Consider the following 72089-nt stretch of genomic DNA (forward strand, 5'->3'; position numbering starts at 1 on the left):
TCTCTATAACTACAATCTAGATTTTGTTCCAGTCTATATGTCCATTATTTAGTATATTTACATGCTTGCATATGATTGAGGCCATTATTTGTACTTTTGCTTGCTTATCCCAAATAAACCTACCTTTTATGCCATCCTTGTTAGCCCCCTTGAGCCTTTTAACCCCCTTCTATTTCATAACCACATTACTAGCCTTAAGTAGAAAAATAAAATAAAAATCCCAAGTTGAATCCTTGGTTAGTTTTAGATAGATATTGTATATAATTTAAGTGTGGAAAATTTTATGGGAACATGTGATGATAGAAAAAAAATAGGGAATTAAATTGAATAAGTTATTTAAAAATTTGGGAAGCATGCTCATGTGAAATCAAAATAATTAAATTATCATGTGCATTGATAATAAAAAAAATTATTAAGTAATTAAATAAGGGGATACAAAAAAAAATATTATCCCAAATGCAAAATAAAAAGAATCAATGCACATGGAAAAAAATTCAAAAATAAGTTTGATACATGAGCATGTAATACAAAAGTGGAAAAAATTTGGGTAGCTAGGTAAAGCATTTTAAATTATATAAAGTATGTATATTTTAGGGGAGATCTTAGACTAATCAAGGATTCACTTTGTTAGCTCACTTAGCCTTATATATATATATATATATATATATATATATATATATATATATATATATATATATATATATATATATATATATATCCTTACCTTTACCTCAGCCCCATTACAACCTTGAAAAGACCTCATGATATTTGCATTGGTACATTAAATATTTGTTGATTGGTTAGATGAAGAACATAGTTTAGAAAGCATGACTAGAGAAGAGTAGAGTGAATTACCCTATACACTTGAGAGATTATAGTGCATATACACTACCAGTAAGGGTTCAATGCTTGATTCTATGTTCCCTGCTTTCATGAGCTATCTTCTTACAGGTTTACTTGTCTTTTATTGTGTAATTTAAATTAGTGAAATTTGATTCATATTTGTCTTGGAGAACTTATTTACTTTTAACCAAATAGGTAGAAATATTTTGCATGTAGTTGCATTCACATAGATAGGTTTCATTGCATACTCTCTATCATTCCTCTTCACTCTTATAGTTTCTCTTGAGTTTAGCATGAGGACATGCTAATGTTTAAGTGTGGAGAGGTTGATAAACCACTATTTTATGATTTATCTTATGCTTAATTGAGTAGTTTTTATCAAGCCTTTGCACACTTATTTATACTATTTGCATGGTTTTACAATTCCTTCCCAGAATTTGTTCTATGATTGAAAACTTGCTTCCTAGAGTCTTTAATTTGTGTATTTTAATCATCTCTTATTACCATTCGATGCCTTGATATGTGTGTTAAGTGTTTTAAGAGATTACAGGGCAGGAATGGCTCAAAGGATGGAAAGGAAGCATGCAAAAGTGGAAGGAATACAAGAAACTAAAGAAACTGCTAAAGCTGTCTGCCAGACCTTTCCGCATTCAAATGATCATAACGTGAGCTATAGAGGTCCAAATGACACGGTTCAAGTTGCGTTGGAAAGCTAACATCTGGGGTTTCAATTTGATATATAATTTGCTATAGTGGCCGTACAGCTAGGGTACACGAACGCATGCTCCACGCGGACGCGTCGCAATGACAAAAATCAACGTGGCAGATTTCATAACCAGTGAATTCTGGGCTGTTTTTGACCCAGTTCTTGGCCCAAAAAATACATATTAGAGGCTATAAAGTGGGAAAATCCATCCATTCATGGAACAATTCATACACAACATTCATAATTCACTTTTCATAATTTAGAGGTAGTTTTTAGAGAGAGAGGTTCTCTCCTCTCTCAAAGGTTTTAGAAATTAGAATTTCTCTTAGTTTTAGGATTAGGATTTCTACTTCTTCATCACAGGTTCACTGTTCCTTTAATTTATATTTCTCTTCCATTTTCAAATACTCTAATGCTTTTATTTGATTTATGTTGCCAAATTGGCTTATGAACTTTCCTTGTTAGGATTTTCTTAACTAATGCAGTTTGAGATATTTTCAGATATATGATTTTAATTTAGCTTTCTACATTCTTAGCTTTGGTTGATTAACTGGCAACTCTTGAGTTGTCAAACTCATCGTGATTGATAATTGATATCTTTGCTGATTGATTTAGATTCCTATAACTCTAGTCTTTCCTCAGGAGTTGACTAGGACTTTAGGTGTTAAATTGATTTATCTACTTGAGTTACCTTCATAGTTAGAGGTTGACTTAGTGGGAGCAAAAATATAATTCTCATCACCATTGATAAGGATAACTAGGATAGGATTTCCAGTTCTCATACCTTTCCAAGAGCTTTTCTAGTTATTAGTTTATTCCTTTTGCCATTTACTATTCTTGCTTTTTATCTTATAAATTAAAAAACCCCAAAAACATACCTTTTTCCATAACCAATAATAAACCATACCTCCCTGCAATTCCTTGAGAAGGCGACCCGAAGTTTTAATACTTCGATTTATAAATTTTATTGGGTTTTGTTACTTGTGACAACCAAACGTTTGTACGAAAGAATTTTCTGTTGGTTTAGAAGCTATACTTACAACGCGGTTATATTTGTGAATTTCTTTATCGATAGGAAACCCGATCATCAAGTGAAAAAGATGGAGAGTAATGAACCACCACATCCTTATCATGAGGAACCACCCTCTTATCATGAACCCTTCCTCCCAAGTAATGAACCCTCATATCCACCCCAATCTCCAATGGATGACATCGTTCGTGGTCTTCATCAAGGGCAAGCGAAGATGAAAAAGGATGTACTAGAATTCGTGACTGCCTTAACCGAGGTAGTAAATCAATTAGCTTCCCAACATCTGAGCACTCAAAATACTCCCATGGCTACATGTGGAGAATCAATAGAAGAACGTAGCATGAAGGAGACACTAGAAACTCTGGTGGACAATGAGAAATATGGCTTTGTATTAGAACAAGTAGAGGAAGCCATAATAGTTGAAGAGGAAGAAGTGGTTGAAGATTTAGGAGATGCTGAACCTCTATGGAAATCTAGAATTATAGAGTACTCCTCCAATAAGATTGAAATTGATGTCAAGAAGGCCAGTGCACAACCTCCATGGCATATTCCTTATGAAGACTTGGATGGGATAGATCAAGAAGTAAGTTCCCTTGGTGATAAAGATCATGCATCAAGTCCTCCTAGTGATAAATCTACATCCGCAAATGAACTCCTTGAAAATGAAGACTCTTCTCTGATTGAGTCTGAGAATAATGTGGAAGCGGAAATCCTTAGAAAAGGGTGGACGGGAGTTGAGTACGCTTTGTCAAGAACGTTGGAGACTTCTCCACCTAGGTTGTCGTCTACTCCTTCACTTGAGTGGGTAAAACTTATCTCCGTTCGTCTTCCTATTCCACTTGAGTACGGTATTCTTGAAACGGACGGCCAACTCAGGAAGCTTTGTGGCATAAAGCGTAAGAGGAGACTGTTTAGTGGTTGGAGTTGCAAATCAAGGCTCATTAAAGTTGATATTTCAAGGGCTAGATGTAAGGGCTCAACTGGTGATAATTTGGTTAGATCTAAAAGAAGAGTTTGGTACTCTGTAGAGAATTTAGATTGCTTACCACCCGGATAGAATCATCGTGTTTCACTTGAAGACGGGTGCAAAAATAGGATTTGGGATCCAGGCATACATGAGGATCCACTTTGGGAGCTCAAGACTTGTGAAGAACTCCCTCAAGGCTTGGCAAATTCACTTGAGAATAATGAAGATTATTGGAAGTCCAAGCATTGGTGATAGTTTCAGGATGAGTTCAAGCAAAAGCCTCCATGACAAGGAGCTCAACAAATGTCCAACTTAAGGACTTTAACTAAAAGTGCTAGGTGGGAGACAACCCACCATGGTATATTCTTTCCTTTTTGTTCTTAGTTTTATTTTATTTTATTTCTATTCGTGTTCATTCATAATTTCTGCATAGTCATCTGCATTCTGCATTTTTGCATTCTACATAAAAAATAGTGAAGCACGCGACCGCGTCCGCGTCAAAGGAGAATTAGCGAAAAAGGGAGATTTGAACAAAAAGTCACGCGGGAGCGTGGCTGGAAGCGCGCCTTTGGCACCAACACATGCACGCGAACGCGTCCCTGACTTTTAATTTGCAAGCACTTTAACTTCTCATCATTCTTCATTTTCATTCTATTTTCCTTAATTTGCATACTTTCATTCATTGCATTTTAATTTCGTGCATATTTTTATTTTCTTTTCTAAATTTATTATTTTTCAATTGGTGTTAAATTTTCTTTTTCAACTGTTATATCTTTTCTGGTATTCTTTTGGTGCTTCATGACTTGTTTTATTCTGATTGGGTATTATTATTCATAATTCAAAGCTAATCTTTTATGATACTTGCATTCCATTTGCATTACTATGCATTTACACTGTCTTTTATTGCCCACACTCTTCCCCCATTGTTGCAAATTTTTGCACTCTTGATTTGCCATGTGCTTCTACTATTTTCTCACTTGCATGTTGTAGCTACCATGTAATTGAGACCCTTATTATTTGGCATTAACACCTATATTTTATTTATTTTTTATCTTTGTTTCTGGGTTACTTTTCTTCTTTTTCTCTTCTTTCAGGATGGCTACTAAGGAAGGGAAATGAGAAGCTTCTATATGGGGTAACAAACAAGTCCATCTGCACAATCTTTGGAGAAAAGCATCAGTTGTAGCAGCCCGTCCACTTGCACATCTCAGCATGCACCGAGGACGGTGCAATCTTTAAGTGTGGGGAGGTCGATACCAACTTCCATGGGTTAGTTACTTCATATTTTAACACCAATTTTAATTTTCTTTGTAGTTATTGCATTTGCATCTTTGATTCCATGTTTGTTACATTGTGTGCATATTTTACCACTACTTGGTTGAAGTAATATTTTCTTTTTCAAGAAACCTTTTATAGCATTTCACTAATTTGAATTAAAATTTTTGAGAAACTTGTTTGAAGAAATATTATTTTGGAACATGGTTTTAGAGCTCGAGCACACAAAACCAGTGAGATTTTGAGCCTATTTGATTGGTTGCATTTTATCAACCAATATTTTATTTTTAGTGTGTGTTTTTCTCTCTAAAATTGTGATCTTTGTCTTGCTTAATTCTATATGTCCATTATTTGATGTATGCATGCACTTATATGATTGAGGCCTTGTTTCATTGAGCTTACATACCCATATGGCCTTACCTTTTATTATCCTTTGCAAACCAATTTGAGCCTATTTTACCCCATTTGTTCTTTATTTTAGCACATCATTAACTCTAAGTGAAAAATAATAATGTCCTTAATTTGAATCTTTGGTTAGCTTAGACTAGTGAAAGTGTTCATGATTTAAGTGTGGGAAAATTGGGATTGAAAACATTTGGTTTGAGAATTGGGTGTTGTGTATTCTTGTGAAAATGTGCAAAACAATAATTGAGCATATATTCTTGCATTCAATATCTTAATCATATGCATTGAGAAAAATAAAAGAAAAGAAAAATAAAAAGAAAAATAAAAAAAAGGGAGAGAAAAAGAAAAGAAAAAGAGCAAATAATAAAAGGGGACAAAATGCCCCAAGTTAAGTAAGAATATCAATGCATATGAGTTGTACTTAAATTTGGGATGCATGAATGTGTGGTAAACATCGTTAAAAGGTAGTTAAAATTTTCATTGTAATTACATGGATTGTCTTAAGTTAGGTGAGAAGTTTAGGTTAATTAAGGATTCAGATTTTAGTCTACTTGGCCAAATACAATCCTACCTTGACCCCCTAACCCCATTACAACCCTTAAAAGACCTCTTGATATGTGTACCTGTGCATTAATTCTTTGTTGATTGTTAGATAAAGAGCAAGTCTTAGAAAGCAAGATTAGTAGAGAATTGAGAGATCGAACCTTAAACACTTGAGTGATTAGAGTGTATACACTTCCGGTGAGGGTTCGATGCCCGATTCTTTGTTTCCGGCTTTCATGAGCTATTTTCTTCTGCAAGTTTACTTGTACTTTATTTTGTGATTTGAATTAATGAAATCTAGTTCATATCTGTTCTTGAAATATTTATTTACTTTTCACCAAGTACGTAGAATCATTTTTTGCATGTAGTTGCATTCATATAGATAGGTTGCATTTCATACATTCTACCATTTCCCTTAACTCTTTTAGTTCTCTTGAGCTTAGCATGAGGACATGCTAATGTTAAGTGTGGGAAGATTGATAAACCACTATTTTATGGTTTATCTTGTGCTAATTTGAGTGGTTTTTATCAAGCCTTTGCACACTTATTCATACTATTTGCATGGTTTTACATTTTCCCTTCCTAACTTTGTGATATGATTGAGAACATGCTTCTTTAGCCTTATATTTGCTAATATTAATCCCCTCTTATTACCATTCAATGCCGTGGTATGTGTGTTAAGTGATTTCAGAGATTACAAGGCAGGAATGGCTCAGAGGATGGAAAGGAAGCATGCAAAAGTGGAAGGAATACAAGAAACTGAAGGAATTGCCAAAGCTGTCAGCCTGACCTCTTCACACTCAAACAGTCATAACTTGAGCTACAGAGGTCCAAATTAGGCAGTTTTAGTTGCATTAGAAAGTTAACGTCCGGGGCTTCGCAACGATATATAATTTGTCATAGCTACCTCGAATCCAAGTGATGCGAATGCGTGGATCACGCGGACGCGTGACCTGGCAAAAACCCAATCCACGCTAACGCGTGGACGACGCTTCCGCGTGACTTTGCAGCGACCTGTACGAATAAAAAATCGCTGGGAATGATTTTTGAGCTGTTTTTGACCCAGTTTTTGGCCCAGAAAACACAGATTATAGGCTATAAAGTGGGGGAATGCATCCATTCATAAATAAGCTGATAATTCACAATTTTAGGTTTTAGATGTAGCTTTTAGAGAGAGAGGTTCTCTCCTCTCTCTTAGGATTTAGGATTAGGATTTCTCTTAGGATTTGATCTTCTTCATTCCAGGTTCAATGTTCTTTTAATTTATTTTCTACTTTTATTTATTCTATTACTTTAATTGTTATTTATCTTTTCAATTTGGCTTACGAACTTTTCCATGTTAGATTTGATTTTTTTTTATTAATGCAATTTGAGGTATTTCAGATATATGATTTTTATTTAGCTTTCTATATTCTTGGCTTTGGTTGAGTAATTAGAGACTCTTGAGTTATCAAACTCTTTTGTTGATTGATAATTGGAAGTAGCTAATTGGCTTGAATTCCACTAACTCTAGTCTTTCTTTGGGAATTGACTAGGACTTGAGGATTCATATTGATTTATCCACTTGACTTACCTTCATAGTTAGAGGTTGACTAAGTGGGAGCAATGAGCAATTCTCATCACAATTGATAAGGATAACTAGGATAGGACTTCTAATTTTTATACATTGCCAAGAGTTTTCTTAGCTATTGATTTATTAATTACTGTAATTTATTTCTCTTGCTCAAACCTTTCAAAAATCCAAAAATACTGTTTTCCATAACCAATAATAAAACACACCTCCCTGCAATTCCTTGAGAAGACAACTCGAGATTTAAATACTCTGGTTATAAATTTTATTGGGTTTTGTTACTTGTGACAACCAAAACTTTTGCACAAAAGGATTCTCCGTTGGTTTAAAAACTATACTTACAACGCAATTATATTTTTAAATTTCTTTACCAATAGAAATCCGTTCGTCAATGATGTTCAAATCAACCACAAAAAAATTCACATCTCTTTCAAAGATACTCACTGATACAATCTCTCTGCTAAAGACATCGCAAGAAACTTCATGGGAGAAGATCAAAACTGTCATCCATGACATGCGAAAGCAGTTTTACCCTTCGAGTTTGGAGTGAGATAGAAACTAAACTTGGCATCCCCTTTCTGTTCGCAACAGCCCCCTCCCAGAGTTGTTCCCTCGTTTCTCAATTCCGTAACCTTCTGTTCAAAAAATGCTTCCAATTCATCATTTAATTCCGCCGTGGATAATGTTGATGGTGATAGATAATGGTGATGGTGATGTGATTCAATCTTTTTTTCTGTAATAATGGTGATGGTGATTGTGATAATGGTGATGGTGATGGTGATAAGAAGAAGATGAGTGGGATTAGTGGTGAGAAACAGGAAGAGTTTAAGAGAAAGAGAAAGAGAAAGAGAAAGAGAAAGAGGTTCGGTAATGATGATGAAGATGGTTAGGGGTTAGTCATGAGAGAGAAAAGGGGATTGAAAGAAAGAGAGAGAGAAAGAAGCTCGGTTATGATGATGAAGTCTGAAGGGGGGTTGGGGATTAGTGGGGAAGGGAAGGGTTTTTTTTTTTAGAGGGTAAAATTGTTTTAAAAATGTTGTTTATGGACAAAAGGATGATTTTATAACATTTTTTAACGTTGAGAAAAATTTTAATAACAAAAACAGGTCGGAGACGATTTTGATTTTCATGCTAGACCTTAGGGGCGAAAAAAGTACTTAACCCTTTTATATACTAAGTTTTAAAAGAAGATTATAAATATTATTTTAAATACTTCTTTAAAATTACTCATTTATGTTAAAATAAATTACTATTATAATTAGTATTTATCAAATATATTATCTTGTAAGAATATCATAATGTGCATTATTGATGATAAAGTAAGCAAGCAGAGTAATCTTAAAAACTTTAGAAAACGCATACTTAATTAAAGAACTTTATAATTCTTTTTTATAAGACACTTAAGGAAATATGAGGGAATAATGTAAAAATAATTTATATTATAGAATAATAGGAAAGAAAAGGAAAGAAAAATATTAAAGAAACTTCTGCCACAGGAGAGCAGAGAGCAAAGATTAAAAGAATCTAAGAAATCCATGCCACAGGAAGGCAGAGCACAAAAAAGAAAAGAAAAAAAGAAAGAAAGAAAGAAAAGAAAAGGAGATAAGCAAAGATATTGTTTGGCATTGAGAACGAGCTGAGATGATTGTGTAGCTACAGAAAATGAGCAGAGATATGGTGGTGAGTTGGTGCACGGAATCGTGAGTTCATACTTTTCTCACAACTCCGGTGCCACTAACCAGCAAGTGCACTGGGTCGTCCAAGTAATACCTTACGTGAGTAAGGGTCGATCCCACGGAGATTGTCGGCTTGAAGCAAGCTATGGTCATCTTGTAAATCTCAGTCATGCGGATTCAAATGGTTATGAGATTTTGATAATTAAAAAAAAAATAAAACATAAAATAGGATAGAGATACTTATGCAATTGATTGGTGGGAATTTTAGATAAGCGTACGGAGATGCTTTGTTCCCTCTAAGCCTCTGCTTTCCTATTGTCCTCATCCAATCTTGCGTACTCCCTTCCATGGCAAGCTGTATGTTGGTAGATCACCGTCGTCAATGGCTACCATCTGTCCTCTCAGTGAAAACATATCCGCTACGATTTCCCGCATGGCTAATCAGCTGTCGGTTCTCGATCGTGTCGGAATAAGATCCATTGATCCTTTTGCACACTGTCACTGCACCCAACAGTCACAAGTTTGAAGCTCGTCACAGTCATCCCATCCTAGATCCTACTCGGAATACCACAGACAAGGTTTAGACTTTTCAGATCTCAAGAATGCTGCCAATTGATTCTAGCTTATACCACGAAGACTCTTATCTCACGAAATGGAAGGCTCTGTTGTCAGGAGAGGCAACCATGCGTCGTGAACCAGGAGGCCAAGAGATACACGCTCAAGCTCTTGCAGATAGAACGGAGGTGGTTGTCAGGCACGCGTTCATAAGGGAGGATGATGATGAGTATCACGGATCATCACATCCATCAGGTTGAAGTACGAGTGAATATCTTAGAACAAGAATAAGCGTGAATTGAATAGAAAAATAATAGTACTTTGCATTAATTTATGAGGAACAGCAGAGCTCCACACCTTAATCTATGAGGTGTAGAAACTCTACCGTTGAAAATATATAAGTGATGAAGGTCCAGGCATGGCCGAATGGCCAGCCCCCAAAACGTGATCAAAAGATCAAAAGTGATCCAAAGATAGTCTCAAAAATGATCTAAAGATCTGAATACAATAGTAAAAAGTGCTATTTATACTAAACTAGTAAACTAGGTTTACAGAAAATGAGTAACTAAGTGTAGATAGTGCAGAAATTCACTTCTAGGGCCCACTTGGTGCGTGTTTGGGCTAAGCATTAAAGCTTTCACATGCATAGGCTCTTCCTGGAGTTTAAACGCCAGTTTTGGTGCCAGTTTGGGCGTTTAACTCCAGCTTTGGTGCTAGTTCTGACGTTTTATGCCAGAAAAGGGTCTTTGGTGGGCGTTTGGACGCCGGTTTGGGCCATCAAATCTCGGGCAAAGTATGGACTATTATACATTGATGGAAATCCCAAGATGTCTACTTTCCAACGCAATTGAGATCACGCCAACTGGGCTTCTGTAGCTCCAAAAAATCCACTTCGAGTGCAAAGAGGTCAGAATCTAACAGCATCTTCAGTCCTTTCTCAGCCTCTGAATCAGATTTTTGCTCAGGTCCCTCAATTTCAGCCAGAAAATATCTGAAATCACAAAAAAACAGACAAACTCATAGTAAAGTCCAGAAATGTGATTTTTGCATAAAAACTAATAAAAATATACTAAAAAGTAACTAAAACATATTAAAAACTATGTAAAAACAATGCCAAAAAGCGTATAAATTATCCGCTCATCATGAGTCCACGGAGATTCACTTCCAAAGATACATCGGCCAAATATTATTATAATTAATATTTATCAAAGATATTATTTTGTAAGAATATCATAGTGTGTATTATTAATGATAAAATAAACAAGCAGAATAATCTTAAAAGCTTTATAAAATGTATACTTAATTAAAGAACTTTATAATTCTTTTCCATAAGATACTTTAAAAAAGGCGAGGGAATAATGTAAAAATAATTTATATTATGGAATAATAGGAAAGGAAAGAAGAAGAAAGAAAAGAAAAATATTAAAGAAACCTCTATTACAGGAGAAAAGAGAGCAAATATTAAAATAATCTAAAGGAATCCTTTCTTCAGGAGGGCAGAGCACAAAAAGAAAAAAAAAAGAAAGAAAGAACGAAAAGAAAAGGAGATAAGCAAAGATATTGTTTGGCATTGAGAACGAGTTGAGATGATTGTGTACCTGCTGAAAATGAGCAGAGATATGGTGGTGAGTTTATTGAGATTTGCTTTCAGAGATACATCGGCCAATCTAGGGGATGGTCACACCTATACGACAGAGGCTACTTATAGAGGTTATTGATACATACATTAGCTAGAGATAGCCTCACGTGTAAGACCGAGGTTGCTTACAGAGGTTATATTTGCATAGAACGACTCAAGAGAGCCACACCTGTAAGAAAGATGTAGCTTACAGAGGTTATGACACTGAAAATCAAACTCAGACAAAGGTTGTTGAGTTATATATGTCTGGAGCGGGCCGAAACCGACAGATAAGATCATCACCTGCCCTAGGGATAGACATGCATCATGATTGTTTGAGCATATCTTCTATGAATTCTGTTTTCTTTGATTGTGTATGTGTTGTGTTTGTTTCTCTTTATTTTCTTTTGTTATTGTGTTTGATACGTGATTCGGTTATTGCTACTGACTAGGTATAGTATTAAACCAGACTTAACGAACCACCCCGACCCTACTAAGAACTCCCCGGTTCTTATCTATACTTTTTTCCTTCAGATGAAAACAGAAACTTTAGTTAAGATCACCCCTATATATACAAGGACCCAAAGAAGGATATGAAGGTGATAGTGATATCGTCTTTTGGCTGCAATGATCGATCAGAGATAGTAAGAGTTGATAGTATGTTTTGGGTGGCGCCTTTAGTTTAGTGTAGGAATTTTGGTTTAGTCTCTCACTTTTAGATAGATCCACCAAGAGATTAGGAGCTGTAAATACTGGCTAGACTAGTTTCGAGCGCCAACTTAAGGGCTTCCTATATGGACAAAGGCCCAGAGTATTGATTATGTATAGAGTAGCAAGATATGAAGGGTTATATGCTAACTTATGGTATATATACAGGGACGGTTCCAAGTGCAGAATTATGGGGGTAAGTGCCCCCACTACAATTTGAAATTTTTTTGAGTAGTATATGATAATAATATTTATCCCTATTAGATTATTAAATTTGACCTCACAATAATTTTTTACTTAATTTTTTGTATTTAATCGTTAATTTAAAAATTTCATATTAAATATTCGTTAGAATGATCAATTCTTGGATTTAGACGAACTTAATGTTCTTTCTTAAAAATAAACTCAAAAGAATATTATTTTTCTTCTTTTGAAATTAGCTTTAATTTTTGTATAGCAACTGTATTAATTGAAAGAACTTTTCTAACTATAAATATCAATAAGAGTCAGCTTCTAATTGTGTTGGAAAGTGAATTTCTAAATAATTGTTTAGTAATATATATAGAAAGAGAAAATTTTTTATAATAGTGTTAAGAAAAAAATTACTTAATTTTGTAAAAATATAAAATTCAAAATAATAGAATTTTAAATTATATATTATTATTTAAATTACTATTTTAGTGTTTTAATTTGTATATTAGATATTTTGAAGGCTCGTATTTTACAATAACAAAATATAATCATAACAATAATCCTGTTATATGTACATAAAAAATAACTATCTGTATAAAATATATATTAAAATATAAAATATACATTAAAAATAAATTAAACAATATATGTATTTATACACAAATATATAGTGGTTAATAAATAATTTAATATTTAATTTTTTATATACATATACTATTTTTATTATAAAAATTATTATCATGTTATATAAAATTTGCCCCCATTATCAAAATTTTCTGAATCCGTCACTGTATATATATGGCAATATCTTTATATGTACGTATGATCTATGATACATGTTATGTATATATATAATGTTGGCCTTGTGTATGTTTTACTTAATTCCTTTATGTGACTTGTGTATGTTTAATTAGTAGCCATCGCAAATTTTTTTATAAAAAAAAATTTTCAAAAATTTAATAGTGTGCTAATACAGTTACAGACTTAATAATAAATAGTGAAAGTTTTATTTTAAGCAAATTGGTGACACTTGGTTTTCAGTATGATCATGACATACTGAGAATTGGATTGTTACATACTTCACCTCTTTTCATAATCAATTAATCAAAGAATTGGTGTTTATTAAGTTAAGAGAAATTAGATTACCAAGGAATTGCAGTTTGATTACTAATGATTTGCCATGGGTACATCTTGCATAATTAAAGTAGAGAGTAAAAAGCATCCTTTCTGAAGTTCAACATCTCTAAAACCTTAACTCTTTTTATAGTATTACTTTGTCAAACACTTATTGCTTGCTTTCACTTAATTTATTATTTTATGTTAAAGACTTCTAAAATTCTAAATTTTGATTATCTGACTAGATTAATCACTTTATCACGGTTGCTTAGTCTATTAATCATTGTGGAAGCATAACCCACTCTGGTGGTAGTACTTGATACGATTCGGTATACTTGTCGATAGTAGTTTGCAAAAATACGCATCAAATCTCGAAGTCGACTACCCCGTGATGTGTCATGTCGCGTTCAAGCAGTTGATGTCCAGATCATGTACATCTGCATGTGTCATACTTGCCGAGTAAATCAATAATATAATTAGAAGAGGGTAGAAGTTGGAGAAAATATGAACAAATGAGTGAAAAATATATCTAAATGGCACTGTAAACAAAGTGTATGGCCTGTGCCACATTTAGTCTTATCTTATTTACACTATAAACAAAATAAGAGATACAATGTATTTTAATAACATAACTATAAAATATATATTTTAGTAACTTAAACATTTATTTTATTTATTTAAAAAAAATCCGTGGATTTCTTTTAGAGGAAATATAAGGAGCTAATGAAATATATGTACAATGTGTACAATAGGGGTATAGGGATGTTCGATTTATTATCTTGGTATCCGAATAGTTATTCTAAATAGTATGAGTGTATTGTGTTTGAGAAATTAGTAGTATTTGAATTTGAATCCTCTAAATTTTAGATTTTCACTTTAGACGATAAAATAAGATATCTCACTATTCAATACTTTTTCTCTCATGTTTTCTCTTGGTCTCACCTATAAAATAAATAATGATAGATTATGTTCATACCCTGGCCCAACGATAAAGGCCCAGGTCCAAATAAAAGGCCTAATCTGAAGGATTAAGCCTAGCTAAGTACCGACATTCACATAAGAAGTCGGTATTAACCACGACTTGGTCTGAAGAAGTCGGATGTGAGATTAGCTGGCAGATAAACACTCATTCGAATGAGTAACCGCCCCTGAAATCTCTCTAACCACTTCATAAAGCCATATCTTAACCTCCCCAAGATAATGGGGGCGGTTAACACCCTAAAGATACGGCACTACTCCAACGGTGGTTATTGGCTCACCACTATAAATACACTGACACCTCTCAGGTATATCTAAGCCCAATACTCTCTAGACCTGCTTACACTCTTGCTAACTTTGGCATCGGAGTGTCTTTGCAGGTACCACCCCCCATTCACTCACGTGTGTAAGTCGGAAGGAGGCTCCAGCGTACAAACCAACTCGGAGCTCACCATCTTTCGGACATTGGGCCAATCCACGTCATCTATTCTATTAATCTCCGGTTACCCACCGTAACATTGGCGCCATTGCCGGGGACCCGAGAGATCATCCATCGATGGCGGACAGATCCCACGAAGAAGGCCATGTCGAAACAGATTCCGAACAAGAGAATCTGGACATGAGTAATAACGATGCGGATCTAGCCCTACACCAGGAAGTTAATAATCAACATAGAGAAGGCACCTCCGGAGTGAAGAACCCGAAGGTAAATTCCTCAGATGGGCGCGAATCAGAAAAAGGCGGACCATCCCACGTAGCTGAACTAATGGGATTAGTCCACAGCCGCCTGGAATAATTGGAGCAAGAGCGGGAGAAGCAAAAGGAAACTGAAAAGTACCTCAAAGAGGAGATGGAGCGGCGAAAAGAGTTAGAAAGAAAACTCTTACAGCTAGAATCCTCCCTCAAGAGTCACAACTCCCGCGACGAACAGGAAGAACAACTCTCGGGCGGAGAAGATCCTTTCAGCGAGGACATCATGAGGGCAAAAGTTCCAAGAAACTTCAAAAGCCCTGATATGGACCTCTATGATGGAACCACGGATCCAAAGCATCATCTGAGCAACTTCAAAAGTCGGATGTATCTAGCCGATGCCTCCGACGCTACTCGATGCAAAGCCTTCCCGACCACTTTATCAAAAGCGGCGATGAAGTGGTTCGATAGCCTTCCCCCGAGATCAATCACTAGCTTTGAAGACCTCTCAAGGAAGTTCTTGATGAGGTTCTCAATTCAGAAAGACAAGGTAAAACATGCACCGAGCCTCCTGGGAATAAAACAGGAGGTCAGAGAGTCTTTACGAGCCTATATGGAAAGGTTCAACAAAGCATGTTTAGAGATCCAGGACCTGCCCACAGAGGCAGTCATAATGGGGCTAGTCAATGGGCTCAGAGAAGGTCCCTTCTCACAGTCCATATCTAAAAGGCACCCCGTTTCTCTAAGTGATGTACAAGAAAGGGCTGAAAAGTACATCAATATGGAAGAAAATGCCAAATTAAGGGACCTGAGTTGGCGACCTGGACCCACTCCCTCAACTAAGGAGAGGGAAAGGGAAGCCAAGCAAAGGAAAGAACTCGGTCTCGAGAGGCCCAGAAAATATCACTCCTACACTCCTCTAAAAACTTCTATAGTGGATGTATACAGAGAGATTTGCCACACGGAAAGGCTGCCACCCCCTAGACCTATTAAAAATAAAAAAGGGGGGAGTCGCAGCGATTATTGTGAGTACCACAAAATATATGGTCACTCCACTAACGACTGTTACGACCTTAAGAATGTGATAGAAAAGCTGGCTAGAGAAGGTCGGCTTGATAGATATCTCATGGAAAGGTCGGACAGTCACGGAAAGAGAAAGCGAGAGGATATGGATAGAAGAGATCCACCACCACAGACCCCAGAGAGGCATATCCTTATGATCTCAGGAGGATTTGCGGGAGGAGGACTCACCAAATCTTCTCGCAAAAGACATCTCAAAAGAGTCTATCAAGTCGGGGAAGAGTCACCCGATCTCCCCACTATTTCGTTCACAAAAGAAGATGAGAAAGGGATAATCCCCGGGCACGACGATCCCGTGGTGATAACTATGATCCTAGCCAATGCCCATCTCCACCGAACTCTGGTGGACCAAGGAAGCTCGGCGGACATTCTCTTCAAAACCTGCTTTCGACAAGCTTGGGTTAGATGAGAAAGAATTGAGAGCCTACCCCGACACCCTATATGGATTAGGGAACACGCCAATAAAACCACTAGGATTTTTACCCCTTCACACCACTTTCGGAAAAGGGGAAAAATCAAAGGCTCTGAGTATAGACTTCATAGTCATTGATGAAGGGTCAGCCTATAATGCCTTAATTGGCAGGACTACCCTTAATCGGCTCGGAGCAGTGGTATCCACTCCCCACCTCTGCATGAAATTTCCGACCTCAACGGGAATAGCAACGGTGAGAGGAGACCAAAAATTGGCAAGGAAATGCTACAATGAAAGCCTAAATCTGAGAGGAAAGGGCAAAGAAGTCCACACTATAGAGCTCGGTGGCGCAAGGGCCAGAGAAGAGCTGCGACCTCAACCGGGAGGAAAAACCGAGGAGATACAAGTCGGTGGAGAGGAAGGAAAAAACGCTTACATAGGAGCCAACCTAGGGGAAACCCTAAAACAAGGGTTAGCTGAACTCCTAAGAGCTAACTCCGACCTCTTCGCATGGAAGGCTTTCGACATGCCCAGGATTGATCCCGAGCTCATGTCCCATAGGCTCTCGGTTTACCCAGGGTCCCGACCTGTACAACAAAGAAGACGCAAGCTCGGCACGGAACGAGCCCTAATAGTAGAAGAGCAAGTACAGGCGCTCTTGGAAGCCGGCTTTATTAGAGAGGTCAAGTACCCAACGTGGCTAGCCAATGTAGTGCTAGTCATAAAACAGAATGGTAAATGGAGAATGTGCGTCGACTATACCGACTTGAATAAGGCATGTCCTAAGGACCCTTATCCCTTACCAAGTATTGATACCCTGGTGGACTCCAGCTCGGGGTATCAATACTTATCATTCATGGATGCCTACTCGGGGTATAACCAAATCCCGATGTACGAACCCGACCAGGAGAAAACATCATTCATCACACCCAGAGCCAATTATTGCTACGTGGTCATGCCGTTCGGATTAAAGAATGCAGGAGCCACATATCAAAGGTTGATGAATAAAGTGTTTTCTCCCCACTTGGGGAGCCTAATGGAAGTATACGTCGACGACATGCTAGTAAAAACCAAGCAAGAAGTCGACCTCTTATCCGACCTCTCACAAGTCTTCGACACTATGAGGTTGCATGGGATGAGACTAAATCCCGCAAAATGCGCCTTCGCGGTAGAAGCAGGAAAATTTCTAGGATTTATGCTAACACAAAGAGGGATTGAGGCCAATCCCGATAAATGTAGAGCCATCCTAGAAATGAAAAGTCCGACTTGTTTGAGAGAGGTCCAGCAGCTCAATGGCCGACTTGCAGCCCTCTCCAGATTTTTGGCAGGATCGGCACTAAAATCCCTTCCACTATTTTCCTTATTAAGAAAGGGATGCCCATTCGAATGGACTCCAGAATGCGAGGAGGCGTTCCAAGAGTTCAAAAGGTTTTTAAGCCAACCTCCCATACTAACCCGACCAGTACCAGGACAAGACCTCGTTCTGTACTTATCCGTTGCAAACAAGGCTGTCTCGTCGGCCTTGATAAAGGAAGACGAGGTCGGACAACACCCCGTCTACTTCATCAGTAAGGTCCTACAAGGCCCTGAACTAAGGTATCACAAACTAGAAAAGTTTGCCTACTCCTTAGTGATAGCCTCACGGAGGCTACGACCTTACTTTCAAGCGCACGCAATCAGAGTCCGTACGAACCAACCCATGAAGCAAATCCTCCAAAAGACGGATGTTGCAGGGAGAATGGTTCAATGGGCAATAGAGCTTTCCGAGTTCGATCTGAGATACGAAACTCGGAAAGCAATTAAAGCTCAATGCCTCGCCGACTTTGTGGCAGAATATGCAGGGGATCAAGAGGAAAAACCGACTACATGGGAACTTTATGTAGACGGATCCTCCAACAAAACAGGAAGCGGTGCAGGCATAATACTAGTTGATGAAAGAGGAACCCAGATAGAGGTTTCCTTGAAATTTCAATTTCCGGCTTCAAATAATCAGGCAGAATATGAAGCCTTGATAGCCGGACTAAAATTGGCAGAAGAAGTCGGTGCTACAAAAGTGATGATATATAGCGACTGACAAGTGGTGACCTCCCAAATAAGCGGAGAATATCAGGCAAAGGACCCTAATATGAAGAGGTACTTGGAAAAAACCTTGGAGCACCTTGGGCGCTTTGCAGAAACCGAGGTCAAACACATAACTCGGGATCTAAACAGCAGAGCGGATGCCCTATCCAAGTTAGCAAGTACCAAGCCAGGAGGAAACAACAGAAGCCTGATTCAAGAAACCCTCCAAGAGCCCTTGATAGCAAAAACAGAAAATAAACAAGAAGTACTTGAGGTAGTCGGTTTAAACCTCGGATGGATGAATCCCTTAGTCGAATACCTGAAATTCGACATCCTCCCTAAGGAGGAGAAAGAAGCTAAAAAGATCCGAAGGGAAGCACAACATTACACTATGGTGAGAAATGTCCTCTACAGAAGAGGGATATCAACACCATTGTTAAAGTGTGTACCGACCTCAAGAACCGCCGAGGTGTTGGAGGAAGTGCATAGTGGGATCTGCGGAAACCATCTCGGAGCAAGGTCGCTCGCCAGGAAGGTAATCCGAGCAGGATTCTATTGGCCGACCTTGCAGAGAGATGCCACAGAATTTGTGAAAAAATGCCAACCATGTCAGATGCATGCAAATTTCCACGTAGCTCCCCCAGAAGAGCTCATCAGTATCACTTCTCCATGGCCTTCTGCAAAATGGGGAATGGACTTGTTAGGTCCTTTTCCCCAAACACCAGGACAAGTCAAATACTTGATCGTGGGAATAGATTACTTCACAAAGTGGATAGAAGCAGAGCCATTAGCCACCATCACCGCTCAAAGAAGTCGCAGGTTCCTTTACATAAATATCATTACAAGGTATGGGATTCCTTATTCCATTACTACGGATAACGGAACCCAATTCACCGACGCCACTTTCCGAAGCTTAGTAGCCAGTATGAAAATAAAACATCAGTTCACCTCGGTGGAACACCCACAAGCCAATGGGCAAGCCGAGGCAGCCAACAAAGTCATACTGGCAGGATTAAAAAAGAGACTACAGGAAGCAAAGGGAGCTTGGGCTGAAGAGCTCCCTCAAGTGCTATGGGCTTATAGGACGACCCCCCAATCCGCCACAGGAGAAACACCTTTCCGACTAGTCTATGGCGTAGAAGCCATGATTCCAATAGAAATCAATGAGCAAAGCCCAAGGGTAATTCTCCACGACGAGGTCGGAAATGTACGGGGACACAAAGAGGAGCTCGACTTGCTCCCCGAAGTCCGAGAAGACGCCCAGATAAGAGAAGCAGCATTGAAACAAAGGATGACTACCAGGTACAACAAAAAAGTCATTCGAAGAACATTTGCCCCGGATGACTTGGTTCTAATCAGAAACGACATTGGAGTCAACAAATCGGGAGAAGGAAAGCTCGCCGCAAATTGGAAGGGACCATACAAAATCAAGGAAGTGCTAGGGAAGGGTTATTATAAAGTAACCGACCTGAACGGCACTGAGCTATCAAGGTCGTGGCATGCTTGTAATATGAAAAGGTACTACAGTTAAAAGCGAACTCTACTCCCTGATGTACTCTTTTCCCAACTTCATGATTTTTTCCCAAAAGGGTTTTTTCTGGAGAAGGGTTTTTAACGAGGCATCATAGTAGAGGCTAAGGGAAATAAGTTATCAAGACCCTTAGTAGCAAGAAGGTACATCCGCAATTAATAAAGATCTTTTTATTTTACAATATCTCTTATAATATCCTTCTTTATTTTTCTAAGTCTTTCTACGAAACGCGCCGACTTAAGCTCGACAAAACGTGAAAATCCCATGAACCGACCTAGATGGTCGTCAGGATAAAACGACGAGGTACAAGTCGGCGTAAAGAGGTTATATGAGTTGATCGTAAAAGCTCGGGAACAATCCGACTCTCAAGTCGAAATGAGAATCCGAGTAAAACAAACTCGGAAGTCTCCCGAGCAGAAGAAAAACGCATCGCAAAAATAACCTAAGTCATAAAAACTCACTAAAGCAAAGTTGAGTATAAAGGATAACGAAAAAGAGATTGGAAAACCTGAGAAAAGTTCAAAGGCTGCGTAAAAGCCCTTAAACGAAAAGGCTCGAAGAAACGATACAAGCCCACAAAAAAGGTTTTCGGAAAAAGATCAAGAGGATTTGAAATATCGAAATTAGAAAAGCATACACGCACAAGGTAACTTAGAACCCTTATCCAAAAAAGGGCATTTATTTTTCTACACCCTTATTCAAAAGGGCACTCGCCAGAAATATTTTGTTAACGGCCTCAAAAGGCCAGAAAAGAATTGTTCACAGGTCACCAACACAAACATATAAATAAGTTTAAAAAAGGGGGGACCCACAGGCCGAGCCCCCATATAGCCATAAAAAATAAAAGTCATTTTTTCAGAGGAGTAGACGGATCACCACCACCAGAGTCAGGAGGAGCGCCACCAGGACCAGGAAGAGAAGCTGAAGAGGAAGTCGGAAGAATGACTGAAGAACTCGGAGCATCTTTGGAACGAGGAAGAGACTCAATAATCCTCTGCCCCCGAGTCTTCAATTCTGACTCGGAAATGGGGACAGGAGGATCCACGATGGCGCCATCAATAACGACCTTATCAGGATGTAAAGGAGAAAGATCCAAGTCGGGAGCGATAACTCTGACTTGCTCCAGGAAAATTCTCCAAGACTCCTCGGCACCATCAGCGATAGAGTCCTCCAACTCGGCATAAGCGTTCCGAGAATTCAGCAAATCCTTCCTCACAGCCACAATATCTTGAAATAAGCTTTGGTAGCTGTCCTGTGCTGCCTTCCTCAAATTCGCCTCCATGGTACATTGGGCCTGCAGCTTGCTCTCCTTCTCCCGGAGGCTATCTCTCTCCTCCCTCAATTTAGCTACCTCCTCCCTCAACTCCCTCTCATGATCCTGGTAAGCAAGGAGCCTCCCCTCTAACTCTGCAACCTTCGAGGTTGCCCCCAAAGAGCTAAGGGGAGTCTTTTCAAAAATGTCCAAAAGTTTACCACAAACACCCGCCGCCCTAAAACTCTCCTCGGCCAGAATGGTGAGGTGGTTCCGAACAGAAACATCATCCATATTTATAAAAGGATAGATGTTCTTTCGGACGAATGCAAGAGCATCCGCCTTAACCCCACCATCCAAAGAAGAGCCAGACTCTGAAGTCTTGCGCTTCTTCTTCTCTGGCTCGGGAAGAAGTTGGGCAGAAGGGAGTGGTCGAGACAAGGTTGAAGAGGAAATTATAATGGGTTGAGAGGGAGTGCCTACATTTTTAGGAGGAGGAGGAGGAGGAGGAGGAGAGGTGATTGCTCTGGCCCCACCGGACCTAGCCCGGGACTTCGCCTTAGCCTCCTGAACTCTTTGGTAAGACTCCTGAGCATTTTTCTTCGCCATATCTACAAGAGAAACAACTACCAAAAGTTATAAGACGGTAAAAATCAAGTCGGCAGAAACAAGTCGGAAATAAGGGATGCATGCACTACCTAGTTGAGACCGAACAAAAGTCGGCGTCCCCTGGAGGATTTTCCTAGTATCCAAGTATGGGGCCCTCCCCCACGCTTCTCGGAAAAACCCCACAATGGCCGCCTCCACCTCGTCTAGGTCATCTAGACCATACTTCTCACAAGGGGAGGCCTCCAGCCAATAAAGGGGAAAGCGAGGGGAAGAATGCTCATCAAGGAAGAAGGGGTGGTGACCCTCCACAGCTTGCACTTTGAAAAAATAGTTTTTGAAGTCATGGAAGGATTCGTCAAAAAGGGTGAAAATCCTCCGACCTTGTATGGCTCGGAAGGATACCCATTGCTGTTTGTTGTTTAGCCCACTAAAGGGCTTAGTCATATGAAAAAGAAAGAAGAAAATTCTCAAAGAGGTCGGAAAGTCCAGAGCGTGACTAATAAACTGATAGATCTTCAAAAAACCCCAAGAATTGGGGTGAAGTTGAGTAGGGGCAACTCGACAGTGGCGCAAAACAGACATTTTGAAATCCGAGAAAGGAAGAAAAACACCCAAGCGGGTGATCATACATTCAAACATAAAGAAAAAATGAGGGGCCGCCTCATTAACTCTTCCAAAACAAACCCGGTCTTCCGGACCCGGGATTATCAACTCATATTTTGGCTCGTCCTCCTCCGAAGTACAAAGCCGGTGATGAGTACGAAGATGAGTGATAAACTCAGCATCGACCAGGGGTTCCTCCCCAAGGACTGTAACATCAACCCACTGAGAAAGAACATCTACGGAAGCCATTTTTTATATAAAGAGAGGTGGCAGAAACCTACAAAAGGAAAAAAGAAAAGGAAAATAAAAAAATACGGTCCCTAAAGAGGAAAGATACGAAGCTAGAACCTACAGACCAACCTCTTCACCCACAAAACAAACACATGCAATCATAAGGCATGACGTGAAAGAAATAAAACTAACCTTTATCCGAAAGGTGGAGGTTGGAAAGAGCAGAAATCTTCGAAGCACAAGAATACAGCACGAGCAAGGAAAGAAGAAGTTTGAAAGATTGCAGAAACGGAAAAATGAAAGAGAGGGAAAGTATTTATAAACACGCCAAGGGGCATAATGGTAAAAACGGAGCAGTCATTAATGAGATTGCACCGTTACCAAAGCCCTCAATGCTTCCCCAACGGACACGACGCTTGAAATGACGTAACTGTCAGAAACAAAAGGTCGCGAAATCACGTCGGTTTATAAGACCCACGTTCCCTCCAAATAAGTCGGCTACGAACCCGAGATTAAATACTTGAACCCAAACTTTAAAGAAAAATTTGGGCTCAAGTAGGGGCACTGTTCATACCCTGGCCCAACGATAAAGGCCCAGGTCCAAATAAAAGGCCTAATCTGAAGGATTAAGTCTAGCTAAGTACCGACCTTCATATAAGAAGTCGGTATTAACCACGACTTGGTCTGAAGAAGTCGGATGTGAGATTAGCTGGCAGATAAACACTCATTCGAATGAGTAACCGCCCCTGAAATCTCTCTAACCACTTCATAAAGCCATATCTTAACCTCCCCAAGATAATGGAGGCGGTTAACACCCTAAAGATACGGCACTACTCCAACGGTGGTTATTGGCTCACCACTATAAATACACTGACACCTCTCAAGTATATCTAAGCCCAATACTCTCTAGACCTGCTTACACTCTTGCTAACTTTGGCATCGGAGTGTCTTTGCAGGTACCACCCCCATTCACTCACGTGTGTAAGTCGGAAGGAGGCTCCAGCGTACAAACCAACTCGGAGCTCACCATCTTTCGGACATTGGGCCAATCCACGTCATCTATTCTATTAATCTCCGGTTACCCACCGTAACAGATTATATTTTACTTTCTAAAGTAAAATTCAAAATTTAAAAAATTCAAATTTATAATATTTTATCCTAAATATTTATTTTTAATTTATATTAAATCAAATAAATAATCTATTATACACATTGTACAGATACTTCATTATCCGCGGCGGAATTCCTTCCTTTTTAACATAAAGCGGCAGAAATCCAATAAGAACAACTACCCGCAGTCGCTCCAATAGACTACAGAAGAAGGGACTTAAGCTTAAAAATCCATATTTGCATATCAGCCTTAAAATTGTCAGATAATTATTTCACGCACCTTGGTCTTTAAGCACCACAAAATACTTTCACAGAATTCTCCCTCTTCAAAATTACTAATCAGGATCCAAGTTCAAAGAAGAAAGCTACTCTCGGCGAAGTGGGGAGAAGTATCTCAGTAACATCCCCAATTTGCTATATTCGAATGTTCGTCATCTTCTAGCTTGGTTTCGCTTTCACGACATCGTCAATTCTTTCCTCCTTTCTTTCTTTCTTTCTTTCTTTCTTTCTCAGATTAGATAGATATGTCTCACAACAATCACATAACCACCGATTCCCCGCTATCTCGTCGCATAGTTCGTTCCTTCCTGCAATTCCTCAACTCTGGTATTTACCTTTTTTAGTTTCGCTGCTGATTTCCCCTCCCCCTATCCCTCTCTCTGTCTCTCTCTGCAATGCAAAATCTAATTTTTGCCAAATTCTTACTCATTTTTTTCCGGTTTGTATTAGTTAGGTTGAAGTTGTCTACTGTACAAAGGTTGTCAAAGTAGTTGTTCAATTTCATTTAATTTACCCACTTTTGTTTTTGTTTTTTTTTTTGTAATTATTTTATTGAACACGCCTTAATTTGAGCAATTTCCTTTATGCGAAATAGTTGAACCAGGGCCTGGGGTTGATGCCGAAGGGATTGAGGTTGCTAGGGAGTGTTTGGCAGAGGCCTTTAAGCTAAACTCTTCTGGTGTAGATGGTGATCCGCAATCTGATTCCTTGATTGACATGTTCAAGAGCCTTGAAGCAAGAAAGCAGCGTGAAACTATCAAGTCAGACCCTAGTCCTATGGATGCTTCTAGTTCATTCTCTGACCATAATCCATCATCCTTTGCTCAAAATCATATGAAGGCATTGAATTCTCACTCTCCCTTTTCGTGTTCTTTCACTTTGTTATGCCATTTCAGTGATGTGACATCTTAAATTTTAGAGTTGTCATTTACACTTAGGCATCAATTGATGGTTAGATAGAAGTAAAGAGAAAATTTTTGTGCTAAGGAAGAATGTATGCTACATTATGATGTTTTTGGTAGGTTTCTTTGGCACATATCCCTTGACCAGGGATATGACTTTGTTTTTCGGTTCCTCTGATTGATATGCTGAGTGTGGAGAACTTTCTTACATTGCTTGCTTTCTTTTTTCTTTTTCTGTTTCTATTTGTTTTTCTAAATATTTTGTTGTTTTGTTTAGGCAGAATTTATTATCCTTCACAATTTCTATTTCTTCTTCTGTTTATGGTCTTGTACTTTTGTATCCATCTTAGTTTGCTGAAGGAGTTCTTAGTTTGTATCCATCTTCTATTTTGGTGATGTCTAATGATATATCTATGTAGGTTTCATTGTTCTTGGTCTAGCAGTTTATTACACTAGCAATTGACTTTACATTGTTTCCTACTTAAATTTGTTGTGGTTTTGATTCCATTTCATAATATACAACTTGAATAGGATCAAGATTGGACACAGGGCACTGACATTTTTGGTAGGTAAATCTGTCCCCTTAAAATTTATTTTAAACTTTAGTGATTATGACCTTGTCCACATGAAATGAATGTGTTTTACCAGAATGCGGCATATATTATAGATTGGTTTATATCTAAATCATATTAGAATTCTACTATATATTTTTTCTTAAATATTTGGATACAGTGATTGAGATCCTAGTCTGTAAATTTGAATACTTTGATATGTGTTAAATGTTTCATTGTTATTTTGTAATGTTTGATAGCAGCATCCAAAGATGAACTCTGTGGAAAATTTTTTGCATCTCTGGAGAAAAATCACTATTTTAGGGTGAATCACGATGGAACTGATGACCCAATGCAACTAGAGAAAGCATCTTGTTTATTTGATAATGCTTTTAAGGTATGACATCCTAATTGATACATAAAGTAACTTTATTATAATATCAACATTCCCTCTCAAGCTAGAGTATATACAGTGTGTTCTGTTTTCTCATGGAATACTTGATTTGAGGCAATGTGAAGCATAGTTATTAGAACTACACCGAATTGGCTGGTACGACTGGAAAATTGGTGATTCAATTTAGTGACCGACCTGGTTAAGGTGTCAAACTGAAGAAGTAATTAGACCAAACCCGTTGAAAACTAGCCAGTTTATCCCAAACTGCTTTAGGAACATGGTAGGATGCTTGTTGACATCCATGGGTGGACTAGCAGGTGGTGGATCTTGGAAGGCAAATTTTGGAAATAAATCTAAAATTTGGACTGAGAGTCGAACCTAGGACTAAGCGCTGGTCATTCACCCCTAAGTTACTCTTGCTTTTGAGCTTTCTTTCCTCATTAATAATATTAATTCTATTTTATCAATTAGTTTATAACAAAAGTTTCAATTAATTCCACATCTTATCACAAAAAAACAACAATCCCACTAAGTAGGGTCCGCTACATGGATTAACTGACATCATTGTGTCCTATCATGTTTACAAACACTTGGACTTTAATTTATTTTCTTATATGAGTCGCTCTAAGTAATTTTGATAAGACTGGAAGACCCAAGAGCAATAGATAGTGGAAATAATGTTTTTTTTGCTAGACCTCTAACAAATTTATTCTTACACATTGAAAGAGATTTTCCTACTAGATCTTCAAAGAACACGTCTTTGACAATCTTGATCAAAAGGATAAATTAAAGGAACTAAACTAAAGGTTACATTAGATTAGATCCTTCAATTTCTTCATGCACCAACAACAATAGCAAAGCCTTATCCCACCAGGTCTAGTCGATTATGTGGATCAAATGACGGCATTGCATCTTATCCTAAATCATGTTTATGGTCATTTACACATAGATATTTTTTGTCTGCCTTGTGTATGATCATTTTAGGTCTTCCTCTACCTTTCACTATTTTTCTATCTTTTATCTGGTCCATCATCCTGATCGGATATTCTGCTGATTTTTCGCTCACATCTCGAAACCACACGAGACAAGATTCTATCATCTTTCAGCAGTAGGCGCTATTGCAAAGTTCTCTCTTATATTTTTGTTCTTTATTCTGTCCATATGTATTTAGCCGCTCATGTATCTAAGCTTGTTCATTTTTGCCACATTAAGCTTATGCTCATGTTTACTCTTTGTCACCTAACACTCAGTTCATATAACATAATTGATCTAATGACATTGCTATAAAATTTGTCTTTAAGTTTTAAAGGTATTTTTTTCACACGTATAATAATACCATAAGCATTCTGCCACTTTGACTAGCCCACTTAAAATTTCTTCATGCAACAAGCAAAGCAAATCACTCATCTCACTTGGATATTTAGAAAAACATGTTTCATATGAAACTTGGAATTTCATTAATAAAATGCTTCATAAAATGTCTTACTAAATAGCTTAAACAGTCTCCTAACTAACCAACCTAAGCAAATACAGGAATAAAGAAGGAAAAAACCCCTGAAACTCTGTTGTTCTCTAGTTTTCTTGAATATCTTTGGCCCATCCGCCCAGGAGGGGGCATATAAATGGTCCCATTGAAAGAAAAGTGATGTTGATAAAATAATAGTCCTGGGAAGTGAACAAATTATAATATGCCACGTAGTAGTTAATCACACTGCTCAGTTATAAGTTTATTTCATAATCAAAATTTTCTTCTACCTTTCTTCAAATTCTGGCTAATCCTACCATCCTATTTTTGGGGACATCTCGGATGAGACGAGATTTGGCTGACTACTATGATATTCCATATGTTCATCAACAGCATTATCAGTATGTTAAATGATATGCATTCTACCTGTATGAGAGATAGCTTTACTGTGAAAGGTTTTGAAACTGCTACATGCAACTCAATTCCGATCAGTATTGTCACGTGCTGTCTCCATCTGGTTCTTTGGGGTTCTTTATTCTATCAGATAATCCTTTTGGTTAGATGCTTGAAATTAACAATTTCATAAACATATTCATGCCTTTCTCAATTGATCCTTCAGTCAGTTGTTATCTTAAATCTATGGATATACATACATTTCTATTAGTACTAGTTATTTTATGCAATCCTTTTATTTTCTTTCATTTCTATCTATATTGTTGTACAACAACTTCCAAGCCTCATCTTATTAGGTGACGTTTATTACATAGATCAACCAATGCCATTGGCTATGGGTTCTATCAGAAGCTAATTCTGATGAAGTTATTCTGCTGCTATATAGGAGATGGAAAAATCTGGGTCCCCAGTATTAAATCTGAAGAATTTGGCTGAATCACTGAAATCACTAGGTATGATAAGTTTTTAAATCTGTTGATTAATTCATAATTGTGTAAATATCAATTCATGATTTTGTTGGAATGTGAATTAGAAGAATTTTTAAGCTGAGCATTAGGAGGATTTTGTGATAATGCAAGCATGCACACACGGTGACATGCATTATGTGTATCTCTTGCTAATAATACCTGAAATTTGGTTTCACTCAGGTAACAAGGCAATGCAATCCAAGCAATACCATGATGCAATTGAGTTGTATAATTGTGCAATTGCAGTGCATGAAAAAAGTGCTGTTTATTACTGCAACAGGTATTTGCTCTGGTTTATATGTTTTCAAATATACTACTCATTATATTTGGTTATTCTCTATATGATTACATGGGTAGCTTTTATATGGAATGTTAACTTACTGATCTTCTCAGGAAGTTGCAATTTCTGCTCATTTTCACTAGATGTAATATGCTTTTGTGAGATATTAGTCTAGGGCAGGAGGACACTCTTGTTATGTGAGAAGTGAGAATGCTAATCATGGATTTTGTATTGAATGAGTAGTTAAGTTTGTAACTAAAAGGGATAACTATTGTTTTGGTCCCTAAAATTTGGGGTCAATATCTAAATCGTTTTTAACCTTATTTTTGGTTTGAAATGGTCCTTAGTGTTACATTTATTATTAAAATTGTCCTTTTGATTTTTGGGACAAAAATGCCATTGTGTTTATTATTGGTAGTTATGAAAATGAAAACAAATTAATAGATAAATAAAGAAATAAATAAACATAATAATCATACACAACTTCACTTCAGTTTCTGGGAGGAAACGATGAGATGACGATTGTTCCTCCGCCGCAGTCGATGGAGGGGCTCCATGAAGCTAACAAGTGACTGCGCCCTCTAACAAACCCTTCATTTGCAAATTCTCATTTATCTGGACCAATCTTTCTAAAACCCTACATAACCAAATAGATAAGACAAATTTGAAGTCTCAATGATTGTTCACAAATCGCAAAAGCAGGTAAGGGAATTCCAGAAACCACGAGACCAATGGATTTAAATATTCAATCATATATAGTGGCAGGTAAATAATCAGTAAAACCTTTTTATAGTAATTAATAATTATAACTGGTTTCTAAATTGGGTTAGAAAGAAACACAATCTTTAAATTGGGTTAGAAAGAAATACAAAATCTTTATATTGGGAAGTTATTATGCTTGAAGTATCTTGGAAGAAGGCCTCTCGAGAAGGTGTGCGGATCCCAAACCACAAAGCTTGCGCCGTTTCGGATTGTCCATCGCATCAAACATCTTTGTCAGGAATGGTGGTGCTCTTGCCTCGTGGAGCCCCTCCATTGGATGCGGCGGAGGAACTATCGTCATCTTGTTGTTTCCTCCTAGAAATTGAAGTGAATCTATATATAATTATTATGTTTATCTAATTCTTAATTTATCTTTTAATTTATTTTAATTTTCATAACTACCAATAACAAACACAAGGGGATTTTTGTCCAAAAAAGTCGAAAAGGACGATTTTAATTCTAAACGTTGAGGAGCATTTCGAACCAAAAAAGGTTAGGGGCAATTTGGGTTTTGGCTCCAAACTTTAGGAACCAAAACAGTACTTATTTCGGACTAAATTTTAAAAAATTCACGTGCTACTTATACCCACTCTCAATAGTGTCACCAAATTTGTCCATTCGTCACTGATATTCTTCCCTTACTTGTCGACTGTTGTTGCTTCGTTGACACCTTGAAATGAAATTGAGATAAACAGAATGAACAGGTTCTGTAGGCAGTACTATTTTCTTTCAAAAGAATGAAACATCCCTGTATTCTTATGTAAAATTGAGCAACAAATATATGTGGAATTACATCACAATCAATTATCTGTCAGGGTGTGTTTCAACAAAAAAAAAAATGGAAATGATTTGATTTGATTTGCTTTTTTGAAATCAAATAATGTGTGTGAACTGCTGCTGACCACTGCCAACCACCAACGGACCTCTGCCTGATAGCTGCCTGCCACCTCCCTTTTGAAACACATCTTTATTTACACTAATATTTAGAGGGCAAAACAGTTTTTTTTTTTTTTTAAAATCTTTTAGATCCAAAATCCATGTAAATCCTGTTAAAAGTGAAAGGACTTCAAATACAAAGTGATAGAAAATCTGTTGGATTTCAAAATAAATTCAATTATCATTTTTCTTAAAATCTAAACAAGTTAATTGATTTGCAAATAAAATCAATTCCATTTCTCTGAGATTTCTAACATGCCCTTTAGCACTTTTCTCTCAGGATTTAAACTCGTGGAATTGTGTGTGACAGCTTTATATAACATATAGTTTATCGATTATGGAATCTTATCCATTATTTCATCCCACAGCTCCAAAGGAATACTGAATCATGACCTTGAGAACGTTTACAAGGATGATGGTTTAATCTCTTCTGTTCTATCGTGACCCAAATTGAAATTTGTAGTCACAAGAGTCCCTTCCTTTCTCTTTTCTCTTGAAGTAATGTATTGTGATATATGCCATGGTTCAACCTTCTCTGATCATTAGGCACCATTTTAAGCAATGAACCTGTATTCTGTTCATTGTTTTGACACATATCAGGGCAGCAGCTTACACTCAGCTTAAAAAATATGATGAAGCAATCCAAGATTGTCTTAGATCTATTGAGATTGATCCAAACTACAGCAAGGCTTACAGTCGTTTGGGGTTAGTATACTATGCTCAAGGAAACTACAGCTTTGCTATTGATAAAGGGTTCAGAAAAGGTTGGTAGTGTATTCTTCTACTGTTATGTATGCTTATAATTTGTTTTAGTATTGACAGGGACTTGCCCTGTGAATGTTGGCCTTTTTGTTGCTTTTTCATACAAACCATCGTGACATATTTGAGATGCATCATATATTTCACATTTACACATTGTTTGAACACCATACAATGCTATTTCTCTGATTTTTGTAATGTGTTCTGTGTGAGGTAAATTCAGAATCCATTTCACATATGCTTTTACATCCTGTGGCTGAATTTTTTTGAAATACTTTGTCAGGCGAGTGTCAGGTAGGCAGGTCTGTTGGTTTTGGGAGTAAGAAGGTGTAAGAAACCACAAACACAGGGACTAGAGGAAGTAGTATGATTGTATTATTCACACTGATGAGTCTGGATCTCAGCTCACAGTTAAAGAGAAGATAGAAGAAAATACGCAACAAGCAAAGTGAAACAGGGCGCTATTGCAGCCCCACTCACCCAGGCCAACTCTCATTTTTTAGCCTCCCCCTCTTTCCTCACTCTCTACGCTTTATATCTCTCTTTCCCGTAGCTAGAAATACACCACCACTTTGCGCACAACCCACATGCCAGCATGACATTCTATTTGTTCTCAATTTCTGCACAATTAGTTAGGAATTGAGGATTCACTCAATTTTCCCACTCCCTGATTCTGCTTAATTCCAAAACTATCCTTGAACCTTTTGTGCCTATATACTTGCAGCCCTTTGGGGTATCTATCCTTAAAGCTAACAGAAGGATTGCAAAACCTTTCCGGGAATGTGCAGTATATGCTACTGTTGTATTTAGTTTGACCCCATGCATCTTCGATGTTAAAATTTAGTCAAGAGTTTTGGAAGCTAGGCTCTATTGATAGGTTTTTTACTTTTGCCTTTTGTTCTTGTAAGGAGTCTCTTTGATTCTCCCATGTTCTTGTAAAATTCTTCTGTCTTAATGATATTCTTTTTTTTTTTAAAAAATAGATTACTAAATTTCTCTTATAAAATCTCAAAGGGAGTTTTTCTCAAAGTTCTTGATGGATGAGCTACCATTTGCTGTTTGGATTTCGCAAACTTCCAGGAACATGATGTAAAAATTCCAGTCAAATTGACTTATCTTTCCAAAATGCACGCTACATTAAACTTATCATGTTTATTTTGATGATAACTATTGGATCCAAGATGCTTGGGATTCAAGAATGTTAAATCTATGGAATAAGTGAGAAACTTGAGGTTTTATCCTTACCATGATATCTTACTTCTGCAGCCTTGCTATTGGATCCAAATAACGAAGCTGTTAAAGAAAATATACGGGTCTGACCTGTTGTTCCTTTCTGTTTTGCTTTGCTTGTTACTTCTTCTATTTGTCATAACCATTTTGTATCTATAGGTGGCTGAGCATAAATTGCGAGAAGAGCAACACCATGCAAATCATAATCAGGTATTGTTATCATCATTATTTCTTTTTTAAAAATAAAGGAAATATTTATATTTTAGTTACTTGAAAGAAGATATAGTAGAGACTAAATATTATTCATTGATGACATTGATTTTTTATAGAATATTTTCATGACAGCTTAGTGTTATACTCTCAGACTACTATGCTTTTGTCCATTGTAATTCACAACCTACTGGTGCCACTGTTGGAAATTCAGCCTCTACATACTACACTTCACAAGTAAATTTGTTAGGTTTCTCACTCCTTCATGTTACTAGACATCCTCCCAAGAACATGAATATGATGATTGAATCTCCTTTCAATAACAAAAAACTTGTTGGGATGATGTTACATATTTTATCTGCAGCTTGCATGTGTGTCTTCCTTGCTTGGCATGCATAAATTTGCTAACACTAACTGCATATGCTTAATTTTATGTAGCATGTGCCAAATGTAATAACATCCCCACTCAACTCTCGAATAGGCCGTTATCAACATTCAACCATAGGAGACTCCTAATAATTTCTTATTTTGTGATTCTGTTGGTTAGATACACCAGCGGGTTTGCATTTGAGCTTTACTGTTTGTTTGGGAGTTTCTTTAAGAAATAAAGATACCTTTCTTGAGATGGGCAATTGAATCCGTTGGAAGTACCTTAATTTCCAAATATCTTGTATTTTGAATCCAGATGCTAACTTATCCTTCAGAATATACTACTTGTTTCAGTGATAAAAAAAGAAAAAATTGACAAAAGGATTTCATTCAATCAGACAAGAATAGTAAAAGACAGAGGATAATAGTTGCTCTTTACGAGAGCAAAAAAACAACCAAAATGAAAGTTATCTATGAAGCATAGGTTGCCAATCTCTCAACATGTCTAAGAAGAAAAGTCTTCTATGAAGATCATGGGTTTACACCAAATAGATTCCAGACATCTAGTGATCTAGTCTTGTCCTGTAAAACTAGCTTGTCAGAAAATTTGTCATAGGTGCATACAATTGCCTGATCGCAATGTCATCCACATATCCAGACAGAATCGAGAGTTTACCTCCTTGAGTGTGTTTGGAAAGGATGGTATGATCATCTTGCTTTTTCATACTCCTTTGATACCGTCGTATTTATGAACCTTCAAAAGTAAGATGTGGAGCAATTGCTTCAACGTGCTTTTCTTAAATACATTGGTTTTATTCATCGATTGGATCAGAGTTTAGAGGGATCTCCACGTAGACATCCTTCTCCAAGTCTCTCTGGAGAAAACATGTTTCATGTTAAACTTTTGCTATTCCCATACAAAGGGAGCATCAAGAATTAGTAAAATTCTAGCAATGTTTCAATTCACACCAATGATGGTGTGTTTAACTTGCTATGGTTTTTCTGAATGCCGTGGTTAATTGTTAGTTATTTCCATAATATCTAATGTGTAGCATTTTCCTGCACTTCAAGCATTAGTAACTTAAAATATTTTTGCCGAATTGGTAATATGTGTTCATGATACATTTGTCATTAGCATTGTAATGGTTGTTGCTCAAACAAGATGCTGTAATCTCTCTCTATAGTAGCAGTTATAGCATTCTGATGGTAGTTTCTTAAACATGATACCTGAAAGGCTGAAACTAATCACTTTTTATGCTCTAAAGAGTTCAAGATCATCTTGGGAATTTCCGAACCAATCGACAAGAGGATCAAGAAGCCATGGAGTGCCACCTTTTCCATCAGTGCCATTTAACCCAAATGATATAGCAAGCATGTTCAGAGACATGGCTGCAAATGTCACAGGTTCGCACCATGGGTCGCACTCTCAGGAACGGCCAGTGGATGCCAATGCCACAAGTGCTAATGAACCGGAAATAAGAATTGGTGGCAATATTAATTTGAACTTTGATGAAATGTCTGATGATGTAACAGGAGCCTTTAGATCTATGATGGAGATGTTCTCTGGGAGTTCGTCTCAAGGGCAACGACAAGATCATATGAATGGAAGAGCAGCTCCAAACTAAGGCTATGTGTATGTTTGGTTTAGCCTTCAGAAGCATGAACGCATATTCAAAAGTCTTGAACGTTGGGCCAAACTTGTTTGGATGATTTTTTTAACATAACTTTTACCCTCAAACGTATGTTTACTTGAAGCAACATTTTGTAGTTTTTGTTTTCAATTCTTATGGGTTGAGAATTGATTGCAAAATTTATTCTCTCTATCCTTCTTCACTTTCTTCTTTTTATACATACACGATCATCTTCATTTTATTTCTCAATTATCCTTCTTCACTTCCTTATCTTTTCTCCAGGTCATCTTCATTTTATTTCTCAACTTTTCTTCTTCATCTTCTATCTTTATTTTATTTTATTACATCTTTGTTATTTTTATTTAATTTTATAAACTTGTTTGTCTTTTATTATTATAGTTTATAATTATTAGACATTATCAATTATGTATAATTTATTATAATATGCATATGATATTTAAGATAATATTTTATATAATAATATATTATAATTTAAAATTCTGTAATATAAAAATTGTTAAAATAATAATATTAAAAATTTAATCTAATCTTTACTTTTTTGGTAATTTTATATCTAAAAGTAATTTTGGTTATTGTTATCTGAATAATATTTTATTAATTGTAATTATTTTTGAATCAAAGTATTCAAATATAAATTATGTTGAAACAAACTCAATTTTAATCAAAATTAATTCTAGTATAATCAAATTGAATTTAACTTTATAGTTTATAAAAGTTAAACTTCAAAGACACAATTGAAAAGATAATTTCGAAGTTTTTTAAGATTGCAAAATATTGAGGCATTATCGTTTTTGGGGCAGTATATTGGTTGTACTTTTAGAGGTAAACAAATTCACTCGATTAGAACTATCAATTTTACTTAAAATCATTTTGCTGTTTTTATTGTTGGTTGGTTGGTTCTATTGCGTATGGTTTTATGTTTAAAGCAACTAGATCTAGATGAGCTCATTGCGCAAGACTAAAATAGATATGTATTCACTTAACTTTATCTTTCTCCGTCGCTTTTGCTATATTCATTTTGTTAAACGACCAACCTCATCCAATTGCACGTTCTAATCAATGAAGGGTAGAGGCCTACGCGAGAATTCACCCTTCGAAAAGAACTTGCCAGTTGCCAGATATAAATTTTTACAGAGCAAATGAATGACGTGTCAATAACATGGCATCTATTGCCTACTGTTGCTCATGCACCACATCTCAATCTCAATCTCAATATATCATCTTCAAACTCCATTCATGTATTTTTTATTTTTTCAGTTGCTGTGAGCCCAACCGCAATTCTTCTAGTTTTCACAATACGTCACACCCAAAAAAATACCAATTATATTTTTAGTCAAGTTTTCTTACTCAGTTTACTAATTGTTTTCTTCCTATATTCTCCAAAACATCTGAATAAACAGGCGACGCAACATTCCAAGTCTTGCACGGGCAATCCAACATCAACCAAAAACGTAGCAACGAAAATTGTAGCACTTTCTTATCCTTAGTTGTTAGAAATTACGCAACGCTGAGGACAGAGACAAACACAGGACAAGGAAAAAGAAAGTGGTCAAGCACTTCAAATCCAAAAATACCAACTTGGAAAAACTCGTTCATGACTGAAACTTCAATGTTCACGTCTTAGTTGTCAACACTCAACAGTCATACCATGCCCTGTTACACTTTCCTCGTGATATAATTTGATATTAGATGATTAAGTTATTTGATTAAATTTAATTAAATTAGTATAATAATTTATTGGCATAATAAGAAAAATGTATAAGAAAAAAAATACTTAATTAAATTTGATTATAAAAATAACTTGTTCATTTAATATTTTTCTAATTCGAACATCTATCTCTTATACAATATTTATTATTTAATATTTAAAATATTTATAAATGGACAATTATTTAAAAATAGAGACCGAGGAAATAGTTTTTTTTGTTTTTTTGTTTTTTTTTTTAAATCGAAAGGTTAGGCAAAAGCCTTAAGTTATTGGGATATAGAGTAAATTGTATTATTCTTTCTATAAAATACTTTTTTATGTGTCAAATTCTCAATTTATGGATAAAGAAATCATGATGTTAAGTAAAAAAACAAACGTATTTATTAAGATTAAATTAATCTGTTAAGTAACTTCAATAAATTGTGAAATTTAAATCTATAAAGTAATTATTTCAATTGAGAGAAAATGCAGCTAAACAATAAAAAGAAATTGTTATACTGTTATCTAACGGAAAAATATTTCATAAAAAATATTATCACACTGTCAAACTCTATTTAATAAGTATAAAATATATAATATGATTTGTTTGGAAGAGTTTTTAAAAAAAATATATTTTTTGAGTTTTATATGAAAGATTTTTTTAAAATATAAAAATAGTTTTAAATTTAAATATCTCATACAAAAAATAAATATATTTATTAATTATATTTAAGTAGTAAAAATATTTTATTTATTTTTTTAAAAATATAAATGATAATTTTTAAATTTTTTAAATTTTTTTTAATTTTTATCTTTAAAAATTTATTAAATATATTAAAAAATAAAAAAATATTTTTTATTAAAAAAAATCTTTTTTTTTATGACACGCGCACAATCACATATGCAACATAGTCCAATGGCGTGACATGCAATAAGTCCTGTTTTTCCCAGATTCGCTATTAAATTCTCACAACTCCTCACATTTTATATCCCAAATCTCACGCCTCAAATTCAGTTAGGCAGCAACAGCAACAATGACTCCCTACATTGCGGGCGTCGTAGTCCCTCTCCTAGTCACCCTCCTCGTCCGCAACGCCTCCGGCGGCGGCGGCGGCAGAAGAAAGCGGCGCGCCGTGCCAGCAGACGTGGGAGGGCAGAAGGGCCTGGCAGTGAGGAACCGGCGCTTCGAGTCACTTGTGGAGACGTCATGGGAGGGAGCCGCGACGCTGGCGGAGCTATTTGAGATGACTTGCAGGCGGCATGCGGAGCGACTGCTGCTAGGGACACGGCGGCTGGTGTCGAGGGAGGTGGTGACCAGCGAAGACGGTAGAACCTTCGAGAAGCTTCACTTGGGAGACTACGAGTGGCTCACATACGCCAAAACGTTCGAAGCAGTTTGCGGATTCGCCTCTGGTTTGGCCACGTTGGGTCATGTCAGGGAAGAGCGTGCTGCCATCTTTGCTGATACTAGGGAAGAGTGGTTCATTGCGCTCCAGGTATTTTTTTTTTTTAATTTCTTTTATTTTTGGTCGATTTTGCTTTTCTTTATTTTATTTTATTTAACTTTTTTTTTTTTTTGTCTTTCAATAGTCATCTTTGATGCACCCAGCCACTAACAATTAACCGTGTAAAACGGAGTTTTTCTGAATGAATTAATATTAATTGATGCATAATGTAAATTGTAAAGTATATTTTACATTGGGTGGCTTTAAAAATTAAAGTCTTTCTTTTATTTGAAAATTAATCAATGTAGACTCTTACTTCTCATGAAAATTGGCGAGAAATAGTTGGTTTTTTTATTTTGGGTATTATAAGAAATTGTGAAAATTGTAAACACCAAACCAAAATTGAGCTATGATAATCACATATTCACGTTTTTTAATTATTTATTTTTTGTTATTAGAGATATAAATTAACACGATAATCTCAGTTTAGAGAATTGTCAATTTTACTCATCCAAATGGTTATATAGAAAGGATAATAGTAAAGCCAATATATCTGAGCATAACTGAAAATTTCTTCTCAGCCACCAAATCAATAAAAAGAGATTTATGCATCATTAAGTGCTGTAGAATTCGGTGAAATATTAGTTTTATTATTACGTCTAATTTTCCTTAAAAAAAGTGATTGATAATTTTTCTGTTTCTTTAAGCCTTTCATATGCACCTTCAGGGTTGCTTCAGGCGAAATGTGACAGTTGTGACTATTTATGCATCATTGGGGGAGGAAGCGTTATGTCACTCACTCAATGAGGTTTTTATTTTCTTCTCTAACTCTTTTAGGATGATGCATTCTTAAGTTTGCATGCTTCATTTTGTGAACTCACTTACAAAATGCGTGCCAGACAGAGGTTACAACAGTGATATGTGCCCAAAAAGAACTGAAGACACTTGTAGGTATTAGTGGACAACTTGATTCAGTGAAACGTGTGATATGCATGGATGATGATATCCCATCTGAAGCCTCATCTGTTGAGCATGGCTGGATCGTAACTTCTTTTGCTAATGTAGAGAAGCTTGGTAGAGAAAACCCTGTTGATGCTGATTTACCTCATCCTGCTGATGTTGCCGTTATAATGTACACAAGTGGAAGTACAGGTTTACCTAAGGTTCGAAACATCTCATATATATATTTAGCTTTTCTAATATCAATTTCTAAATCACTTCACTTGATTGGTGATCCCAAATAGTATATCTGATTGGACCAAATTTTGGTGCTTTATTTTACTTCCTTTTCCATCTTGATTCTCTTGTTTATATTGTAGTGCTGTTCCTTTAATACTTTATTTTTTTCGTTTTTTCACAAAGGGTGTGATGATGACACATGCCAATGTCTTAGCAACTGTCTCTGCTGTGATGACAATTGTTCCTGACCTTGGGAGAAATGACACATATCTAGCATACTTACCAATGGCCCATATCCTTGAATTAGCAGCTGAGGTATGTGGATATACTTTTGTAGTTTGAAATACTGAATGCATATTTCTGTCTAAGCACATCAAATTTTTGTTTATTTCACGACTTATCAATCTCGAAAACATTTTAGAATTTGATTGCAGCTTGTGGAAGTGCAATAGGATATGGATCTCCTCTGACCTTAACAGATACATCAAACAAGATTAAGAAAGGAACAAAGGGGGATGCTACAGTGTTGAAGCCATCATTAATGGCAGCAGTACCAGCAATACTTGATCGAGTGCGTGATGGAGTGTTCAAGAAGGTATTGATATTTGAGGTGTGAAGACACACCTATGCATCATGCATCAATCGTATCATGTGTTAGTGAGGTGGTTGCATGAAAGCTGACTTTCATTTAGTCACTGGACCAAGAATAAAATCTTAAGCTTGCCCATGTAGGTAAATGCAACTGGAGGGTTGTCAAAGAAGTTGTTCAACTTAGCCTATGCTCGCAGGTTGCAAGCAGTTAATGGTAGCTGGCTTGGAGCTTGGGGCTTGGAGAAGGCACTTTGGGACTTTCTTGTGTTTAGAAAGGTCCGGGCAATTCTAGGGGGTCGTATCCGTTTTATATTGTCTGGTGGTGCTCCTCTTTCTGGTGATACACAGAGATTCATCAATATTTGTCTTGGGTAAGTCTTGATATATGAATAATCAATATATGAACTTTCCAAATAAAAGGAGAAATATTTGAATAGAGGACAAAAATATCTACTTGATAACAACAATAGAGACTTATCGCATTGGTTAGCTACATGGGTTAAACGACATTATTGTGTTCTATCATGTTTGATATCTGTACTTTGTCCTTTTATGCTTACCTCTTCTGATAATTTCAAAGTTTCAATACCGCTTGCTTAAATCTCTTCTAATAATTTCTTTCAAAAGTTTCAATACCAGCGACGAAACAAATTAGCTTAAGAAATCTATATCCACAATTCTAATTGTGACCTTTTTGACCAAATTGGTATCCAAGGCAGCAAGTTTTGAGACAGCTCTGTTGTAAAAGAGCGATTGACTGATTGCTGTATTACCAAATGTTCGAACCAAGGTTGAAATGTGAACTGCTAGTCTATATTATGGCCTGTGAATGATTTGCTACAATCGGCTTGACAGTTGATATCAATAGAAAGTTCAAACTGTTCTGGCAGCCTGCATATTTCTTTTGCACACTCAACTTCTACTTCTGTTATGATGGGCTTCTAAATGATATATTTGTATCAACTTCTGTTGCTTTACACTTGCACTTATTATTTTCTTTTCATATTTATATATTTATATTGGATTGTCATTTCCAGTGCTCCAATAGGTCAAGGATATGGTCTGACAGAGACTTGTGCTGGTGGGACATTCTCTGATGTTGATGATACATCTGTTGGTCGTGTTGGACCACCTCTTCCATGCTCATTTATTAAGGTAATGCTTAATCAGATCAAGTTTACCTTTATATATATATTTGTTAACATTAGTATAATGGTAGCATGATCCATGTAGCCGACCCCACCTAGCGAGATAAGGCTTTGTTGTTGTTGTTGTTTTAGTATAATGGTAGCATGGTAGTTTGAAGCTTGAACTCAACGGCCTCTAGCAAACTACCTAACCCGTCACTGCTATCCTTTCTTAGTAGCTTAACCTCAATTGTTCATGCATGCTTGAATGCAACTTTTGCCTTCGTTGTGAAATTTGTGTGGGTTCCGTTTCATCCTATAGTTTAATGTAATCATACTCCACTGAGTTTAGTGCCTTCCTTTTTTCTTTGCAGTTTATATTTCGAGTCTGTGACATTTCAAAAGCACAGTTATCTAGACGTCTAATTAGAGATATTCCATATCCGCCGTACATGTTAGAATATGAAATTAACAAAAGAATTTAGTGCTTGCTTTTCATTTCAGACTTTTTTCGTTGCTGATGGGAATTGATTATGGTTTTGGTGAGAGCTGTTAAGCTTAAATTCCTGGATTTGTTATCATTGTGTGTGCGCCCACAATTTTTTTCCATGTTTCGTCAGTTTGCATCCTGGGTTATATCAATCCTTTGGCACTGAAATAGTGATATATAAGCATTTACAAGCTACTGCTGCTTGCAGCAGTGGGGGGGATCTGATTTTGACAAGCTGAAATGTATTAAAGATGAAGAGGTGGAGTTTTTGTTCACGAAATTCGGTAATAAGGCATCAGGAGAAGATTGAAGAGTTAGTTTTTTATATAAATGGTATAGGACATTCTTGCAGTCTGATAGGCTAAACTATTAGAGAGGAGGACAAAATTTATTAACTTCTATTGTAAAACTTGAGACGGTGTTAGAGGAGTCTCTCAAGAGAATGAATAATAAAAAGTTAATGAGACTGGTTATGGGATACCTATTTAAGGTATGGAAATGTCTAGGAGGGAAAGGCATAAGTTGATTTACAAAGTTGTTCAACATGATTATAAAGTCCAAGTAAATGTTGGATGAGTAGAGGAGTACCGATGGTCTAATCCCCTATGTATAAAATACAGGATTAGAGGAATTGAAACTTATGAGCCCATGTTATGAATATTAGGCAGTGTACTATTGAGTGGTGATTGAGATATGAGACACACTTTGCAAGAAACTAGTTTGTTTTCTTGCCTTAAAAAAGGTTAATCACAGAAAGCTACTCTCCTTTTTGTGGATATTGATGGAGAAATATCAGAGGTATTAAAGTAATTTATAACTAATGGAGGGGATATCAGAATGATCAAAGAGCTTTTCATCTTTTGCACTGATTTGGAAAAGTTAAATAATAGGCTACTAAGATTTTGTGGATGGTTTTAATAGATAGACGACAATGATGGTTAGCTGACAAAGATTGGAAATTATAGGAATGACAACACGCTTTACAAGGCAAAGTGACGATATTGTTGGCTAAGAAAATTTCACCCAAGTATAATAAGTCCTCCTAAATCAAGTTTTACTTTGCTCAGGTCAGTAGATATCAAGGTAGAAGATTTTGACTGAGTTTCTTGAGAGTTAAAAGCAAAACATACAAGTTTCAATATAAATTTGGCATTTATATCTTTAACTGTGGGTAGCCAACCCCCACCTAGTGGGATAATACTTTCTAGTTGTTGTATGTCTTTAATACTGGGGACCTGTCTGATCTATTCCGTATTAAACAAATCAGTCATTCAGTCTATCTAGACAAATGTAAGCTACCTATTGGATTTAACCTGTATAGAGGAAATAGAGTAGTGTGTTGAGTGTTATTTTGTGACTGAAAAGTCTCACTGAAGTTTAAGGGAAAATCCTATAACACTATTATATGGAATTGAATATTAGATAGTAAATAACCAACAAGTGAATAAAGTCACCGTTGCAAAGATAAGGTTGTGGTACTTGATGAGTTGGCCCACTGTACAAGATTAATAGGTTGGAGTTATGATAGCGTCTATTTTGGTAAAGATCGTAAGATTCTTGTAATCATACAAGAAGGTAGAAGTCCAATATATGTAGATCAAATGAATGCTAGCTCAACTGAAAGAGGTAGAGGGAGACAAAATGGATTTTATGAAAATGATTTGTCCATAGATATGGTTTATATTTAAGTGTGGTTACCTATCTATATGCTGCGATATCCCTCTATCAAAGAAGGACAACTGGCTATGGGAAAAAGGCTTTATTGTTATTAACTTTTCTTTGCATAGAGTATGATTTTGTTTGTAACCAACCGGGTTTGTCATTGTGTTGCTTCTAGTTTTCACCACTATATGGCGACCATGACTCTTGAGCAACTTGTAAACATATGTCATCTTCAGAAACCTTGCCTCTATTTCAGAGGTCTACATGCTTTCAAATTACGGCCAAACATTTTGAAAGTTGAGTTTTCAGTCGTCACATCCCATCAAAAGTAAATATTTGATGTCAAGTTCAAATGAGTAAATCTTTTCTAATTTATGTATCCATATTTTATGAAATTGTAGAGACCATTACAACTCTTACAGGATATATTGGGTGTCAACTTCATTTCCTTGTTACATCAGATAAAAAGTAATTCATAGTCCTTGTTAAAAAATCATTTGAAAGGACCTGCATCTATCTTGTTCTTTATGGTCCTTTCGTAATTCACCTCAGTCAGAAACATTGTTATTTCATACTTGCCTTGTTTAATGTTGAAAGTTGAAATGGGAGGGTGGCTATGGTACAAGTCCTTTTTTTAGCATGATTGTCTTAAAATGGCAGCTTGGTTTTCTTTTGGTACCCACCCAAAAACATCTTATTTGATATTTATTATTATTATTATTATTTTTTGGTTCAGCTAATTGATTGGCCTGAAGGTGGGTATCTAACAAAAGACTCACCCATGCCCCGGGGTGAAATTGTAATTGGTGGTCCAAACGTGACACTTGGGTACTTCAAAAATGAAGAAAAGACAAAAGAATCATACAAGGTATAGCTTCATTGTCATTTTTTTGTGCTTTTGAAAAAAAAAAAAAAGAGAGGAGGGGGGGGGGGGGGGGGGGGAGAGATATCGCTTCTTATTTTCCTAGGGGCACTCTTTCTCTTTAGACTGCATGAATTAACTTCTGTATCATTCATGTTAAAGGTTGATGAAAAAGGAATGAGGTGGTTTTACAGTGGTGATATAGGGAGATTTCATTCAGACGGTTGCCTCGAAATCATTGATCGCAAAAAGGATATTGTTAAATTGCAGCATGGAGAGTATGTCTCCTTGGGAAAGGTATGAATACTGGTTTGTGGAATGCGTCAGCATCATTCTTAGTAATATTCCTTTGTAACTAATTTTATCGAATACAGGTTGAGGCAGCTCTTAGTGTTAGCCCTTTTGTGGACAATATTATGTTGCATGCTGATCCTATCTACAATTACTGTGTGGCACTCGTCGTAGTTTCTCCATCTACTTTGGAAGATTGGGCCTCAAGTAAAGGCATAGCTTATTCAAATCTTTCAGAACTATGCAAGAGAGAAGACACTATGAAGGAGGTGCATGCGTCACTTGTAAAGGTATGTGCCACTTTTGATGTTAATGTAAATTTATTTCCAAAGTTTTGTTAGGCAGGCTATGCTGGTCGAGCCCTCAAATTGTGACTACTACTATTTGAACAATGAGTTTTAAAGGATTCCTTGAACCTCTAAAATATCAAGTAAAGGTCGAAACCCTTCCATTTTCTTCCTGAGATCTAATTCATGGTCATAGAATTTGTTATTGAGGCTAGTGCAACGTGTGAATATAATTCTTTCATGGATGAGTGTCTGTAAATGTTTTTGGAGCACGCATTAATTGTGGTTTAGAAAGATGCTAGTAGTGCACCTGTAAATGGTTGAAATTGTTGGATTCATATGTGTAGGAAATTATAAAGTCATAAAGTGGAGTAATTAGTGCCCGTGAAGAATGTCGCAATTGTCATCAATTGCTGATTCACTTCATGACACCAAATTTGAAGTTCTGGTTGTTGAAATTAAGTGTTGTGGAAGGATGTGAGTTTCAAGAGTGTACTGGTTAGACCCTATGAGCATAACTCTACTGGTGTACCCAAGTCGTGCTCTAATAGGGCTTTGACGTTTGATTGGAGGTTTCCTTTTTTTTGGGGGGGGGGGGGGGGGGGGGGGGGGGGGGGGGGTGTTAATAAGAATTAAATTTATAAAACAAGAACTTAAATTTCAATGCAAATAGAAGTATTGACTTAAGAGTAATTACCTAAGACTAACTACCGTTATTTGATAATTTGCTTTAATGAAATTTAACACAATTTGTTTTGACAAGTTAAATAACAAAATTGTGGAAATGAGTTCATATTAATTAACATGGTCCTAGCAAGTTTACCTACAATAGGAAAATTTAGCTATAGTCAATGTTAATTAACATGATTCAATTTGAGATTTAATTCCACTAATCATGAGGAACAATGATTCAGGATTCATCTTAGGTAACCTACTCTCAAACTAGACCAAAAACACTACTTACCTATAAGGAAAATAAACATCATCCACAAGTCCAAAGTGCAGAAAATTATAAATTTAAAATCAACAATTAAGCAATGAACTCGACAATTACTCAATTTAGCACCAAAATAGAAATACCCATATTTTCTAACATTCAGAAAATAATCCAATCAATTCAAAATTTACAAAGCTTCAATTATAAAAATAAGAGTAAGAGGGAAAAGAGGCAAATTATTCATGGAGATGTTCCTCCATGGTAGTATAGCTTCACTCAACAAGTTGCAAGCATTTCCTCATTTCCTTTTCAATTCTGCATTTAGTTCATTCAATAATATTTCCTTGTTGGGGTGGAATCACCCTGATTTATCTCTTCAATTCTGTGTTGTAGTTGTCTGAATTTTTCCCAAGTGCAGGTACCAGTTGTTACATAGTTGGATATCTAAAATCAATTTTGATCAATTTAAAAGCAAGATTTATGCTATTTGTTGATTATTGCAATGGAGAGAGCGGGCATAAAAACAAGTAATTTTGAATTTAACTTTATTAAACACCCATCAAATATATGCATTTTCTACTCACAAACTGGGTTCTAGTACTGATCACCATTGAATCAATAACTTTCATCCTTACAGGATCTCACCTAATGATCTCAAGGGGTGATTACTCTTTCATTGTATCACTTCACAAGTTTCTTCACTTTAGGGGATCTAGAATACAAAATTATCACATTTGTTCTAACCTAGGATTCTTTGTTTGTCAAAAATGCTATTTGCACACCAAAATCAGCCACCATGTATTTGCGTATAAATACATGTGTAGTTTAATTAATTGTATTTGTGTATAGATACATGTGTAGTTTAATTCATTTTTATGTGTATTTTGTATTTCAATTTGTATTCTACAAGGTACCTGATTTTAGTGTACACCTAGCATATTTATTTATTTGTGGATAATATCTGTCTTCCCGGAATAAAATTTTTATTCCAATTTAATCAGGATTTCTCATATGACAGTCAATTTAACCCCCCACCCCACCCCACCCCACCGAGATAATAATGCATCACTGTTCTAGGGAGCAATCTAAATTTGGTTGTAAAGCGTATTGGTTATTTAATGTGGGAAACTTGATTGATAGCGTCATTCACATGTTTATTTCAATATCTCTGTAGTCTAGACCCTGCAGTGCAGTGCATTGCCTTCTGTAGTTGCAAAAAATGTACTATTATTCAATTTTTGTTATAACAAATCTATGAAACTATTTGCAGGAAGGAAAGAAGGCTCGTTTGGAGAAATTTGAGATCCCTGCAAAAATTGAATTGCTTCCTGAACCATGGACTCCAGAGTCTGGTCTAGTCACTGCTGCGCTCAAGCTCAAAAGAGAAGCAATCAGAAAGGCTTTCCATGAAGTGCTTTTGAAATTATATGCTTAAAGAGTCTAATGACCAACTTAGATATGTTGGGACTCCAACTGCGAAAGAAAGAAGCTACTGAGCCTTTTTTCCCTTCTTTCTTTTATACCCTGGTCATGGCAGTGGTCGAGTCGGAAAATTCTTGTATAAATACAAATGACAAGATGTACTGAGATGGAGAGGTTGTTATACTCTTTTTTTTTTCCAAGGAAGAGAGGTTTTTTGTCCTTTTTGTTATTACTAATTTTATCCACTTATTATGCTTTGTTGCTGCTATTTGTTAACTAATTTTGTCTGATTATTCACAAATAAAAGAACAAAATTTCTCTCAAATCGTTATTCAATCAAGTAGTCTCTCAAATTAATTAACATGAATCATGACGTTATTTTTTTAACCAAGTCTAAACAAGAATGTTTTTACTATTCAATTCGCATGAGAGAAATATAAACAAATACTTTTAATTATGTAAAATATATGCAAGTTAGTTGATAAACTATAATTTTTTTGTATAATTTAAAATGATAAAATAAAACTTATAAGATATCATATTTTAAAGCTTTTATGAGCATGAGTGAAATTTAGGTCATGCTTTAAGTTTGAGACTGATCTGATGGTACTTTTGAAATATGCAAGAGCATTTGAGATTATTTAAGACCTTAAAAAATATGTTCCTTATCTTAGGAGTCAAATGGAGTCAACCTTTCTTGCTTTGGAAAAACATGAAATAGATGTAGATTTAAAGGATTATTTTAGAAATTGCATTTATTATCATTTAATATAAATGGTTAAACGGGCTTATACCTTGTAGCAAGATGCGGTTTTTATGAAAACTCTAAAAGTATTAGACTAGGAAATAGGAAAATTGTTAACATATGTAGGTCACCAAGTTGTTAACATATGTAGGTCACCAAGTTTAGTCAGACTCATCTTAACCCTCCTACATCCTTTTGGATAAGCACAGTGTTACGGTGCTGAAACTAATATTTTTCAGCGTTGCTGTTAGTGTGACAAGAGAAGTTGGTGTGATAAGGAAATTAAACAAAAAAGTTTGTATAAATTAAGGTGGTTATAGCTTGTTAATTTTTATTATAATTGGATTTTTTCATTTTTTTTGTTACACTGAAATTTTTTGGTAAGTAGGTAGACTGGACTTACATTGTGTAGAAATGATCCAATATTTTAAAAATAAATATTTTAATACTAATACATTAACTAATACTCCTACATAAATTAACTAACTTAGTTCACAAATTCAAGAAAAAAAAACTTACTTCATAAATTCTTATTTAATAATAAATGGTTAAATTGTTATCAAATAAACTAAATATTTTATCTTTTAAAATATCAACTAAACTAATATATTTACAGATCGAACTTTTAATTTTTTTAATATTATAAAATATTTTTTTACTGATTTAAATTGGTTATTCTTTTATAACACCTGAGTTTTTGAAATTAAATTTTACACTTTAAATTTAAAAATAAAATTTAATTTAATTATAACTTATTCTATTATTTTAAATTATCTATCAGAAATTATATTGATAGTTACTGTCTAAATTAATTTTTATAAATATTATTATTATTATTATATTAATGACCGAAGCCATTAAGAAAATAAAGTTAAGAAAAGACAACACATGGCTTATGCATGCATGCATTTATATTATAAAACCAATGATATTCCTTTCATGACACATATTTGTTTATATATGTATTATCTAACGACACCTAAGCTTCCTAATTTTCATTAATCATCATCTTCAGCATCTCATTTCTCCCTTTTAGCGTTAAGAAAGAAAAGGAAAGAAAGCACCGAGAGAGAAAGAAAACCGTGAGAGAGAACGAGAGAAACCATGGCGCCGTAAAATTTTTGGTTTCGATTTCTTGTGATCCATAACTCCAATAAAAAATCTAATCCGATAAAAGTGTTCGTATCCTCCTCCTCTACGTATTGGCGTTATCTTTTTTATCGGTGGAAGTCGACGGTGACGTAGCTCCTCTCCTGCCCCTTGAGTTCGGTCAACTAGAGTTCTAGGAGGCACAAATGATTTCTGATGCTTTCCTCTTCAGCAGTTCGGTCAGAAAGTTTTTCGGAGTTTTCATTGATTTTGATTTCATACAGAGGTAGGAGATTTTGTTTTGAAATTAACTGTTTTTAAACTATGAATGCCATAGAAGTCTAGTGAGTATTTGTAAATAATTTATGATTGTTTGAAATGACTGAATGATGAGTTTGCGTTGTATTTGTGACTGAATTTGATGAATATGTATTTGATTTCTCGATTGAAAAGATGTTGAAAATGGTTCAGTTGGGACCCAAAAAAGGGTGGCTAACCCCGAGTTTTAGGGGAAGTGCTGCCGAAATTTTATAAAAATATGAGGTTTTATCTGAAAAGTTATTTTAAAAGATTTGGTTTTGGAAAATTAAATTATTTGAGATTTATTTAGTTGAGAAAAGGTGTATTCTATTTTTAAACTAGATTTATTAAGAAAAACATAATGTTTTAAATCCAATTTTGTAAGGAGAGATTTTGTTCTAAATATTGTTTTGAGCTTGGTTTTTTAAAAAAAGGAATCTCTGCCACAGGAGAGCAGAAAACAAAGATTAAAGAAATATATTAATTAATGAAGCGTCTGCCACAGGAGAGCAGATGTGACATTGTTTGGGCCTTAGTGCCAAATGTAAAGTGGGGACGCCCACACACTGAGAACTGTTTTTCAGATGTACGCTTATTGATTTGGAAAGTCACACTGATGCGGCCTAGCCGTACGACTTATAAGCACACTGATGCATCTAGAAAGCCATATCTGGGACTTGTGCCCGGGTAATGTCGGAAGCGGATAGGCAACCGACACATGAGCTCATGGCCTGCATTAGGGATAGACATGCATCATGTTGTTTGCATATTTGTATTTGATTGTGCTTGCTTGTTTTGTTTCTTTGTGATTGTGCTATCTGTCTTGTTGTGACTTGCTTGTACATTGAATTGAATCTCTTACTTGTACTATTTGTTTGTAAATGTATTAAAGTGATTATGAATTGACATTTGACTGAGGATTAACTACGTGGCTGAAAGACGGATAATGTGACTAGTTTTATATTTAAAATTTGAATTGAGTTTAGAGATTTTAAAAAGAGGTAATTTGTTAGCTAAAGTAGAAAAAGAGTATTTTCAAAGGGTTCAATAAAAATAAAGTTTTATTGAGTAAAGTTAACTATTTGCACTTTATTTTATTACTTTTACGGCATTCCCATTCCCTACTGAGAACGTGTGGTTTGTTCTCACCCCAAATCTTCCACCCTTTCAGTGACACAGGTTCGGAGACTCAGTAAGAAGCTGCAGACGATTAGTAGATTTTACTTGTGATTCCTGTTATTTTTATAGAGTTCCCTCGTCCTTGTTGCTTCAGGGTTTTTATTTTATCCAGAGGGATAGATATTGTATTTGAGTTTTACATTGAATTTAATTGTATGTCATGTTTTATTATTAATAATTATGTGATTATTGTTATTTGGAGACCTTTTGTTATGTGATTTTAATTACTAAAATCTATTTTCTGGTATTTTCTTATAAACTGAAACGCGATATCGACCTAAAGGCTCAATATTAAATAGTAAATAAGGAGAACAGGTTAGTAACTCCTTACTTTTGGTACGATCATGACGTGCTAAAGGTTAGGGTGTTACACCTTTAATATACATTGAATCAACCTGTTAACAATGATTTAATACAGTTAATTGAATAATAATATTTTCACTCATTTAACGCAACACAATCTAATTAATTTTATTTTTAAATTATAAAATTAAATTTTTTTACAATTTTTATTTTTTAAATCATTTAATTCATACTCAATTTTTTCTAATTTTAAATTAATATTTATTAATTTTAAAATTATAAGACAACTTTTTTTTTTCCAAAAAGCAAATATATATCACTAGCAATATAAACGGTTTATCCTTAAACGCTCCTTGTTAAGTATGGAGTGCTACACACCTTGTTAATTCATTAAATCTGAACTCTTTATTTATTATATTTTATTTGAATGGTCTGGATTTAAAAAGGTAACCTATTAATCAGGTTAACTATTTTTTTTTAATTTTAGATTTTTTTATAAGTTTCAGATATTGGGCCGAAATCTAAAACAAAAAAAATAGTATAAAAATATTAAAAGCGACATGTCTGTACAACAAAAAAAATTATTGGGCTTTAGAATTAAAATAAATAATACATGAAAAATAAGTTGAAAATTCATGTACTAAATTAAAAAAAAAAGATATATTAGAATTTTTAAAAAAATAATATTAAATATATATTATGTATATAATATTAAAATTTAAATAAATTTTATTTTGTGTAAAACAAAATTATAATATTAAATATAAATACAATAATAAAAAATTGTGTTATATAAATTTAATTAATATATATAATTTTATTTTGTGTGAAACAAAATTATAATATTAAATATGACGTGAATGATAAAAGATTTTGTATTATATAAATTTAATTTAAAAACATATATACAACGTCAGAAACAAACAAACATATAATTTTATTTTGTGCAAAACAAAAATTTATATAAAATTTATTTATATAATTTTTTATTGAAATATGTTACTTTATTATGTTTAAAATATATTATTTGAAATAATTATATTATTTTAGTTAATATATATTACTTAAAAAAATATTGAAAATTTATTATTTTATATTAAAAATATTATTAAAAATATATTATTGATTTTTCTTAAAATATAAATTTTTTTTGTTCAAATACTATGACAAAAAAGTTTTAGGTATAATTTATTGGCAAAGAAAAAAATACTCTTAATTATATATTAAATAAAATAATTATTTATTAGGTTCATTTTTATACAAATAAAAATTTCTCTTAATTTTATATCTGTAATATTTTATATCAATTAGCTTTAAAGTTTAATTTTTTTGAATAAATTAATAAAAAAGTAATACAAATAATTATTTAAATATAATTACATTTTAATTTTTCATTCTATTACGTACACGTTAACGATAATTTAAAATAAAAGATAATAAATTTGTTGTAACTGCCATGTAGTTAACTGCGTCGTCATCTGAGAATTATGGTACCTTCACGGAGATCGTGGTTCTTCTACAAAATCGGTTTTGTGTTTGGAGTTAGCCAACCAGCAGCAGCGACAGACATGTTTTTTCCTCTTATATGGCAGCGATTTTCAAGCTTTGAAGGTCATTCATAGCAGAGGTGTAAGGGAGTAGGTTTAAAATCGTCAAAATCTGTGGCTTGCCAGAACGATAGTGAAAGCACCAGCAAACAAAATAGTGAAGATATTTGAAGATATGGCATAGACAATATCAGAAGTAATGAAAGAATTCGATCAAGTTTTTCTGAATACTTTTGTGGTGTAAAGGTCGTCCTATGTTAAACACAAGGGAATTAATTTTTTTTGTCGGTGTCAATTTGTTTATTCAGCCATGACAAAAAAAAAGAAAAAAATAATAACAATAATAAATATTTTTAATTTATCTGATAACTTTTGATAATAGATTAACTTTTAAAGAGTGCTGCACTCTTTACTTTTTATAATTTTTATTTTTTAAATCATTTAATTCATACTCAATTTTTTTCTAATTTTAAATTAATATTTATTAATTTTAAAATTATAAGACAACTTTTTTTTTCCAAAAACTAAATATATATCACTAACAATATAAACATATTGTATGACTATGTTTATTTTCATATTGCGTATTTACTGCATATTACTAGTTTTAAATATTTATTTTTTATTTAATTAAATAAAAAATAAAACATAACAAATATACATCACTAACAATACAAGCACATTGTATGGCTGCGTTTATTTTCATATTGCACTTCCATTACACTATACACACTAAATGTGTTTGAAGGATTACGAGAACAACGTAAATGGCTTGTAAGTATATATGCCGTATGCTCCTCTTTTTAACACCTTGATATTTATATAGTTGTAGTATTAATTATAAGAACAAAATTTAGAAATTTGATGAAAATTATAAATTGGACTAGACAACATAGTTATTATATCACTCATTTTTTAACATAGTTATAATAAATCCTTGTAATGCTTCAAATATTTGTTATGTTTAATATTTTTATTTAATTAAAATTAGTAATATGCAGTAAATACGCAATATGAAAATAAATGTAGTCATACAATGTGCTTATATTGTTAGTGATATATATTTGATTTTTGGAAAAAAAAGTTGTCTTATAATTTTAAAACTAATAAATATTAATTTAAAGTTAAAAAAAAATGGAATATGAATTAAATGATTTAAAAATAAAAATTGTAAAAAAAATTTAATTTTATAATTTAAAAATAAAATTAATTAGATTGTGTTTCGTGAAATGAGTGAGAATGTTATTATTTAATTTACTGTATTAAATCATTGTTAATAGGTTGATTCAATGTGTATTAGAGGATAACCAATTTAAATCAATAAAAAATATTTTATAATATTAAAAAAATAAAAAATTCGATTTGTAAATATATTAGTTTAGTTGATATTTTAAAAGATAAAATATTTAGTTTATTTGATAACAATTTAACCATTTATTATTAAATAAGAATTTATGAAGTAAGTTTTTTTTTGAATTTATGAACTAAGTTACCTAATTTATGTAGGAGTATTAGTTAATGTATTAGTATTAAAATGTTTATTTTCAAAATATTGGATCATTCCTACACAATGTAAGCCCAATTTACTTACTTGCCAAAAAATCTTACCGTAACAAAAAGGAAAAACCCAATTGTAATAAAAATTAACAAATTATAACCACCTCAGTTTATACAAATTTTTTGGTTTAATTATCCGACACCATCCTTTAATTACCCGACACCATCCTGACCAATTACTGTATTCTGCTATTTCCACTTACTTCTTGATTTCCCTTTGTCATACCAACAGCTTTCCTTGTCACACCAACAGCAACACATGTTTATTATATAGTGTGGCCAGCTCATTTCAGAGCACCAGCTAAAAAATATTAGTTTCAGCACTGTAGCATTCTCTTTTGGATAAACCCTTTGATTATTTCGAACTTCAAGTAATGACGAAATCATTATTCCAAAAATTTAAACGCTGACATTTTGGTACTTGACTATTATTATTTTTTTTCTTTATTTTATACTTCAACTTCACAATTATATATAAAAACTTTAGAGTTTAAAGTTTTTTTTGGTAATTTAGGATTTAAGATTTTATTTTGGTACTTGACTATTATTATTTTTTTCTTTATTTTATACTTCAACTTCACAATTATATATAAAAACTTTAGAGTTTAATTTTTTTTTTGGTAATTTAAGATTTAAGATTTTATTCTAACACATCTCATTGCTCTCAACTTCAAAGACACATACATAGATTTTTAATTTAATTTTTTAATTTAATAATTTAATAATATATTTTATTTTATAATTTTAATTATTAATAACCTATGATGCACGGACATTGACACGGACACGGGACGCGACACGATACGGGATACGTCGACACGCGAATTTTAAAATCTTACATGACACAGAAACATGCATACATATAAAATATAAAGTATCTTTTAGATAAATCGTAATGATATTTTAATATTTTATTGATATTAAAATATGAATTAATTTTTTAAATTATTTTTAGTGTCTTATTTTAATTATATCAAGTATTTAAAATATTTTTTGTTTTAATAAATAATAATATATACTATATCTAAATTTATTTTAAGAATATATCTTAAGATTAAGACTGGACACGCTGACACGTGATGGTATTTAGGTGTGTCCAAGTGTGTCCAAAAAAGAATTTTTTATTTTTTATTGAGACACATTTTGGACACAATAGACACACGTGTCGGACAAATGTCGATGAGTGTTGTATCCAAAATATGTTCAACCATACTTCATAATTAATAACTAAATAATAATTAAAAATAATAAATTTTAATAATCCTCTGACATTCTCAATAATTAATTATGATATGTTTTTTCCGTGTCAAATCCGATTACACGTTGATTGAAAATTTGAAATTGAACTATTACGTCCATAGGCGGGAACAGCAGCAGCTCAAGTTTCAAACTCGCAATTCGTAAATTTAAATGCAAAATAAATCAATAGAAAAAGGCATTTTGGTAAAGAGCTGAAAATGTATTGTGGTCACACTCGCACACGCAACACTACCATAGACACACACGCGCCCCCATTGAATTTCACAACTCTGACAGACTGACCCACCTTCAAGTCACATGGCCTTTTCAAACATAATTTAATTTCGAGAAATTTTTCTAAAATGAAATAACTAAAAATTTTAATTCTTAAAACAAATTAGTTAAATTCATTTACTTAATTATTTTTGAAAACAGAGTCCCTGTAAAATTCGAGAATATGAATTTAGAATTTTTTTTATAAGTGATGAGAAGTTCTTGTTAATTAATTTTTTAAATAATTAATCTTAATTAATTTTTTATTATAATTTTTTTATTTTTTATGTTTGGATAATTTAGGGTTTAAATTTAAAAGTGATAAGATATAATTAAGATTTAAAGTTCATAATTTAAAATAAAAAAACTTGATTGATATTAATTTCAAAAAGTTAGTTTCCTATTTGAATATATAATTTTTTTTTGCAATTTCTGGGATTTCTTTTCTTCATTTTATTTCTTGAAATTGCAAGATGGTATTTTCTTAGTGTGTCTGTTGTATCATAGTCTTGTGTTATACTTTGTTGTTTATCTTTTTAAGTTTTTTGTTGTATTGCATTGTCACAATATATAATGTAAGTATTGTTGATATTTTAAAATAATTATTTCATTTTAATATCAAATTATACTAACTAATTCAATTACAACCATTTTAATTTAATTGTGATGATAAATGAGTATTAGTTATTTTTATTGCAACAACTACCTTTTTTTTTAGCATTTTGTATTACTTTTTTAATTTTATATTTTGTAATGAGTAAAAATGAGCCTAAAGCTAAATTAAAATAGTTTTATGAGTTAATTGATTTACTATAAATAGATATAGAAAGAATGTAATTGAAAAGAAGAAAATTAATGAATTGATATCCTTTTCTTTTTTAAAATTTTTCTTTATGAAATTATCTCTTCCTCTTGATTCTTTTCTAATTCTCTCGTATAATCCTATTTTAATTTTTTTTCTCATATATTGTTGCTTTCATTAACCATTATAATTACATGGTGGTTTGACGATCTCATTTCCGACAGAACAAATTGAAAATATAGTTGAATATTTTACAGCTTTTTTGTCTTATACTCAAAGATTAGATTTGAATAATTTTAAAATATTAAATTATTTTTTTAATAAATTAAAAAATCATATCCATAGAAAAATTATTTTTGATTATCCTAAAACTCTTTAGAATGTATTTTATTTAGCAAAAGTTATAAAGAAAGATGGAATTCTCAAAAATTTCAAAGCCAAAAATACCATACCAACAACAAATTCAAATTTAAAAACAAAATTATCAATAAAATTATAGATGTTTTATCTTATTGGAGTGTACGAAATATAGCTTTCCAATGAAAATGTTACTTTCTAAAAGATTTCCTCGTCAAAATCTATTGAGCTTCCAAAGAACACCAAGTGAACATGGCACATATAAAAAGGACTTCTTTGTCCAAGTCAATGAAATATTATTTTTCTAGTTTTTCTACGATAGTACTTCTTTTGTATTTCTGAATTGTTGTGTTATGCTTTTACATGGAATTGGAATGTATATATCCTTTTTTTACTAGGATTTCTAGTTGCGGTTATCTATTTCTCCCGCTGAACTATTAGCAGAGTTGGTGAATGGAATATAGGAGTTTGTTACATTTTGTGCTGTTCTATGGTTAGACTATATCTCTAAATTATAAGTAGTTATCATATTTGTAGGGACGGATCACAGCCCTCAAGTTTGACCTATTTGTTTCTTTCAAATAAGCAAGTTGGATTTTGTAGGTGTAGGTTGGCTTATAACTCAAAGATATGTCCTAGCCTCCAAGTCTAACTTGATTTTTTTGAATGATATGAACGAAAAGGTATTGTGGATGTTTTCATCTTTTTGGCAACAGTGACTTTGTAATTAATTCAACAAGTCCCTATGGCATTTATTAGCTCAAGGTAATCAGGCGCAATGATTTGAAGAATAGGAAAGGTGTCTTCTTGAGCAAACGGTTTAGGATTTGTTCGTGGGAATCGTGTGATATGATAGGTCTATGGTTGTTGGTTTTCCAAGAAACTACTTTACAGCGGATATAAAATGTGGTGAAACAAATTTGAAAGAGGAGTATACTTTTATGGGATAATAATGAGCCAGAAAGGTTAGCATCTTTTTTCCTATATAATCTTTGTGATAAACTTTCTATTCCTTTCCTACTTCTTGTTTGGTTTTATTTGTAAGTGTGTTGAAGATAAAGAATAAGGAAAAGCAAGTGTGGTCAGATTCTGACCCGTATGGTTGGACTAGTGCGGAGATGAAGTCTTGTAGGTCACTATTTGCTGATATAGAATCTGTATCTAGCCTAAATGATATTTGATGGGGGAAAGATTTTGTGCTGTAAAGAAAATGATAGGTATGTAAAAAGAGAGATGATAGAACTTATATTTACTTATATACATGCATGTTTGTAGAGTTAGGTTTGAGACTTCATTTACAAATTTTGAATATGGAATTTCGTACTAGTTGAATTGTACCCTATCACAGTTACATTTAAATTCGTGGGTATTCATGAACGCATTTAAAGTCTTAATGAATTTCTTGAAGTACCCCTTTTCCTTGAACATCTTCTTTTCTTTATTTCAAGTAAAGGGGGTTTGTTGAGGATTATGGGTGAATCTGAGTAGTTATCTCGGTTTATCCATATTTGGACTATGTAAATTTTCGTACAAAAATTTTAAGAATATGTATATAAAAGTTAGGTCAGTAGAGAGTGAATTTCCATTTTACATGAATCAGTTATTAGAGGAAAGGTTTCCTTTGTATTGGTCTTCTGAGCCAAAACAAATTTTAGATGTTGAGTAGATGAGTGTTGATTGTAAGAATTGAAAATAATTAACCGATTAATTAACATAAAATAATAATAAATTAACGGCCCAAAATAGGATCCAAAAATTTAGAATGTTAATTAAAAAATTTAAATATGATATTTGGAATCAGTAGATTTTTCTAAGTTGAAAAATATAATTTTCTGCGGAAAATGGCGCAAAAACGCGTACCGGTAAATTAACCGATAGTACCGGCTTAAATATGTCTAGTGCTGTGCAAGAATGATAAAAAAAACCTGTAGAAAAACTTAAGAAAATAATTAGAATTGAAAATCGGACAACAATTTTAAAGGTTTGGCCCAAAGTTGAGCCAAACGAGCCAAAACCGTTAACGGGTTAGACCGAACTCAAGTTGGATCCAAGCCCAACATATAAAGACACTTTAAATGAACCCATTAAGCTCATTCACAACATAACACAACACGCACACAGCAGCAAGTGAGAAGAGAGGAGAAGAGAGTGTTACTATTCACCACCAATTTCCAGTGGCCATAACTCGAGCTACGGTGCTCCGATTCGTGTGCTGTCAACGGCTATACGAAGCTCTCGCCGAGCCCGTTAGTTATATTTAACTTGTGTGGGTAAGAATTCGAAATTTCTTCTTCTTTCCTCTGCCCTATGAAATTCTAATTTTTAGGCTTGAGTTTTGAGTGGAGTTTTGTGTTTTGGGTATTTAAGTACACTCTAGCACTTGGTTGCTATTGGGTTTTGCTCCCAAAATTGTTGGATAAGGTAAGCTTGATCTTATCCCTTGTGAAATTGTAAATTTAGGAACCCTAGATATTGATTTGTGGTGCATTAATGTGTATAGCTTGGAATATTGATTGTTGATGCTTGTTGGAGTTTATTGGTGGCTTGTTGGAGTTTGGAAAGCTTGTGGAAGCTTAGTGTGGATTCAATTGGGTGTATAGTACATATTAGGAATTGGCTAAGGTATGGCAGTTTTCTCTATGTAATATATAATATTTCTAGACACTTAGGCTGGTAGACTTTAGGAAAGGATTGAATTGATTGTTGGAAATTGTTGAATTTGATAATGTATGATGGTATTGTTGAATTTGATGAATTATGGTGTTGAACTTTGAAGATGTTGTTGATTGTTGAAATAGAGGTTGAAATTGATGATTTTGAGTGTTGATAATGATTGTAAAGCTTATTGATATTAATAAATGTTGGAAATGGTAATACAATACCTTGTGTGGATTAATTGTGAATTAGAGGAAGGTAAATGAGAATTTTAGGATGAAAATGGTGAAATTGCATGTTGATAGGTTGTGGAGTGAATTGAAGGGGATATAAATATCATTTAAGTCCATTGAAACTGTTATGGTTGTAGGATATTTGGTATCGACTGTAAATTTTGGAAATTTGAGAACCTTGTTGATTTTGTGAAAACCTTGTTTTACCAAACTTTGACGGATCATAACTTGAACCTCAATTTTTTTAATTGGTTGAAATTTATTTTAAATTAAATGTTGTTTTAAGATCTTTAAATGGATATAAAGTTTGATAAAAATAGATTTTTGTAGAATGAGTTATGAACGTTTAAAGTTTGGTGTTTGAAACTAGAATTCTACAGATTGAAAATTTTTAAGTCTAGCGAGTGTTGCGTACGCGACACAGTGCATGCGACGCCACCAAACCATTTGAATTGGGCATCTCGCGTACGCGAAGTACCGCATGCGTACACGAGCTATTGAAAATGCAACCCTTACGTACGCAAACTTTAGCACGCGACGCAAGCAACCCATTCAGGTTGGGACACTCGCATATGTGAGCAGGAGGTTGCGTACGCGACCACCCATTTTTCAAGAGCATGCGAATGTGAGACAGAGGCTTGCGTACGCGAGACTCATGTTTTGCAGAAAAATTATTTTTCTTCGTTTTCAAAGGTTTTTGAGCTTTCCAAACATTCTTTAAGTGCCGTTTAGGAATACTAACTAGTACTTAGGCTCTAGTACTTCTAAAGATGAGTTAGTGATTTAATTTAGTAAAATTTTGTATGAATCTAGAAGACAGAGACTTAGGTTTCTGGGGTACTGAGGATCAAATTTGTTGGGTGAGATGACAGAGTACTGTAATGATGATTGTGTGATGGATTGTGGGAATGTGAATCGATAATATTGTGACGAGTCTGGGACTCAGAGAATAATGATGAATTTATGAATATTAAAAGTGATCACTAAGGAATATGGAATTACTGTTTATTACTGGTATTGTTGAGACGCTATGCGCTTGGCAAGGATGGTGGTTAATTCTGCTTGTCGAGATCGCGGTAGCGGCGTAAGGACAGTGGTTAGTCCCGCTCACGTTGATATGTGAGGTCTGTGGCAGAGTATCCCACTCGTATCCTTTGGGAATTACAAGAGTGTGCACGGGCACTATATCCCTGGACCGTGTGCCGGGCACGATATCCTTGGGGGTACCCATTTTATTCATGACCAAAAGGCAACATCTCCATGGAGATGTGTCGGGTTGGCAGTTGAACTGAAAATGTGATATCACAGCCATATAGGATAGGCATTCATCATGTGCATCTTCTATCTTTTTGCTTGCTTTGCCGACTTGAACTGCTTGCCTAATTGTATAATGATGAATCCATATTTGATGATAAATTTTGGATTGATTTGAGTGAATTTCATCATATAAACCCACATTTATTCACCTAAATAGCATGCTTTTGAGTTTTTCTCCTAAATTATACTTGATTTTGAAAATATGCTCTTTTGTGCTTAATTTAGTCAATTTTATTCCATTTACATTCCATTCGATACCTTGATGTTGTTTGTGAGTGATTTCAGAGGTATAAGATAGGAGTGGCTTGGTAAAGATGGGAGAAGAGCATGCAAGAAGGAGAAAACATGAAGAAATCAAAGGAGAAGCACACACTGGCGTGTGCGTACGCACAACCTGCTATGTGTACGCAAAAAAAGCACACAGCCATGTGTGCGTACACACAACGTCCTGTCCGTATGCACAAGAGAAAATTTAGCACGTGTGCGTACACACACATCTGTGCGTACGCACAAGTCAGCGCACGCGTGACTCACTTAAAGGAAAATACTGGGGGCGATTTGTAGGCCTCCAGAGCCCAGTTTTGGGACTTTCTGAAACTGATGGAGTGCTATATCCAGGGGGCCTCACTCCATGTGGGAGGAGGGAGCAATTAGGTATAGTTTAGCATCATGTAGGTCATTTTCTAGAGAGAGAAGCTCCCCTTTCTCTCTAGATATTAGGGTTTTTAGTTTAATTTCTTTCTAATTTTCCTTTTTAATTCTTGTTTTCATCTAGTCTCTTCTACCTTTCTTTTTTCTATTGTCTTAATTTCTTTAGTTTATCTTGTTAATTTCTCAATTTTGTTACCTTTATGTTTATGGATACTCTTGTCAATTTTAAGTTCAATTAATGCAATTTTATGTTTTCATGTTAATTGTTGTTTCCTTTAATTGTTATTATTATTTTCTTGCTTTTGGTAGATTTGGAATTTAATTTCATCGTAATTTAATTTAATTTTATTTTCATGCCTTTCAATGTTTGATAAAATGCTTGGTTGGATTTTTGCCTAATTTTTCATACTCTTGGTTGGAAAATTGGATAATTGAGTGAACTTGAGTGGTGGATGTTCATCCTACATTGTGTGAGGATTGTTAATTGATTTGGTTTCCACTAACTCTAAGCCTTCCATTAATATAGTTGGCTAGGACTTGTGGATTGAGATTAATTATGCCCTTTTGACTAAGTCTCGATGTTAGGATTGACTAATTGGGATTAATTCCACACAACGACCATGTTTGTGGTCCATGACTAGGATAGGAATCCTTAATTCCCCAATTCTTGCCAAGAGTCCTTTTTGCCATTTAATTTCCATTTTCATTGCTTTTACTTGCTTTTCATTTAATTACTTGCCATTTTAAGTTCTTGCTTCTTATAATTAAATCCCAAATCCCCCATAGCCAATAATTGATCACTCAATTGCAACTCTTAGGGAAGATGACATGAGACTAAAAAACTCCCGATTATTTTGTATTGATTGTGACATCCTTTGAATTAAAATTTTATTTGAGCATTACTTGTTGGTTTGGAACTATACTTGCAACGAAGTTATTTCCCCTAACCGAGAAGAAAATTCTAAGCCGACGGTTTTGCTCTATCATATAACATGATTATTTGCTTCTTGAATTTCTTGATATATATATATATATATATATATATATATATATATATATATATAGTGCTTTACTTGCATTGTTATTACTTATGTTTTCTGCTGGGATTGAGGAGGTTCGGAAGGCGGTGGCGATGGATCACATGGCAGTTAGGCTGGCGAAGGCTGTAGGACAGCGAAGAACTACTAGATTAGAAATCCACTAAGTTAGATTTCCTTATTTCGTTATGGTTTTACAGTGATGGTTTTAAATTTTAGTATACTTTAAGTTGAATCTCATGATTGATATGAAGCTTTAGGATTACCTCGGCATCCCGAAGTCTTATATCTTACATGACTGGGCATTGTTACCATATTGAGAATCTCCGGTTCTCATTCCAAACTTTGTTGTTGTTTTTCAGATGCAGGTCGCAACCACCACGGTGAGTTGCGTGATGGTGACAGAGCAGAGGATCTTGATTATCTTTTGGAGTCTTTTGATTACTTTTATTTATTACTCTCACTTTTGTATTTTATTTTCCTTAGAGGCCAACTTGAGAGAGATATACTGTATATGCTCTTTTACTTTCAAAATTCTATATGTCTATATATAACTAGTCGGCCTAAACTCTGCGGGCTGAGGCTAGTAACTTATGACTATTATATTCTCTTATCTACTTATACTTTGTTATCTTGTATCTTTATCTTGTGCTTTAAGTTTGTAGCTTCGTGTGAACGTTTTTGCGCTTTTGAAACTCTGTTTTGAGCTTATTCCTTTATCGGGATTCTAGAATTACTATCTTTTTCTATATATTTTATTCTATAAGCCTTAGGATTATCGTGACCTTTAGTTATGCTTTGCTTTACGACATGAGGTAAGGCTTAGGGTAATTAGGGTGTTACATTTAGTGGTATCAGAACGGCTCATCCTTGTGAGCCTAAGGAATGGACCGATTGTGCTTCATTGCATACTCTGTGTCTTTTTCTTTCATGCTATTTAGGTTATCTATTTTATATTGCATAGCATGCTTGTTTATGAGTGCCTTTTTAGGATAATTAAAGTACTAGACTTTTGATATTGAGACTGATCACCTTGATATCGATTGTTTGGTGTAGACAGGAACCTTAATGGCTACTCGTGGACGAGATTGTACTCGTACACAGGGAGGAACTGAGAGTGACCGACCGGCCGACAACCATGCTGAGTTCATGGCGGTGATGGCCAACTTGGCTAATACCATGAAAGTGAATGCTGCTGCAACTTTACAAGCTGTACAGAGGTTGGATCAACCAGCAGGAACGGAAACGGTAATGGAAACAGGAACGGAAATGGAGATGGAGACGGTAATGATTTGGGAGGTGCTCCAATTACTTTGGCTTCGTTTCTGAAGCTTCATCCACCAACTTTCAGAGGATCGACTAACCCTACGGAAGCAGACAATTGGTTCCAAGCTATGGAGCGTGCGTTACAAGCCCAGCATGTTACGAACAACCAATTTGTGGAGTTTGCAGCGTATCAACTTTTAGGAGAGGCTCAGCGTTGGTGGCAAGGAGAATGCCGAATACTGCAGCTTCAGAACGCCAAGATTCCTTGGGATGTATTTCAGACAACTTTCTACAAGAAATACTTTCCTGAATTCGTAAGAAAAGCGAGGGAGTTGGAGCTTATGCAGCTAAAGCAAGGCTCACTATCTGTGGCTGATTACACTAGTCAGTTTGAGGAGCTTTGTAGGTTCTTTAGAGTATCTCAAGGTGTCCCAGAGTCCTATGAGAGTTAAAAATGTATTAAGTACCAAGGGGACTTGAGGGACAACATCATGATGGCTGTAGCTCCTTTGGAGATTCGGATCTTTTCTGAGCTTGTGAATAAGGCGATGGTAGTTGAGGAATGTATGAAGAAAGTGGCATTAGCAAGAGATACTCGTAGGGAAAATAATAATCATGGGCGTGAAAAATACTTTTAACCAAGAGTTCAGAACTTTAAGAGGGGAGGACATGTACCTCAAGGTCAAGGCAACATTAGGAGACCTACTTTTGATCCGTATCACCCGGCAAAGGGAAGAGGTGATTGCTTTGATTGCGGATTGCTTGGTCACATGACAAGGGATTGTACTCGTGGGAGGAACCCGAATGCGGGTAAGAATCAACACCAAGGAAGAGTGTTTGCTGTGAACGCCAGTGATGCTGCTAAGGAGGATCCTTTGACGAGAGGTAAGTGTGTAAATGGTGACAAAGCTTTAGCTACATGGTAGGAAGTTGCAACCCAACATTTATTCGTAACTTGTTGTGGTGGACTTATAGTTGAGAGTATCAGGTTTAGCGTTAGACCTATGACCCAACATACTTGTGCTGTGTGTAATGTCATCGTTAGGACTGGTAGAACTGAGGGTTTAGTTACCAAAACAAATTGGCTATCTGACCAAGTATTTTCGTGTGAAACACCAGTGATATTACTATGGAAAGTTATGGAATTGTGGGGCATGATACGAGAGAGAGAGAGAGAGAGAGAGAGAGAGAGAGAGCGAGAGCACCAATAAATCCTGGTGACGCAATCTGTTTTTCCTTTTGAAATTTATGTCAAAGTTCTTTATTCTGAGTTTCTTCTTGATGATTAATTTGAACGTTTCCTAAATCAAATCCTTGCTTTCATGTGTCCTTGCACAAAACTCGTGCACAAAACTCGTACTCCTTGGTGTGTCGTTTCAACCCAAATCGAGTATGAGGGAGATTACCATCAAGATAAACCATCAGCAGAGCATATTTTGATTAAATGTGCCTTATTATTTCTTTCAAGGATTCTTAATTTGGAATTCTGTTCTTGAGGTGCACTCTAATTCTCTTTCTGGTGTATTTTCCTATTTTCTACAACCTTGTCTGATCACAATATAATGTATCTTTTCAATTTCTTACGGATACCATTCGAAATTGTTTGCTCTCTTTTGAGCTTGGTATCCCTTCAGATAACTTAAGCTCAATTCGACATCGCTTGTAATCCTTAGACACAAATTATGAACACGAAGGGCGAAACTTGTAAGTGTGCGACACCACGAGGAGTTGTGAAGCTTTGCTTTTGTCAATAGTGTTACTTATAACCAAACTGACACACAAGGATGCCCCATTGGTATGGACGTCAAATTGTGAGGAAATTTTCTCAAGAACTTGAAAGAAATATTAACTACAGAGCGAATGTTTGTGTTGCTGGAACCTCGTGAATCAGTTGGGATCTAAGATGATACTTCATTGGAATTCTTGAGGTGCGTTCCAATGTAACATTAAGGGGTAGTGGTTTAGGTGTAAATTCTGGAATGATTGATATAATATTTGGTACCTAGTGAGTTATTTAAGTGCGGAAGCAAGTGGAAAAGGAGAAAAATAAGTGAGAATGAATTTAGGCTTGAATTTTTTTGCTGAGTTTAACATTTTATTTCAGTTATGATAAGTAGAAATTCATTAGTTGAGTATGTCTAAGGGAGGTTGAACTGGATACATTGGCAAAATTATAAATGCATTGAATAATTAGATACGAAACAAACGGTATGATGGTATTATGGACCTTGGGATTTTATCGAATGAGTGAAGAAAATGGAGAATAGAATATTTTAGGTATGGAAACGATTGAGTGTGTTATGAGTGTGATTGTGTGGGTAGTATTGACATTGTGGTTAGTATGAATTGTTGTTAGACTTTGAAGGTATTGGATGGTTAGAAATTAATACTTGGAACTGTGAAAAAATTATTTAAGGTTAGAATTGGCACGGTTGCAAATAGAAGTAGTAGAATGGTGACTAAAAATATTTTAGGCTTGAATATTGGAAGAGTTTGATGGGTTAATGTAAATAATAAATTCCCAAAAAACTAAGTTTCATTGTGGCTGTAAGATTAAAATGATTTAGGATAGGTTGTGAATATGAGGGTAGGTGAATAATTTGGATTTAGGTGGTAAGTGAGTGCAATTGTTGTGTTTGGAAGATAAGGATTGCAATAATTGGTCATGATGACTTTGAGTTTAGATTGAGATAGAAAATTATTTAATTGAAAAACAGATTTGGAACATGTTGAATTGAAATGATGATGTGGTATTGAAGTTGAATTGAGGGAAGCTAAGAGTGAGAAGGATGAGTACAGCACAGGCTTGAATTCGGTTAAAATAGGATGTTATAAATAAGAATGAAGGATATAGATAGGAATTTGAGTTGACATGGAGGAATGAAAAGATGTATGGCGAGAGATAGGTTTAAGTTAAGGGAACATTTGATGACGATGATGTGCAAACCAAATTTTGGGAACAAATTTTCTAATTTGGTGGGGAGAATGTAAGAACAAAAAATAATTAACCGATTAATTAACATAAAATAATAATAAATTAATGGCCCAAAATAAGATCCAAAAATTTAGAATGTTAATTAGAAAATATAAATATGATATTTTGACTCAGTAGATTTTTCTGAGTTGAAAAATGTAATTTTCAAAATGGTGTAAAAATGCGTATCGGTAAATTAACGGGCAGTACCAACTTAAATCTATCCAGTGCTATGCAAGAATGATAAAAAACTGTAGAAAAGCTTAAGAAAATAATTAGAATTAAAAACCGGAAAATAATTTTAAAGGTTTGGCCCAAAGTTGGGCCAGACGAACCAAAAATACTAACGGATTGGACCGGATCCAAGTTGGGCCCAAGCCCAACATATAAATACACTTAAAATGAACGCATTCAGCTTATTCACAACATAACACAACACATACACAGCTGCAAGTGAGAAGAGAGTGTTACTATACACCACCAACTTTCGGTGGCCATAACTCGAGCTATAGTGCTCCGATTCGCGTGCCATCAGTGGCTATGCAAAGCTCTCGCCAAGCCCGTTAGTTCTATTTAACTTGTGTGGGTAAGAATCTGAAATTTCCTCTTCTTTCCTCTGCCCTAAGAAATTATAATTTTTAGGCTTGAGTTTTGAGTGGATTTTTGTGTTTTGGTTATTTATGTACACTCTAGCACTTGGTTGCTATAGGGTTTTGCTCCCAAAACTGTTGGGTAAGGTAAGCTTGCTCTTATCCCTTGTGAAATTATAAATTTAGAAACCCTAGATATTGATTTGTGGTACATTAATATGCATAGCTTGGAATATTGATTGTTGATGCTTGTTGGAGTTTATTGGTGGCTTGTTGGAGTTTGGAAAGCTTGTGGAAGCTTGGTGTGGATTCAATTTGGTGTATAGCACATATTGGGAATTGGCCAAGGTATGGTTTCGGTTTTCTCTATGTAATATATAATATTTCTGGACACTTAGGCTAGTAGACTTTAGGATAGGATTGAATTGATTGTTGGAAATTGTTGAATTTGATAATGTATGATGGTGTTGTTGAATTTGATGAATTATGGTGTTGAACTTTAAAGTTGTTGTTGATTGTTGAAATAGAGGTTAAAATTGATGATTTTGAGTGTTGATAATAGTTGTGAAGCTTATTGATATTAATAAATGTTGAAAATGGTGATACAATGCCTTGTTGGATTAATTGTAAATTGGAGGAAGGTAAATGAGAATTTTAGGATGAAATTGGTGAAATTGCATGTTGATAGGTTGTGGAGTGAATTGGAGGGGATAAAATATCATTTAGGTCCATTGAAACTGTTATGGCCGTAGGATATTTGGTATTGATTGTGAATTTTGGAAATTTGAGAACCTTGCTGATTTTGTGAAAACCTTTTTTTACCAAACTTTGACAGATTATAACTTGAACCTCAATTTTTTAAATTGGTTGAAATTTATTTTAAATTAAAGGTTGTTTTAAGAGCTTTAAATAGATATAAAGTTTGATAAAAATGAATTTTTGTAGAAGAAGTTATAAACGTTTAAAGTTTGGTGTTTGAAACTAGAATTCTGCAGGTTGAAAATTTTCTATGTCCAGTGAGTGTTGCGTACGCGACACAGTGCACGCGACGCGACCAAACTATTCGGATTGGGCTTCTCGCATACGTGAGGCACTGCATGCGTATGCAAGCTATCGAAAATGCAACCTTTGCGTACGTGAACTTTAACATGCGACGCGAGCAACCCATTCGAGTTGGGGCACTCGTGTACGCGAGCAGGTGGTTGCGTATGCGACCACCTCTTTTTCAACAGCATGCGTACGTGAGACAAAGGCTTGCGTACGCGAGATCCCTTTTTTGCTGAAAAATTATTTTTCTTCATATTCAAAGGTTCTAGAGCTTTCCAAACATTCTTTAAGTTCCTTTAAGGAATAATAACTAGTACTTAGGCTCTAAAACTTCTAACGATGAGTTAGTGACTTAATATAATGAATTTCTGTATGAATCTAGAAGACAGAGACTTAGCTTTCTGTGGTATTGAGGATAGAATTAGTTGAGTGAGATGGCGGAGTACTGTAATGATGATTGTGCGATGGATTGTGGGAATGTGAATCGATAATATTGTTACGAGTATGGGACTCAAAGAATAATGATGAATTTATGAATATTGAAAGTGATCACTAAGAAATATGGAATTACTGTTTATTACTGGTATTGTTGAGACGCTAGTGCCTGGCAAGGACGGTGGTTAATCCCGCTTATCGAGGTTGCGGCAACGGCGTAAGGACAGTGGTGAATCCCGCTTAGGTTGAGATATGAGGTCTGTGGCAGAGTATCCCGCTCGCATCCTTTCGGAATCACAAGAGTGTTCGCAAGCACTATATCCCTGGACCGTGTGCCGGGCACGATATCCCTGGGGTACCCATTTTATTCGTGACCGAAAGACAACATCTCCATGGAGATGTGTTGGGTTGGCAGTTGAACCGACAGTATGATATCACAGCCAAATAGGACAGGCATTCATCATATATATTTTCTATCTGTTTGCTTGCTTTGCCGACTTGAATTGCTTGCCTAATTGTATAACATGATTATTTGCTTCTTGAATTTCTTTATATATATATATATATATATATATATATATATATATATATATATATATATATATATATATATATATATATATATATGTTATACTTGTGCTTTACTTGCATTGTTATTACTTGTGTTTTCACTTGGCGGTTAGGCTGGTGATGGTTGTGGGACAGCGGAGAACTACTATATTAGAAATCCACTAAGTTAGATTCCCTTATTTTGTTATGGCTATACAGTGATGGTTTTAAATTTTAGTATGTTTTAAGTTGAATCACATGATTAATATGAAGCTCTAGGATTGCCTCTGACATCCCGAAGTCTTATATCTTACATTACTAGGCACTGTTACCATAATGAGAACCTCTGGTTCTCATTTCATACTTTGTTGTTGTTTTTCAGATGCAGGTCGCAACCCACTTTGGTGAGTTGCGTGATGGTGACAGAGCGGAGGATCTTGATTATTTTTTGGAGTCTTTTGATTACTTTTGTTTTTTACTCTCACTTTTGCATTTTATTTTCTTTATTGTATATGTTGTTTTACTTTCAAAATTCTGTATGTCTGTATATAACTAGTCGGCCTAAACTCCGCGGGTCGAGGCTAGTAACTTATGACTATTATATTCTCTTATCTACTTATACTTTGTTATCTTGTATCTTTATCTTGTGCTTTAAGTTTGTAGCTTCGTGTGAATGTTTTGCGCTTTTGAAACTCTCTTTTGAGCTTTTTCCTTCATCGGGCTTCTTACTATATTTTCCTATATATATTATTCTATAAGCCTTAGGATTGTCGTGACCTTTAGTTATCCTTTGCTTTATGGCATGAGGTAAGGCTTAGGGTAATTAGGGTATTACATTGATGATGAATTATTTTTGGAATATTTGATTTCCGAGTTTTAGATTTGTGAGTTGTTTCTTGTACTGAGTTATTAAAGTATGATGTAGATAAAGATGTTGTCATTGAACATATAGGTAATTGGGTGGTTGTATTAAAGTTGATTTCATTTGGCTGAGTTGTTACTGAGTTAATGTTTTTGTTTTGCAGGAGTGAAACCACCAACCCTTACTATAGCAGGGCTCAAGACGTTTATAAACAAGAAAATAAAAAAGGGTGATAGAGAAGGTTCATTGACAAACACAAACAAGGGGGGAGGTCTTAAGGTTTCTCAATCATGTCTACATCCAAAACCAATTATTATGAAGAGAAGGAAAACAAATACTCGTGGTTCAAAAAAGAAACCTGTGGTGATATTTTTTATGATGGAGTCTGGGAGGGGATTTAGTGTTGAAGAGAGTGTCGTGACATATGAGAAACAAAAAAAGTTACATGGTTATCCCTTAAAATTAATTTACATATATATAGTATTAATTTTAACCAACAATTAATTAATATTTATTCTCAGTATATTATATGAATGAAGTGGTCTATTACATAACACTCTATTACATAATACTTTATTTTTGTATCTCTTTTCTATAATGGGAGATGAGGTTACTCAATCTCCAATGGATGTGGATTTGGTGACAGATACTTGGTATTATTAGTAGGGGTGACAGGTGGGGAAGCCCGCCCCGCCCCGCTTATTGAGGCGGTCCCAAAATCCTATCCCGCCTCATCTAATGGCGGGCTAGCGGGCTAAGCCTGCCTAAACCTTTTTTTTTTAATAATATTTGTAAGGGAATATCTTCTTTTTAAATCAATATAAAAATAAATATTAAATATAAATAGTCTCCAAAATAAATAAACATAATTTAAAATACAAAAACATAATTATAAATAGTCCCATAGGCAAAATAAATATAATCCAAAATCCAAAAACATAATTATAAATAGTCTCCAAAGCAAAATAAACATAATTCGAAACACTTAATTTTCATCTTCATCTTCATGTAAGTCAATAACATCATTAGAACCAACTCCTAAAGAATAGCTTTCTCCTTTTGCAATATCTTCCTTATCTAAACCTTCCTTTAGAAAAAAGTTAATAAATATATTAGAAAAATAATACATAATAATGTTCAAAATCACTCAAGTATGATAAATATAATTATACCATAATCCTCATATCCGTGTATCCAATTTTGAGTGCAAATCACAGCTTCAATATTATCTGTCAATAAATGAATTACATACTTATTCAAAACATGAGAACCAATGCTAAATGCAGATTCTGAAGCCACAGTAGTAATAGGAATGCTCAACAAATCTCGTGCCATTAGTGATAGTGTTGGAAAACGATGATGGTTGTCTTTCCATCATTGCAAAATATCTATGATTGCATCATTGTAAAATAATGTTGCCTCACTTAAATAAATATCAATTTGGTTCTTTCCACTTTTCACTTCAACTTCTTGATTACGGGACATCAAATCCTTTGCATTGCAAACAATATATGACTCAAAAAACATGAACAATAAAAAATATATATAACCAAGTAGAGTGAATATAAGATAAAAATACTTACACCAACAATTTTAATAAGTTGAGTTCCAATCGTAGAAGATGTCGCTTGAGAAACATTACTTGGAATTTGGGAAGAACTCTCTACAGTTGTAGAGGAATTGTGGTCATAAACCTCAAAGAGCTTGTATAACTTACTCTTCACATGCTCTACTTTGTCTTTAGCACTAATAGGATCAATCTCATTATAGCAATGAGTCAAAGTGTTGAGTTTAAATCTAGGATTAAGAACTGCCCCAAATGCAAAAACAACACTATATTCCTCCCAATATTTCTTGAACTTAATCATCATTTGTTCTCCCATGTTCCTTATAAGCACTTCATCATTCTTCAAACTATTCATCAAAATAAGCTGAATTTTCCAAACTTGTAAGAAATACAAGTTGGATATTGGTTAAGAAGTTCCAGACATCAACTTGGTAGTTTCGTAAAATGGTAACAAGAAATCACATATCTTTTCAGTTCTTTTCCATTCATTTGATGAAGGACTCCCTAAATCCAGCTTCTTTTACTTTATACATTCCAAAAGCTTTATTATATGGAATAGCACTTGCAAGCATTGCATAAAGTGAATTCCACCTAGTAGGAACATCTAAATATAATGCAGTCGTATACTCAAGTCCCTCAATATCTTGAAACATTCTTTAAACTTAACCATTCGACTTTCAGATTTTCTCAAATACTTAATACAATCTTTAATCTTATGCATTGCATCACCGCATATTTTCATTCCATCTTGGACAATAAGATTTAAAATATGAGCAAAGCAACGAACATGAAAGAATTCCCCACCACACAATAATGAACCATGCACATCCAAAGTACTTTTCAAATGATCAACACAAGTATCATTAGAAGAAGCATTATCCAAAGTAATGGAAACAATTTTTTTATCAATTTTTCACTTATTCAAAGGGGTAAAGATTTTAGAAGACAACTCAAATCCCATGTGAGGAGGAAGCATATGAAAAAAATTGAGAATTTTACTCTGTAATTTCCAATTCTCATAATCAAAATGTGCAGTCAAACATATATACCCCTCATTAGTACTGG

General features: G+C 34.7%; 2 protein-coding genes and 1 long non-coding RNA gene across 6 annotated transcripts; all 3 read left to right on the top strand.

The window, feature by feature from the left end:
• The first annotated feature begins 23932 nt into the window (after window positions 1-23932).
• Window positions 23933-34698, top strand: LOC112703145 (uncharacterized). 4 transcript variants are annotated; one of them, XM_072199498.1, is made up of 10 exons: window positions 23933-24367; window positions 24636-24880; window positions 25474-25507; window positions 25754-25890; window positions 28191-28257; window positions 28453-28552; window positions 30851-31014; window positions 32276-32322; window positions 32399-32449; window positions 32585-34698. In XM_072199498.1, the coding sequence occupies exons 1-10, from the start codon at window positions 24286-24288 to the stop codon at window positions 32846-32848; spliced, it is 1191 nt and encodes a 396-aa protein (XP_072055599.1). In that variant the 5' UTR covers window positions 23933-24285; the 3' UTR covers window positions 32849-34698. The 4 variants fall into 4 exon arrangements, with proteins under 4 accessions (XP_072055599.1, XP_025610255.1, XP_072055600.1 ...); XM_025754470.3 differs by having other exon boundaries at window positions 34084-34698; XM_072199499.1 differs by having other exon boundaries at window positions 25757-25890.
• A 2348-nt stretch (window positions 34699-37046) lies between these two features.
• Window positions 37047-46679, top strand: LOC112703146 (long chain acyl-CoA synthetase 9, chloroplastic). The gene is made up of 11 exons (XM_025754473.3): window positions 37047-37653; window positions 38330-38410; window positions 38502-38765; window positions 38965-39096; window positions 39203-39376; window positions 39514-39743; window positions 40410-40527; window positions 43388-43519; window positions 43676-43810; window positions 43888-44094; window positions 46299-46679. Exons 1-11 carry the CDS (start codon window positions 37192-37194, stop codon window positions 46461-46463), a joined length of 2100 nt encoding a protein of 699 aa, XP_025610258.1. The 5' UTR covers window positions 37047-37191; the 3' UTR covers window positions 46464-46679.
• A 1500-nt stretch (window positions 46680-48179) lies between these two features.
• LOC140174236 (uncharacterized) lies at window positions 48180-49964 on the top strand. Its single transcript, XR_011863496.1, has 2 exons — window positions 48180-48570; window positions 49756-49964. It is a non-coding gene; the product is annotated as an uncharacterized lncRNA (long non-coding RNA).
• Window positions 49965-72089: the final 22125 nt, after the last annotated feature.

This window comes from Arachis hypogaea, chromosome 7 (assembly GCF_003086295.3).
Source record: "Arachis hypogaea cultivar Tifrunner chromosome 7, arahy.Tifrunner.gnm2.J5K5, whole genome shotgun sequence".
In the NCBI taxonomy this organism is placed as follows: Eukaryota; Viridiplantae; Streptophyta; class Magnoliopsida; order Fabales; family Fabaceae; genus Arachis; species Arachis hypogaea.

Coding starts and splice junctions, on each gene's coding strand:
- LOC112703145 (XM_025754470.3), top strand. CDS start 24,286: ATGTCTCACAACAATCACATAACCACCGATTCCCCGCTATCTCGTCGC. Junction 28,258..28,452: donor TGAATCACTGAAATCACTAG/GTATGATAAGTT, acceptor GGTTTCACTCAG/GTAACAAGGCAATGCAATCC. Junction 32,323..32,398: donor CTGTTAAAGAAAATATACGG/GTCTGACCTGTT, acceptor TTGTATCTATAG/GTGGCTGAGCATAAATTGCG.
- LOC112703146 (XM_025754473.3), top strand. CDS start 37,192: ATGACTCCCTACATTGCGGGCGTCGTAGTCCCTCTCCTAGTCACCCTC. Junction 38,411..38,501: donor TATGTCACTCACTCAATGAG/GTTTTTATTTTC, acceptor AATGCGTGCCAG/ACAGAGGTTACAACAGTGAT. Junction 39,744..40,409: donor TTCATCAATATTTGTCTTGG/GTAAGTCTTGAT, acceptor TGTCATTTCCAG/TGCTCCAATAGGTCAAGGAT.